The sequence below is a fragment of the Pyrgilauda ruficollis genome, unplaced genomic scaffold (assembly GCF_017590135.1).
Source record: "Pyrgilauda ruficollis isolate IOZ18807 unplaced genomic scaffold, ASM1759013v1 scaffold129, whole genome shotgun sequence".
In the NCBI taxonomy this organism is placed as follows: Eukaryota; Metazoa; Chordata; class Aves; order Passeriformes; family Passeridae; genus Pyrgilauda; species Pyrgilauda ruficollis.
This window is the reverse complement of record NW_024511321.1, coordinates 107,185-177,319: the sequence shown is the minus strand read 5'-3', so window position 1 is coordinate 177,319 and position 70,135 is coordinate 107,185. Positions and strand designations below refer to the sequence as shown.

At 50.1% G+C, this 70,135-nt stretch overlaps 2 protein-coding genes across 5 annotated transcripts; both read right to left on the bottom strand.

Moving 5' to 3' along the window:
• Positions 1 to 988: 988 nt before the first annotated feature.
• On the bottom strand, positions 989 to 8,234 carry GNPNAT1 (glucosamine-phosphate N-acetyltransferase 1). The gene is made up of 6 exons (XM_041458548.1): positions 8,173 to 8,234; positions 5,715 to 5,902; positions 4,932 to 4,994; positions 3,701 to 3,828; positions 3,029 to 3,090; positions 989 to 2,803 (listed from the first exon to the last, which is right to left on the bottom strand). The coding sequence occupies exons 2-6, from the start codon at positions 5,884 to 5,886 to the stop codon at positions 2,656 to 2,658; spliced, it is 573 nt and encodes a 190-aa protein (XP_041314482.1). The 5' UTR covers positions 5,887 to 5,902; positions 8,173 to 8,234; the 3' UTR covers positions 989 to 2,655.
• Positions 8,235 to 19,219: 10,985 nt separating this feature from the next.
• FERMT2 (FERM domain containing kindlin 2) lies at positions 19,220 to 69,794 on the bottom strand. 4 transcript variants are annotated; one of them, XM_041458559.1, is made up of 18 exons: positions 69,679 to 69,794; positions 68,364 to 68,532; positions 50,900 to 51,133; positions 39,193 to 39,327; positions 35,609 to 35,641; positions 34,934 to 35,159; positions 34,702 to 34,804; positions 34,172 to 34,279; positions 32,413 to 32,547; positions 30,790 to 30,839; positions 28,486 to 28,610; positions 27,022 to 27,128; positions 26,466 to 26,687; positions 24,154 to 24,174; positions 23,561 to 23,685; positions 22,563 to 22,704; positions 20,423 to 20,686; positions 19,220 to 19,944 (listed from the first exon to the last, which is right to left on the bottom strand). In XM_041458559.1, the coding sequence occupies exons 1-17, from the start codon at positions 69,739 to 69,741 to the stop codon at positions 20,513 to 20,515; spliced, it is 2,172 nt and encodes a 723-aa protein (XP_041314493.1). In that variant the 5' UTR covers positions 69,742 to 69,794; the 3' UTR covers positions 19,220 to 19,944; positions 20,423 to 20,512. The 4 variants fall into 4 exon arrangements, with proteins under 4 accessions (XP_041314493.1, XP_041314494.1, XP_041314495.1 ...); XM_041458560.1 differs by lacking the exon at positions 24,154 to 24,174; XM_041458561.1 differs by lacking the exon at positions 35,609 to 35,641.
• Positions 69,795 to 70,135: the final 341 nt, after the last annotated feature.

Sequence of the window (70,135 nt, the reverse complement as noted above, 5' to 3'; positions counted from 1 at the left end):
CCCTTGCTCTTCTCTCTTCAGCCCTTTGCACTGTGGATAAATTTCAGGGCTGCTGCAGTTGCTGTTGCCTTCCCCTAGGGCCAGGCAGAGCTGGCACTTGTGGCATTGTCCCTGTCCCTGTGACAGTTTCAAGCAGCCCCTGTGTGACTGTGGTGTCCCGGGGCACACCTGACCCCACGTGGCACCTCCAAGTCCCCAGGCTGGGCACTTGCAGCTCTCCAGCTGCTGTTTGTGCACAGGGTGGGAATGTCACCTCTGGGAGGAACAAAGAGCTCTTCAGCTGCCCCGAGGGGCTGTGCCCGTGGTGCTGCAGCCACAAACCCCAGCTCTCAACCCCATTCATCTGTTCGACAATGATCTGAGCAGGGCACAGCACCTGCTCCTCACTCTGATCTTCTCATTAACTCTTAATGAGGGCCTGGGGCTCTTTACATGGTGGAGATACCATGGAATTCAAATAATCCACTTTAAATCGTGGAAATTCTGAATTAATTACAAGTGTGAAAGGCAGGAAGATCCACCTCAGTCACTTGGGCCAGCAGAAAGCACAGAATGAGAGTCAGGGCTTGAGCCATGCAGATGCTGTCAGAGGAGCACATCTGCTTTCTCCTGGGACAGAAATCCATGGAACTGCTTAAAAAGTGTTCTTTTCAGCCTAGGCAAGGGGAACAGTGACTGCAGCAGGTGCTGCTCAACAAGCACATCCTCACTCCATGAAAAACAGTCCAGGTACAGGTGGCAATCATTTATTCAGCTTAAACAAAGATATTCTTTAAAAAAATAATCAATAAATAAAGCAGACATCACCAAGGAGACACTGGATGGAGTGGAGAACCCTCAGGAAGATCAAGCAGAGCCCCCAGCACTGTAGAGTCGCTCTACATGGAACTGCTTAAAAAGTGTTCTTTTCAGCCTAGGCAAGGGGAACAGTGACTGCAGCAGGTGCTGCTCAACAAGCACATCCTCACTCCATGAAAAACAGTCCAGGTACAGGTGGCAATCATTTATTCAGCTTAAACAAAGATATTCTTTAAAAAAATAATCAATAAATAAAGCAGACATCACCAAGGAGACACTGGATGGAGTGGAGAACCCTCAGGAAGATCAAGCAGAGCCCCCAGCACTGTAGAGTCGCTCTCCAGAGCACAAAGCAGGACAGTGTGGAAGGCCTGGCTGCCCACAAACAACCCAGGCTGGGTACAATGCCCTATTCATGGCTGTGGCATTTGTCACTCCCCGCACAAAACACAAAGCACCACTGCTGGCAACAGGCCTTTGGATGTTCTTTGCTTTTCACCCCTGGCAAAAGTGCTAAAATCATTGATCCAACCTTGCAGCACCAGAGAAATTCCACAGCAGCAGGAGCAGCAATCCCTTGGGAGAAGGGGGGTTGATTTCTGTGCCGGTTTGTTGTGCCACAGGTGGAAATCCCTCCTGGCCCTCTGGAGATCCAGTGGCTGGGCCAGGGGTGCTCAGTAAATCCCAGAGTGGTTTGGGTTGGAAAGGACCTTAAACTCATCTCATTCCAACAGGAACACCTTCCACCATCCCAGGCTGCTCCAAGCCCTGTCCAGCCTGGCCTTGGGCACTTCCAGGGATCCAGGGGCAGCCACAGCTGCTCTGGGAATTCTATACCAGGGCCTGCCCTCCCTCCCAGCCAGGAATTCCTTCCCAGTATCCAATCTAACCCTGCCCTCTGGCAGTGGGAAGCCAATCCCTGTGTCCTGCCCGTACAAAAGTCCCTTTCTCTCCTTTTCAGGCCCTGGAAGTCTCTAAGGCTTTTTTGGGCTGAACACCCCCAGCTCCCTCAGGTGAAGCTGAACCTGCCATCCCAGTCCCCTTCCCAGTGATCACCAGCCAGAACCCCACTCCCTATGGGATATGTTCCTTCAGACATTCCAGCATCCCTGTTACCCTCTGCCCTGTTGCAAACCACATTTGGGGTTTTTATGTCAGAGAAAAAAAAAGTAATTATCCTGAAAACCAAGTTATCAGCTAAAGTGCAGGAGCCCTGCAGTGAGAAGCACACATCCATTTTCAGCACAGCCTGGAAGGATTTTCCCCAACCTGCACCAACAGTAACAAATCCAGTCTTGGAAAACAGTGCCTAGAAAACTTCAGAGGCACCTCCAGCACTTCCATGAGGTGCCATGGAAAAAAACAGAACTAAGGCCTGTTGTGTGTCACTGATTCTGCATAAGAGAAGCCTCATCCCTTCCCCAGCTACGTCATCCTTCCCTCAGCACAGCCAGGACAGTCCCAGGGCTGTCCTTTGGCTGCTGAGAAAAGAAGCACAAACCTTTAGAAAAATACAATGCGAGAAAAAATTTGAGATAAAAATATATACCTTTGGTTAAAAACCATCCCTTTAACGAGTCCTTTGTAACTCAGCTGGAACAGAAAACTTCACCTCGACTCAACAGTAGTAAAAATTAGTTCTAAACTTATTTTCTAACCCAGAGGACTCTTTCTAAAACCTCAGTAATTTTTTTTCCCCCAAGATTTACACATTTGATGTTCATTATTTATAGGGATTGTTATATCTGCAGCAATAAACTATAGAAATTTTCCACGGAGAGAATGTTTGTAGCACAAGCTCCTCCACCAACAGTCTTTCCAAGAAAAAAAAAAAGAACCCAGAACACCTAGAAGCTGTTAATTAAAGAACCGTTGAAACATGTAGTTTTCATCAGATACCAAATAGCCAAACTTCTTGTAGAAATCCACATTTTTGGGCAGACACTCCAGCGTGATTTTGTAACAGTTCAGTCTCTTACTTAGCAAGGTGAGGGTGGACGTTAATCTGGAAAAGACAAAAAATCAGCAATTAAATGCTGGGTCGGTGAATATTTAATGAGCTCTGTTATCACAGCCACAACACTGAGGGCTGACAGCACTCCCTGTGTTTTCCTGCAGATCGTTTTATGCCCAGCTGGTGATCCCTGCTGGCTGAATTCTTCCCAGGTGCTGGGCAGGAAGGTGTGAGGTGTAAAGGGCTTGCTGAATGCCAGAGGTGGGGAATACTCACAGTTTTCCAAGCTGCTTCCCTCTGCACTCCCCGCTGACCACCACGTCTTCTATCCTGCCTCTCTGAAAACACAGACAAGTGTTTGTTAGCCTTGGAATTGCCCTTCCAGCTCCCTGTGTTCACAGCCTGCCTGGGACTCCCAGCACGGGGATCCTCAGCCATCTGCTCTGTCAGAACCACGTCTGACTCCTTCCAAGGCTCATACCACAACGGGACAGATCTCCCAGTGCTCCTTTTTCCTTAGGAAAAGCCAAAACCTCCTGTTACTATCAGCTCAGCACTCAAGGATGTGATATATTTTACTTAATATACAAAATACTTGATATTTTAAAATATATTTTTAAAATATTTATATTTTTAAGGTTGGAAAAGCCCTTTGAGACCATTAAGCCCAACTGTTCCCCAGCAGTGCCAAAGCCACCACTAACCCATGTCCCCAAGTGCCACATCCACATGGATTTTAAATCCCTCCAGGGATGGGGACTCCACCACAGCCCTGATCAGCCTGTACAGGCCTGGACCACCTTTTTCCACAAGGAAATTTTTCCCAATATCCAACCTAAACCTCCCCTGATAGAACTTGAGGTTGTCACCACACAATAACACCATAAAACCAGCATGCCCAGAGTCAGGGCCAGGCTCTTTTCCTCCCTTCCCAGCTGCAGGATTTACCTTGGCACAGGAGTGAGTGAATTTATGTTCTATAACCAGCGTTGCCGTGGCAACGATCTGCCCCAGGTTGGTGTCCTCCACCACGGTGACGTAGTAATCTCCAGACCTCTTCATGTGCTCGAAGGTTTCTGTGGGAGCAGGCACAGTGTGGAACAGGCAATTCAGGCTCACAGTAAACTGCAGTTAAATCTGATTTTTGCAGCAGTCTCTGACTGCAAATCACTGTGGGATCACAGGGATGATGCACCCAAGACTCCAGAAAATGAATGCCCCAGAGTCAGATGAACCCATGAAAAAGCAGGAATTACACAATTTTCTTTTCCTTCTTTTCCCAGAAAACCCCCCTTGTTGAGCAGCTCTGCACATGGGCGAAACAATATCAAATCATGGAATGTTCTGGGCTGGAAGGACCTTAAAGCTCATCTCATTCCACCCCCTTCCATAGGCAGGGATACGTTCCACTGTCCCAGGTTGCTCCAAGGCCTTGGTCCTGGACACCTCCAGGGATCCAGGGGCAGCCACAGCTTCTCTGGGCACCCTGTGCCACCCTCACAGGGAAGAATTTCATGGCAAGGGTTGTCCAGCCCTGGCACAGCTGCCCAGGATGTGGAGTCCCCATCCCTGGAGGGATTCAAAAGCTGTGTGGATGTGACACCTGGGGACATGGAGCAGTGCTGGGTTTGGCTCAGATCCTGTGAATCCCTGAGCTGCCTCCCCACTCACTGCCTGTCTGGCCTGTGAGGAGGATTTAAAGGGGATCTAAAGTAGATTCAAAGAGAGCTGGAGAGGGATTTTGGTCAAGGGCCTGGAGGGACAGCACCAAGGGAATGGCTTTCCCACTGCCAGAGGCAGGGCTAGATGGGATATTGGGAAGGAATTCTTCCCTGAGAGGGTGGTGAGGGGCTGGCACAGGGTGCCCAGAGCAGCTGTGGCTGCCCCATCCTGGAGAGTGTTCCAGTCCAGGTTGGAGGGGCTTGGAGCAACCCAACTAACTCATCCTTACCAGCTACCTAAAGCTCAGTCTAAAAACCAGTTTCACAATTTCAGCAGCAATTCAAGCAGCCCTTGGGGATAGCTGCAGCTGGATGCAAGGCTGAGTGCCAAGGGGAGCTGAACTCATCCCTCCCTCTGGCATCAGGCACTCACACCTGAGCAGCTTTGCTGTCAGCATCAGGATCCTCTGATTCCCTGCAAGCCCTGTGGAAAAGCCAAGGAATGATGAGGTACTCACTGATGAACTGCTCCGGGCTCACAACTCCTGTTTCTGTCAGCTGACCCAGAACCTTGAAAAAGCCTGGCAGGAAAGGAGGGGGAAAACAACTCTCAGTGAGGGACAGACACACAAACAATCCAACACAGCTGTTTGGAGTGGGACCATGGCACCATCACATTGCAATGGGATGGAAAAATATTGAATTATTGGCTAAAGCTCAAGTGAGCCTGGAATAATGAGTCCAAAGCAACCTTTTAATCCAAATTCCAGAACTGAAGGAGAATTCATGCACCAAGATGCTTGTTCATGCTGTTTTGATATTAAAGGCTACAGTATGAACAACTGTGCTCCCTCTCCAAAACCATGGTGAATGGGAACTTGTGGATTATTTGGAAGGTTTTACTTGAATTTTAGAATTAAAACAGTAAGCCAAATTTTCAGGGTCACCCAATACAGCACCAATCCATGATGCCAAAAGCTCAAATTCAGGGATGTGGTCACACAGGACAAAGCAGGACATGGTCACAGCCCCAAGGCTACCAGAGCCCAAGGGATGTTAGGACAAGGCTCAGGGTGGCATTGTTGGGGTGTCCTGTGCAGGTTCAGGGGTTGGACTCAATGATCCCCATGGGTCATTTGCAACTCAGGATGCTCTAAAATTCCATCAAATTGTTTACTGATAAAAATAACCCAAATCAGGAAAAATGAGCAATCCCAATCTACTGAAAGCTCCTACAGAAACACAAGTTACCAGCTCAGTGCCCCACTGTCATTTCTGGCAGCAATAAACCAGGATTCTACCTCGATTTAAATCAGCTGTGCAAAGTGGTCTCAGGACCAGCCCATCCCCTGGATCCAGTGGAGAAATAGCAGGAGAAAAGGTCGTGGTGTTCTCACTCCAGTCGAGTTCCTGCAGGATCCTGGGGTCAAACATGGGCGTGTCATCGGGCATCACGGTGGCCACGGGCATCATGGCTGCAGACAGAGATCTGGAATGGAACAGGTGAGGTGTGGTTTAACCTCTAAATAAGCTGTTCCCCCTGTAGCATGCCATGGGATTTGCCTCAGGGATTTCCAGGATTTCCAGGAGGGTGAATACACTGCTGTTCACTTCATCTGCTCAGCCTTCAGCAGAGGTGAGCCAGCGCACGGAGCTCGTGTGTTTATCCTGGGAAAGTCCAGCCTCAAAGGCTCTGAGGAGGGCATTTAACTCCACAGCCCTTTGGGAAGGAAAGCATCACCCTCAAAAAACCTCCCAGCAACCTGTCTAGCCCTCACCTGCACTGCTGTTCAACTGCAAACCTGCTGTGGGAATAGTGCCCTTTTTCCCAAGCAGTCCCACCCCACAAATATTTAATGTGCCCATCCCACAGCAGGTGATGGCACAGCCCAGCCCAGCCTGCCCCTCCCGGGCTGTCCTGTGTGCTCTGTGTGTTTGCAGAGCCCAGCTGCCAAGCACAGCCCCACAGTGGCCATGAAACAGGGCCAAGGTGACAGGGAGACACCTGTTAATGATTGAAGAGCTTGGGTTATTCCGGGTGACAAAGGGAGGTTCTTCCTTGGTGTGTTCAAGGCCAGGTTGGACAGGGCTTGGAGCTGCCTGGGAGAGTGGAAGGTGTCCCTGCCCAGGCAGGAGGTGCACTGAGATGGGCTTTAAGGTCCCTTCCAATTCTGGAATTCTGTGATAAATTCAACGATAAAGGAAAATAATTCTTATTCTGTCCCCTGTGGAATACCTGGTCAGGGTTCTGGTATGAGCAGAGCTCATGAAAACTTCCAATTTCTTTATAAATCTTCAGATTGCCTTAGCTGCACCATCAATACAGCAGCCACACACTAGTGGTCAGGCCAAACAGCAGAAAGAAAAAACTGTTTAGGATGACACTTTTTAAAGTAAGACACCTCACAGCCCAAAGAAAGAACAGAATGTTTGCTGTGAAGCATCACAGTGTAATGAGCCTCAAAAGTGAAAGTGGCTCCAGAAACCCAACTGAAATTTCTTAACTAAAAAAAAAAACCAACACAAAATCTTTTTTTTATGCCACCTGCTGGTACACACTGGCCTTTGAATCTCAGCTATCACCCTGATTTTGCATATAAAAGTAAAAACATTTGCTGTTACAGCAATTCAACAGCAACACAAACTCTCACCCCATGTGAATTTTCAAAATGAAACAGCGGGAAAGATGAATTGCAAAGAGAAACATTCCTACAGATTTCTCTGTTCCTGCAGCTCAACCAGTCTAATGTCACTTTTCCTCTGTCCCCCAGAATTCCCAAATGTCCATATCAACATTCAAACAGCGTCTGTACAGAATAAAGCAAACCTCAAACTCCAGCTCAGGGTTACAGCACACCAAGAGAAAAGCACAAAGAGAAAATACAATTTTCAATGCTCTATGAGCAATTAGTGACCAACTAAGAGTCACTTTCCCAAATACTTCTGGCACAGCTGGAGCAGGACGGAGTTGCAAGTTATACTCATTTTCTGGAGGCAGGAATATGATTTAGGATAATGTCAATGAAAAACAAGAAAAAAGGATTGAGGCGCAGGGAAGGAGAGCTCAGGCCTGTGGGTCATCCTGGTCCCCACATGTGTTGGGAGCAGGGTATGGCCAGGGACCCCCTGAGCTGAGCTGCCATCCCGGGGGACACCCCCAAACCCCCCGGGAGGGTCAGTGGGTGCTCGGCCAGACCTCTGCCAGCCCCCCAGCTTTGGGGCACGGGGTGACAGAGCCCAGCTGTGCCCCTGCAGGGTCCCCAGGGCTCTGCTCAGCTGAAGCAGCCCCGCGGGACAGACCAACCTCCGGAGGGGCTGTCCCCACCTCACACAGGGCCTTGAGGGGATCCCCTCGACACGCAGCCCTTCGGGGGGTTCTCCTCACCTCACACAGAACCTCGGGGGGTCCCACACCCCCTCACCCCACACACGGCCTCTCGGGGGTGAGCTCCCCTCAGCTGAGGCTGCCCCTCGGGGGCAGGACCTTCCCCAAACCAGCCCCTCAACTCACACGCGCCCTACTCAGGGCACCCCTCACTCCACCCGCAGCCCCTCGCTGGAGGTGCATCCCGCTTCGGGGCGGTCATATCAACCCGCCACACACGCGCAGCCCCTCAGCGGTGTCCCCGCAGCGCCCCTGAGCTAAAGCAGCCCCTCGGGGGTGGGACCCGTCCCCAGACCGACCCCTCAGAGGGGACCGACCCCTCATGAGGGGACCCTTCCCTCCCGCAGCCCCTCAGGGCCGCTGCCCGCACTCACCCGCGCGCGCCGGCCCCGCCGCACGCGCCGCACGGACGTGGCAAGGGGGTGGGCGGGGCCGGGCCCGGCCCGGCGCGCGCGCGCCCGCCCGCCAGCGCGCAGCCAATCGCAGCCGACCGCAGCCGGCCGCAGCCAATCGCCGCCGAGCTCCGCCCTCTGGCCACGCCCCTCCACGGCCCCTCAGCCGGCCTCGCGACCTTTAGGGCCCGGCTCTCTCCCTCGCGCGGATTGGGCGGGAGAGCCGTGGACACGCCCCCTGACTGGTGAGGCCACGCCCCTCCCGCCCCCCTCAGGGCCCCGCCAAGATGGCGGGCGGTGCCGTGTGGTGATGTCGGGTCTTGTCGCGGTTCGGTGCTGCCGCCGCTCTTCCCGCCGCCTGAAGGGATTTTCACCTTCACAAAAGTCCCAGTGGGCTCTGCGAGGGGAAGGGAGAAGGCAACGAGGCACGACACACACACACACACACACCCCTTGCACCCCCTCAGGGATGCCAAGGCTGAGGCGTTTGATGGGTTTGGAATTTTAGAATCATGGAATTCCAGACTGGGTTGGGTGGGAAAGGACCTTTAAAGATGTTCTTGTTCCAGCTCCGGCCATGGGCAGGGACACCTTCCACCATCTCAGGTTGCTCCAAGCCCCATCCAGCCTGGCCTTGGGCATTCCAGGGATCCAGGGGCAGCCACAGCTGAGGCCTGCCCACCCTCACAGGGAACAATTCCTTCCCAATATCCCATCTAAACCCATCCTCTTCCAGTTTAAAGCCATTGCCTCCCACCCTGTCCCTCCAGGCCCTCACTTTGATCGTTTTTATCTCTGGGATTTTTTTGGAGGCTCCATTGCTCTGCTTGGACAGGACCTGTGCAGGGATGGGCCTTGTTCAGCCTCCAAGGCTGACAGACTTCATGAGTAAGGCTTTCAATTCCTTTTCAGTAAAAACCCTCAACTTTGGGGTCATCTCAAGAGACGGTTTTACGAATAGCTGAGGTCAGGGCACGCACGTAGCCTGCAGCAGGAGAACTGGTGAACGCAAAAAATTACACAAAACACTTCTGAGACATGATTCTCATTTTCCATGTATCTCCCCTGTTATTTTACCATCAGAATGAATCATTCTGTCACCATGGAAACAATCAACATTCCTTATTTTTTGCCTTCTTCAGGCCCAGAGTGACCAGATGACACACCCTGACCTTCCACACCCAAAATCTGGGGGCGAAGCTCCCAGACAGCAGCCAGATGAACACTGCAATATTTAACCTTTTATTGTGAGGGAAAGGCACAAACTGGGTGTGAGTTTCCCCTCCTGTCCCCTCTCATTTGTTTTGAGGGATTCAGAGGAGTGGAAATGTCCCATCCATGCTAAAAATGAATATTTTATTGTGCTGCTTTGCCTGGTTGAACAGGGACACGGAGTGTGGACACATTCCCATGGGGTGAAAAATGCCAGACAGAGGTTTAGCTTAACTCCCACCACAGTGCCTTCTCCTGGATGGAAAGATTTTATGGATTTGAGGTAGATTTTACACTTTGTGTGAGTAAGAGTGGAAAATCAATGCTTTCTGAAACCAAAGCCAGGCCATAACAAGGCCACGACCACATGGGGTCAGCCCAGCTTTCCCCACGGAGGCTCAGAGCAGAGCTCCTGCACCTGCAGCGGGAATGCAGCGGTTTTTGGGCAGTTCTTCTCCAGGAGCATCCTCCCAGTTTCCTGCAATGCCTGTGGAGGGACATCCTGAGCCAGCAGGTGCATCTGGCCTGTGGGGTTTAGCAGCTGGGCAGTGCACTTTGTGTGTGTAACTCAGCTTCCAGCCTCCAGCGCTCCTGTGCAGCAGTGGAATGCTGAAAAACGAGGGGAAAATCCTTTATTTTGGTTAAAACTCTTGCTCTGCCCCAGCAAGGCTGAGTTTGTCAGTCCTGGAGACCAGTGCTGTCCTGGCACAGAAGCTGACAAATCTTTTTCCATGTGGATTTTTTAGCAGCAAGAGTCTAAACCAGAGCAGGGGAATGATCTGGATGGGAAAACCTTCCTTGTCATTGCAGGCCCTTGTAAATAATCTTTCTCCATGTTTTTTGTAGGCTCCCTTCAGGCACTGGATGCTGCAATTAGGTCACCCTGAAGTCTCTTCCAGGCTGAACAATCCCAATTCTCCCAGCCTTTCCTTGTAGGAGAGCTGCTCCATCCCTCTGATCATCTTGGACTCACTCCAACAGCTCCATTACATTGATTGGTGTTCCCAGGATGGGAAAAACTGGATCAGGGATCAGCCACTTTTGCTGAGTCCACACATGAAATGGGCTTTGCTCCTTCTCTGCTGAGCAGGGACAGGACCCAGGGAAGGGCTGGAGCTGTGCCAGGGGAGTCGAACTGGATATTAGGGAAGGGTTGTTCATCCAGAGGGTGCTGGCAGTGCCCAGGGAATGGGCACAGCCCTGAGGCTGCCAGAGCTCCAGGGGGGTTTGGACACCACTGCCAGGGATGCCCAGGGTGGGATTGTTGGGGGGTCTGGGCAGGACCAGGAGCTGGACTCTGATCCACAGAATTCACAGAATCCCTGGGTCAGGAGAGACCTTCAGGATCATGGAGTCCAGCCCAGCCCCAAGAGCTCACCCCAACCCTGGCTCCCAGTGCCACATCCAGGCTTTGTTAAACACACCAGGGATGGTGACTGCACCACCTCCCCAGGCAGCCATTCCAGAACTTTACCACCCTTTCTGTAAAAAAACTGATATCCAGCCTGTATTTCCCTTGGCACAGCTTGAGGCTGTGTCCCCTGGTTCTGTCAGTGCTGCCTGGAGAAGGAGACCAACCCCAGATGAGCACAGGCACCTTCCAGGGAGCTGGTCCTTGGGGGTCCCTTCCAGCTCAGGATATTCTGGAATTCTTTCCAAGGCCGACAAGGATCCACAGCTCCCTGCTATCTCTGAGGCCAGGATTTGGCTGCTGAAGACCAAGGGGAAAGTTGAAATAACACCTTTCCACTGCTTCCTCATTTCCACATCTCCTCTCTGCCTGTTCCACTGTGACATTTTCTGTTGCAGTGGGGAAAAAAACTCCCAAAACTCCAGCAAAGTGATCTCCTTTGGCTGCTCTGGATTTGTCAGCAGGGAAATTGCAAATCCATGACTGTGGGACAGCCAGAAAGATGGGAAGGGAGCCATGCACTTGTTTGATGTCAGTGTCAGAGCCTGAACACACCCGGCTTTATGAGGAGAGAAAAAGTGCTCTCCTTTTCCTTCGGCTGCATGACACAAGGCAGGAAGAGCAGAGGAATCCTTGCCGCAATAAAAGTGTTTACATTCTGTTTTGGAAACATGCTCAGGGCTTGGAATACCCAGGGATCGGCCTCTTTGGCCCTTTTAACCTCTCACAGCCAGGGCTGTACCCAGCCACAAACAAATCCTGAGGGGTGGAAATGTCAGAAGAGCTGCACAAACCAGCTCCAGACACCTGGATTTTGCAGAGGATGCAGTGCCTGTTTATCTCCTGGAGAGAAAGATGCTGCTCTGTCTCCCCAAGTGTTTCCTGCAGACAGATAATGAGATACTAAATATCTGCTCCAGCTTAATAAAGTCAAGAGGAAACCTGGCAAAGCTCTGCTGCCATCCAGATGGCTTCCTGGGCCTGGAAAATGGCATTTCCTTGGGGTTTGGGATAGTGTTAGTGCAGTTATGGAAGGAGAAGTGCATCTGGACCATGTCTGCCTCGCTGGAAATAATTATCCCATCTTTAAACAAGCAGCCAAATGTAATTTAACTGCCCAGAAAGTCTTCAGAGCCACAGGGGTGTTGCAGCCCCAGCCTGCCATCCATGGAGGCTGAGAGTGTTTGGTGTCTTCAGGTTTTCCCATCTTTCCTGCCCATTTCCCAAACCCACTTTTTTTTTTTTGAGAAAATCCCTACCTAAAGCTGACAACATCTCCCCTTATTAATGCTCCAATATCCTGGCTCAGAGTCCGAGTCAAGGCTTTAAAAATACAGGAGTGTTTGGTGTCTCCAGGTTTTCCCATCTTTCCTGCCCATGTCCCAAACCCACTTTTTTTTCACGGAGAAAATCCCTACCTAAAGCTGACAACATCTCCCCTTATTAATGCTCCAATATCCTGGCTCAGAGTCCGAGTCAAGGCTTTAAAAATACAACAAAAAATGCTCCAACTTAATTATGGGTCTCACCCTCCTTTGGATGTGGCTGTTTTATGGGAAGTAAAATAGTATCGCCTCATCCCAAAAAAATTGGAGCTGGGATCAGATCCAGCACAAATCTGGCCTTGGGGTGGGAAATGGGGGATGCAGCCCAAATGGTGCTTCTGATCCCAGAGTGCTGCAGGTCCAGGGGTGTGCACACTGCAGGTGACTCTGGACATTTGGGGTAAAAGGACATTTTCCCATCAGCCACAGGCAGAGCACTGAGGATGACAGATCTTCCTGTACTAAATGAGCACACTGTGGGTTCCATAGGCTGTTCTCCTGGATTAGTGAGTAAATAGCAGCTTCTGCCTTTTCCCCTTCCACCAAGGTGGCACCAAGATGGCATTTGCCCCCTGACTGTCACCTGATGCCCCATCCCTTCTGTGATGCCACAATTCTGTGACCATGCCACTGTTGTCCCAGTGGCCATCCCTTCTCTGTGCCAGGATGGGAATGTGCTCAGCCCTGCTGTGCTCACCCGTGGCCCTTCTCTCCCAGTCCCTTTTCCCTCTAGGTGGAGTTATTACACATCAGATTTCAGCTTCTTCCGTGTCTGGAGCTGCTCCTGCAGCTGTGCAGACAATGAGAGATCCCTGCCAGTGCCTGGGTGCTCCCCTGGAGTTTAGTGACCTGAATTTAATGAAGCCCAGCGTTCCTTGGAGAGCTGACACGTGTTGCATGCTTGGGATGGGGAAGGTGAGCTGTGCTTTGGGGCTGTGTGGAACAGGGGAGGATGGGGGTCCCTCAAAATGAAAGGAAAATGATGAATCAGGGATGCTCTACAGAGCATCTTGCCTTAATTCTGCTTTATGAGCTTTCCTCCTTTCTCCTACCTTGTGGCACAGCTGTAGGGGAGCAGGAGGAGGCAGGAAATCCCACAGGGATGTTTTTGAACTCTGCCTAATTAACGGCATCGTTTGGATTGACTTGGTCACAGAGGGCTTGAAGGACAAATTTAGACTTGGAGGTTTCCAGGCCCTGTGGACATGTGGGACAATGTGGGTGCTGGGGGAGCAGCTGGGGCCAGGCTCGAGACTTGGAGGTTCCAGGTGCTGTCATTTCCAGGCCCTGTGGACATGTGGGACAATGTGGGTGCTGGGGGAGCAGCTGGGGCCAGGCTCTTCCCTTTGCTCCACGCTGTGCCAGGGGCACATCCACCCTGGCTCTTCATCTCCTCCACATTCCCCCACCAGCAACATTCCCTGCTCTCACTCCAGTTCTCTTCCAGGATCTGTCACTTCAGTGTTTTGCAAGATTTACATCCCTCTCCCTCCTTGCCATCATTTCCCAGTCTCAGACATATTCCCACCCTCTCCTCCAGTTTATGGGAAGGAGAAAAACATTCAGGAGATGAAGCAGCTGCCCACGGCCATCAGCCGGACCCCGCGGCTCCTCCTGAGTTCCAGGGAGCCCCTGGCTGTAAGGCTGCATCCCTGGAAGGGCCTGGCACAGGATTTTCAGCTGGGAGATGATGTGGATCAGATGTGGTCCCTCCAGAGGGCCACCCGGGGTGGGACACAGCATGGATGGGGGCTGGAGGTGGCCCAGGGGTAGCCCTGTCCCTCTGGAAGGACGGGCTGGCTTCTCCCCAGGTTTGCCATTCCCAAGAGCTCTCCTCACTCTCGCTGCCTCATCAGGGGAAAAGCAAAACTCACAAAACTCTTTCCTCAGGGTCACAGCAGCTCTTTGCCCTCCTGCCTAAATCTGCTGGGAGCCATTAGGGATACCAGGAACCTGGTTTTTCCCAGGTGAGCTCTGGCCATCCCTGCCCGTGGGTGAGCAGGAATTTGATGGGCTCATTCCCCTGGGACCAGCGTCCCATCTCCCACTGGTGGGGGAGAGCTCAAATGCTCTGAAACAAAAGATGTGGAAAAGAGGGCAAGTTTAGATGGGATATTGGGAAGAAATTCCTGGCTGTGAGGATGGTGAGGTCCTGGCACAGGGTGCCCAGAGGAACTGTGGCTGCCCCATCACTGGGAGTTTTCTGTGCCAGGTCAGATGGGGCTCTGGGCAACCTGGGACAGTGGAAGGTGTCCCTGCCCATGGAATGAGATGGGATTTAAAGCCACTCTGAACTCAGACCATTCTGGGGTTCTGTGATGATGATTAAGGAATTGCACAAGGGGAAGAACAGAGCCACTGCCATCCCATTCCCTGAGCCCAGTTTGGAGGGCAGTGTGCTGCCTGTCCTTGCACAGCCTGGGATCAGGAGCTTCACTTTCTCTGGGCACCCCTGCAGTTCCCCTGTGACCCCTAAGCTTGTTCCTGAGCTGTTCCAGGGCCTCTCTTTGGGACATGTCCCCAGGCAAAGGACTAATAGGAGTAAATCCCAGCTGGGATCACTGGTGTGAGTCAAATTTCTAACCCAGATCCTCTCCCATTTCTCACCCCCTTCTCCAGGCAGGAAATCAAAGCCCAGCTCACTCATTAGGGACGGACCAGCTGTTGACCAAAAGCCAAAAATAAAACCCAGAGCAAATGCTTTATTTGCTCAAACTGCTGCATTCTCAGGGGAGGGGGAGTGGGAGTTTTCCAAGCAGAGGCTTCCCACCAGCTGGGAATCTGCAGCTTCACCGGGAGCTGACAGCACAGGGGAGCTCTGTTACCAACTCTTTGTCCTAGCTGGGGATCAAAGGGAAAATTTTCTGAATGATTTCAGTATCTGACAGGTTCCTGCCTATTTGAGCCACTGTGAAATATGGGATTGGCCTTTCTGAGTCACTTGGGAATTCGGGAAATATTTTGCTGCTCCTGTGTCAAGCTAAAAAAAGAAAAACTCCTGAAATGCAGCTCCACAGCCTCTTCCTCGGATCAGATCAAGTGCTGATCACACTGATGTGAGCTCCCTGGCAGCTTTTCTGGGATGAATTTGGCATGTTAGGATTTCAAGTCCTTCTTAAACTGGAGTTTCCCATCCTCTCCCCCACAGCCCATCAGCAGGGGAAGATCCAGGTTTGCATCCCGAGGGATCGCAGACCTTCGGCCTGGGAAAAGTCCCCGCTTGCATCCTGGGATTATGAAAACCAGACGGGAGAGCTTAAGGGAAACCAAAGGAGCAGTTTCTGGGGGGAGACTGAAGCCTGAAATATGTGGAACAGCTGGAGGGATGCAGGGGATTTCAAAGGAAAGGCTGGGATGCCGATGGAAACGGGAGCAGGCCAGGATCGCACTGCTGCTTACGGGAAGAGCAGTGAGCAGGGGGGCACTTTATTTGTTTCAGATCTATAACATCCAGCAGATATTTATGGAACTTTTATCTGTTTAGTGCCTCAGGGCTGCAAATCAAAGCACCCGGGGCTCTTGTGAGACTGAAAGCAAACAAATAAAACCCCCACTGGTCTCCAGAAAGGTTTGGAGCCGCAGGAGCGGTCACTGATCCGCCCGGATTTAATTAGACCCATTAAAGCACTCCTGGTGCTGTCACTCTGGAAGGCTTTGGATCCTCAGCATCCCTTCCTGCATCGGAGATGAGGGATAATACACCTGGGAAATGAGGCCAGACAGAACCAGGCACATCCACATCCGTGTGTGGTTCCAGCTCTGCGCTGGATCCTGGCTCTGGCGACACCAGGTCTGCCTTTCCTGCATCCCTAATCAATTCCAGGAACATCCCTGCTGGTCCTGAGTGCCCTCAGAGGGTCCCTGTGTGGGGCAGGTCGGGGTGAAAGGTGCTGCTGGTCCCAGCCCTGGGATGCTCAACCCCCCCGAGGGGCTTGGAGAGGTCGGACGAGGCAGGGCAAGGTCGGGTGAAGCTCTGGCATTCCCCCTTGGTGTGAGCCCCGGGAATTTGGGAGATGGCTTTGCTCCCAGGCAGGGCAGTGCTGCTGGGCCACCCAGGAGCCCCTGCCCGGCCTGGAGGCTGGAAAGTCTCCAGTGTGCTTCCCGAGACACTGCCGTGACTCATCCGCTTTGGGTTTACTACGGATTCATTTAAGGAGCTTTCTCAGCCCCTGCCCGGCACAGCAAAGCCCCTGGGGCGGGAGGAACGGGAGGACTTTTGGAAACCCACGTGTCCTGGGTGGAGGGAATAACCCAGCTCCTTTTGGAGTGCTTGGGGATCAGTTTGTGTTAGAGAAGAATCACAGAATCATGGAATGTTTTGGGCTGGAAAGGACCTTAAACATCATCTCCTTCCAACCCCCTGCCATGACCAGTGACACCTTCCACTATCCCACGTTGCTCCAAGCCCCATCCACTTAATCTTGAAAATTTCCAAGGATGGGAAATCAGCAGCTTCCCCAAATGTCTCTTTTCCATCAATTCCTGTCAGCAGGATGTCTCCATCTGCCTGCTGCAGGGGACAGCCCTGCTGGGGAGATATTTCTTTTATTGCTGTTTTTAAAAAATACCTGTGCGTCTGCAAACTTCTCCCGCATCCAAAACTCCGCCGATCCCGCTCCAAACCCGCCCCGGGACTCGCTCATCTGCACGGCATTAAATTACTTGGGGCTTAAAACGCTGTAGGAATCCCAGCCGATCCCCCCAGGCCATGCCTGGCTCACACAGGCATCCCCTGCTGCATTCAGAGAGGTGCATTTGCAGCCTGGCAGCCGGTTTGCATCAGTACCTTGCCAAAAAAAATGATTTATTTTTTCCTTTTCCCCTCCTCAAGGTCCTGCAGCGGGGTCAGCAGGGGAGGAACATCGTCCCCCTGGCCCTGCTGCTGTTGGAGGGCTGGAGTTGTCCCATTTTCAGGCATCTCTGCCGCTTCTTTTGTTAAACCGAGGTTGGAGCAGCCCTGTTGGCTTTGAATCTCCCTCCCGATCGTGTGCTTATCACTGGAAGTTGGAAATAATTCCTCTTTCCCAAGCACAGCCCCCGGTTTGTGGATGCCAGGCAGTCACAGCTTTCCCTCCCAGAGGCTGACTCACCCCGGGGCTGGGGACACCCACGGGCTGGCTTCTCCTGGGTTTTGGTTTGGGTTTTAATTTGGATTGCTCCTTTCGTTACCCAAAAGAAACAACCACAGCCAGATTTCCCTGTGTCAGCAAAATAAATCTCCGTGTCTTCTTCCAGTTCCTGGAGCTGCAGGAACTGGGTCTGGCTGTGCCTTGTCTTGCCAAGACCCTCCTGATCCTCTGCTGCTGGGTTTGATGCCCAGACACCCCAAACCCAGCTGGCCTGTGATTTCCACATCGCTGGAATTCTTCTGGGTGGTGGGATGTGCCCACCACATCCTGGTTTTCCTTTGGCTCAGGATCATGGAGCAAACAACCACAAACCTCTTTGTCCTCTCTGCTGCCTGTCCCTGAGGTGGATCATCCTTCCTTTCCAATGGGCTCCAGCTCTCCCCATTTTCCTCCTTAATCCCTTTTCCAGTGTGCTCCTCATGCTTCCTCCTCACCCCTGTCCATCCTCAGCGTGTGGCCGCTCCCATCTGTGCCAAATTTTATCTGAGGCTTCTCCAGATTTTAGGAGAACCACATCATTTTTAACCCCTCTCTGCTCATTACCACTTACATCTTTTCATCCAAGGAGAAAGGAAGTTTTCATCTAGGAAAGATCCTGGAAACTCCTGGGAAACTCCTTTGGATCACCTCGGGACCCTTCCCTGTTTCCAGCACCGCTTCCCCACCCGACTTCTCCCAGCTCCCACCCTCGGGGGCCGTGTGGGGAAGGGCTGTGGTTGACAGCATCCTCTGCCTTCCCATGGCCCTTCCCGACCTCCTCTCCTTTTCTGCTCAGCGTTTCCTGCCCCATCACCTCCCCCAGCTCCGGCCAGGCCAGCCCTGCAGCTCGCCTGGGGACCAAGGGCACCGGATCCATCTTTTCACCTCCCCATCCTGCCCAGCCTCAGGCTGGGCAATAGGAGGTGAATGTTTTCCAGCGAGGCAATAGGAGGTGAATGTTTTTCCCCATCACACACCCAGTTTTGGAGCCGTTCCAGCCGAGATCCTGGTGCTGCCTGCCAGGAGCGTGCTCGCCGCCCTCCGCTCGCGTGTCTCGGAGCTGCCCGGACTTGCTGCATCCCAAAGAATGAGCCCTGGGGCGTGGGGCAGGATTGGGAGCATCCCTGGCACGTCCTGGGTGCTGCTGTTGGGAGTGGGAGGAATTGCCCAGCCCCACCAGGCCACCCCTTCCTTATCCTGGATTTTATGGAGCAAGGGTGCAGCCAGTCCCGGGGCACAGGGTGTGAAAGGATCGGTGCGGAAATGGGGAGATGAATTTGTGCCAGGGGAGGCTTAGGTTGGATATTAGGGGAATTATTAGGGGAAATTCCTTGATGGAATGGTCAGGCACTGGCACAGCTGCCCAGGGTAGCAGTGGAGTCACTGGAGGGATGTAAAAGCTTTGTGGATGTGGCAGCTGGGGACGTGGTTTAGTGGTGGGTTCAGCTCAGATCCTGTGATTCCCTGAATCCCTGGGCTGCTTCCCACTGCCGGGCCAGGGTGTGGGATCTACAGGGGACTCCAAGAGAGCTGGAGAGGGACTTGGACAAGGGCCTGGAGTGACAGGACACAGGGAATAGCTTCCCACTGCCAGAGGGCAGGGATGGATGGGAGATTGGGAAGGAATTCCTGGCTGAGGGAAGTGAGGCCCTGGCACAGGGTGCCCAGAGAAGCTGTGGCTGCCCCTGGATCCCTGGAAGTGCCCAAGGCCAGGCTGGACAGGGCTTGGAGCAGCCTGGGATAGTGGGATTTGTCCCTGTCTTTGGCAGGAGGTGGAACAAGCTGAGCTTTAAGGTCTTTTCCAACCCAAACCATTTCAGAATTTTGTAACTTTTTGGTGGAATTTGTTTCAGGAAACCTGGGATAAGGCAGCAGGAAGGAGCCCAAGGCTGGGATGGCTCCACCCTATGGAATTGTTTATGGCCTTTCCATAGCACAGGTAGACCCCAAAAACCAGGAGTGGCAGCTGAATGTTAAATAGAAGATTTGACTTTTATTTAAAATAAAATGTATTTGAACATAGTCTTGATACCACGGACTATGGGAACGCAACACTGGATATTCCTTGGCATTAGGTGGGCACGGGATCCCTCCTCGTTAGCGTTAATGTGGGAATGGCTTAATGAACCTGGTGGTCCTGGCCCCAGGGATCAGCTACTGAGGGTGTTGTGGCACAGCTCTGGAATCCCCTTTAACTTAATCAAAATTTACTGGACTGAAATTGTATTTTTTGTGGGTTTTTTATTCCTTGGTTTGTCCCCGTACCCCTTCCAGACATCCTACAGTTACTGCTGATCTATGCAATATCCTAGCTGGCTTGTGAGACTAGTTACAAAAACTGTACAACTTTATAAAATTTGTGGTTTTTTACATTAGTTACACAAAAACCTTTACTTCATAAACCTTTTACTTCATATCATAATGAAAAAATTTGCATATCAGAGGCAGAACAGTGACTATGCTGGTGAATACTAAAAGTGTCATAATACAATACGGTGTACAAATAAAATTAAAAAAAAAAAGACAATATAAATGATTATCAAAAGGCAAGTTAAACAAATAAAACCAAGCTATAACAGACTAACAGAAGATCATCTTCGAGGCCACACAAAACTATCCTCAAAGTCATGTCAGGCACCTTCAGAGTCCTGGTGTAGTGTGAGAGGAGAGATGGCAGCTCTGCTTGGGAGCAGGACGACTTCAAACATGTCAAATGTACAGAATAAAAACACAAAAAAAAAGGAAATAAAACACTCATGCATTAAACATGATAAATAGACTTCATATAGGTTAGCCTTGGATGGCTTTACAAGAAGATGGCTTAGAGTTCTCTTCAAAAATTGGCTTTTTTAAGTCAGTTAAATCTTTATCCTGGTCTGCCCATCGGAGTCTGGATCTGTGGGTCACTGTCACCCTGCCCAGACACGGTCTGGTTATAGCAAATTAACAGAAGTGCTCATTAGTGCACACAGATTAACTGATCTGGTAATGCAAAAAAAAAAAAAAAAAAAAAAAAAAAGAAAAAAAAAAGAAAGAAAAACAAAACAAAACAAAACAACAAAAAAAAAAACCAAAAATCCAATTGTTAAAAAAAAAAAAAAAAAAAAAAAAAAACCCAACCAAAAAACCAAATTTTAAAAAAAAAAAAAAAAAAAAAAGATACATTTCAAGCTTACTTTATTAAGCAGCATTATCTCAAAGGACAGCTTTGGAAAGTTAAACATGAATATGGCCGTGGGGGCTCGCGGGGGCGAGGCTGGCGGGGCTCACACCCAGCCACTGGTCAGTTTGTAGAACATCTCCTCGTCCAGGCTCTCGTTCTGGTCCTTGGCCCGCGTGGACAGGAAGATGTAGCCCCCGATGAACTCGTGCACCACCTTGCAATCCACCTCGGTGCAGATGAACGACACGCGCACCTCGTCCGCGAACTCCACCGTCACCTGCGGGGGCACGCTCAGCTCAGCCCGCCCTGCCCTCCCCAGGGAGCTGCTGCTTCCCTTGCTTCCCTTCTCCCTGGTTTTTCGGGGTGTTCAGATGGGTTTCTAATGCCTAAGCAAAATTTTGTGGTGCCAATGTAGGAGTGAGCCCAGAGGAAGCCAAGGGCTGGGGCTCCTCTGCTCTGGAGCCAGCGGGTGCTCCCCTGGAGAGGAGAAGGCTCCAGGGAGAGCTCAGAGCCCCTGGCAGGGCCTGGAGGGGCTTCAGGAGAGCTGGAGAGGGACTGGGGACAAGGGATGGAGGGACAGGACACAGGGAATGGCTCCCACTGCCAGAGATGGAGGGATGGATGGGAGATTGGGAAGGAATTCTTTTCTGTGTGGGGCTGGCCAAGGGTGCCCAGAGCAGCTGTGGCTGCCCCTGGATTCCCTGGAAGTGTCCAAGGCCAGGTTGGACAGGGCTTGGAGCACCTGGGATAGTGGAAGGTGTCCCTGCCCGTGGCAGGGGTGGGATGAGTTGATCTTTAAGGTCCCTGCCAACCCAAACCATTGTGGGATCCTGGGAATGGTAATTTGGCCTCGAGGATTCTTATGAGTTCCTTCCTCCTTTAAATATCCTATGACTCTTATTCAAATATTTAGATACTGAAATACTGTTTATTGCCTTTTGTATTGTTTTATATTTATTTATCCATTCATTTATTTATTTAATTACCATTACCCCTTGTATTCTCCCATGACTCAGAAACAATCCCCCAGTGTGTTTCCACCTCTCCATGGTGAGAACATGGTCACACTTTCCCTGCTTCCAGGGAAGCAGGGACTGGGCACAGACCTGTTGAAGTCTGGGCTTTCTCTGCACTTTTCCCTGGTTTTCTAAGTTGAATTTTGGCCACTGAAATACCTTATGGGGGCTGGGGGAGCTCATTTTGGAGTGACTGAACAAACCATTCATTTATTGATGCTCGTTCTCTTTTTGTCCCCCCATCACTGACAGCTCTGCAGGAGGGATGGGGATTCCCAGCAGAGTATCCAAGCTGGATAATTGGGATATCTGGGCTTGCAACTGAGTCAAAACAATGACTCTGAGGCAGAGGGGGACGCTGAATAATTTTTCCAGCAACTCTTAATGAGCTGCAAACTGCAGGAGAACAGCCCTCACGTGTCCCTGGCAGTTTTAATTGCGTGTTCTGCCAAAAAGGAGCCCAAAAATTTGTGCATCCAAATGTAACAGCAGGGGGAAAGCCCATCTCAGAGCTTGGGGAAGGAACTACTCAGTTTTGTTTGCTATTTACATGAAAGTCTGAGTTGTACAGCAAAGGAAAGGAATTTTAGTATGGATAAGGCCATGTATATTTGTGATATGGGTTAGGATGGGGCCTGAGCATCAGAGCTGAGGTTTCACTTCATTTAATTGCGTGGAGTTCAGAGAATGGAGAAAATAATTCCTGGCTACAGAAGAGAAAGATTCAGGGTTTTTTCTTAGGGGTCACACACAACTCCACCAGTGCCTAAAGGAACTCCAGGAGAGCTGGAGAGGGACTGGGGACAAGGGATGGAGGGACAGGACACAGGGAATGGCTTCCACTGCCAGAGGGCAGGGATGGATGGGAGATTGGGAATTGGGAATTCCTGGCTGTGAGCACGGTGAGCATGCCCAGATTTACTGTGGCTGCCCCTGGATCCCTGGAAGTGTCCCAGGCCAGGCTGGATGGGGTTTGGAGCAACCTGGGATCGTGGAAGGCCCATGGCAGGGGGTTGGAACAAGATGAGCTTTAAGGTCCCTTCCAACCCAACTCATTTGGGATTCCAGGATGCCAGGAATGGTTCCTGTCTCACTGGCAGGAGCAGGGGAGAGGACGGGGTGGCAGACACATCTCACCATTTTGATCTCCCAGTTGACATTCCACTGTTTCATGTTGCTGAAGCGCCAGGTCTTGACGGCGTCGCCCGTGCTGGCGTCCATGCGGATCAGCCGGTTGTAGGCGATGCCGATCAGCTCATCCTTCTTCCCACCCTGGAACCTGGCAGAGGGATTGAGAAAAACAAGTGAGACACACAAACCCAGCAGCTGAGTTTACTTGTCAAATCGTTTTTATAAATCAGAGCAGCTCATGTTTCTAATTTCAGCTGCAGCGTGACTTCCCCAGCCAAGGATGGGCACAGGGATGTCCTTGCCCATGGCAGGGGGTTGGAATGAGATGAACTTTGAGATCCCTTCCAACCCAACCCAACGCAGCCAAACCCAAGGCAGCCCAAGGCAACTCAATCCAATCCAAGGCAGCCCAACCCAATCCAACACAACCCAATGCAACCCAAACCAAACCAACCCAACCCAACCCAACACCATGGAACCCAAACCAAACCAACCCAACAGAAGGTAGCCCAACCCAATCCAACACAACCCAATGCAACCCAACCCAACCCAACCCCATGCAACCCAAACCAAACCAACCCAACCCAACCCAATCCAAGGCGGCCCAACCCAACCCAATCCAACAAAACCCAATGCAACCCAACCCAATCCAATGCATCCCAACCCAAACCAATCCAATCCACCTCAACCCAACCCAAGCCAATCCAAGGTGGCCCAACCCAATCCAATCCAACACAACTCAATGCAACCCAACCCAATCCAATGCATCCCAACCCAAACCAACCCAACCCAATCCAATCCAACTCAACCCAACCCAATGCAGCCCAACTCAACCCAATCCAACACAACCCAATGCAACCCAACCCAAACCAACCCAACTCAACCCACTCCAAACCAACCCAACCCAATCCAACTCAACCCAACCCATTCCATGATGATTCCAGGGTATCACTCCTGCATCCATGAAGGAAACTCCTCCAGCCCAGCCCCGCAGCACCACCCACCTTGCGTTGAAGTGCGTGATGCCGAACTCTGGCAGCGACTGCCAGGCTTGGATAAAGCGCATCTTGGCCTCGATGAGGCTCATCTGGGCCACGTTCTGGTGAGCCTCCAGGATGCGCGCCGTGATCTGCAGGCGGCGAGACACAGCGGGGTCAGGGGACAGGGGACCTCGGTGCCACCTCCGCTGCCACGCGCACGGGAGCGGCTGGAGAGCCGCCGCGGATCCGAGCGCAGATAATCAATAATTCCTCCCCTGAGGCTTTATTTCAGCTCTGACTGCTCAGAGCCCACGTGGAGCTTCCCATCTCCAGATACAGGAAAGCAAATATAGATCAGAGCTGTCTGGAGGCAAAGAGCCACTCATGCTCTCGGGAACTTTAAGGATGTGAGCGAACAACAACGCAAATTTGTGGTGTAGGGTTTCCGGTTTTACCCCATAAATCACTGGGGACTGTTATAAAAACCTACCAGGGCCCAAGTGTCACGGGGAGGGTGCAGGTTTTGTTAGTGCTTTCACTGCTGCTCTCTAAACCAAAGGGGCTCTAGATTAAGTTTATTTTAAGTTTATCTTAATTTTATTGTTGCTGTCACTTACCAAGTCTCTTACATAGCCTGGCTGAAGATGGCAAGGCGAAATGAAAAAATAAAAAAAAAGAAAAGGAGGCAGAAAGAAAAAAAAGCAATCAGAAATATGGCAACAAAGCAAAGAAAAAGTGTAAATTAACTGCAAACCAAAGTTCAAGCAAAAAAAAAAAAAAAAACAAACCAAAACAAACCACATGCACAATTCCTTAGGTGGAAAAGCAGCCGAAGGGAATATGAGCAGGGACAAGCGAGCAGAGATTCGCTCATGCCGGCCCTGCTGGAGCACTGGAGTGACCCCAGCTGGGCCCTGGCATTGTGGAGAGATGGTTTTGGTCCTGAGATGGTTTGGGACGGATTTCAGGAAAAGTTCCTCCCCCAGAGGGTGCTGGCACTGCCCAGGCTCCCCAGGAAATGGGCACAGCCCCGAGGCTGCCAGAGCTCCAGGAGCCTTTGGACAGCGCTGCCAGGGATGCCCAGAGTAGGATTGTTTGGGGGTCTGGACTCTGATCCTTGTGGGTCCCTTTCCACTCAGGATATTCTGTGATTCTGTGGTCCTGCTGGAGGGTGAAGGGGAGGGAGAAGCTGCCAGTTCAGAGGTGGGTTCATGGCCTCATTTTCCTCTCCACATCTCTGCACAAACTCCAGGCCACTCTCTGGCCGGAGAAGCTCGAGAGGAAGCTCAGGAGCTCACTCTGAGCACAGCAGATCCTTCTGTTTGGGATGTGTGGAGAAATGATTGGGATGCTGCTTGGGACAACAAACAGATGAAAGGAACATCAGCTGTGCTTCTCAGAGACATGTCTGCCCCAGCTGGCTCTGACACCAAACTCTGGCAAGGCACCTGGGAACTCTGAAAATCCCTATTTTGGGTCAGTTTTTTAAATTTTCATATAGGATTTGGTGCTTCCAATCCCAACCTGCCAACCCTACGCTGCTGCACGTGGAGACAAACATCACCCCAGTGCGTTTGGGGCTGGTGAGAACTCAAGAGCCTCCATAAATCCACAGCCAATTCCCATTCCAGCAACTCCTGTTGGCTGCACAGCCTCCTCCTCCTCCCCTGTGCCTCAGAAGGACCCTTGTGGTCAAATTCCTGACATTCCTGCAGCCTCCATCCCTCATTCCTCTCAGCAAACATCCTCTGCTGCTCCAAGCTTTGCCTCTGGCCACCGAGGAAAATCCTAAATCTGCAGCTTAGCTGATGCCTATGAGGGCCCTGGTGTCCACACCATGGCCACATCTTGACTGGGATCATCCCCATCATGCCCATCCCCACTATTCCATGGATTTTATTTTTATAACCAGGATACCTGCACAGTAAGCAAGTTCTCCAAGCTAATATTTTTCCAGGTGCCTCTGTTTTACCGGAAACCTAGAAATTATTTTATATATATAAATACATCTATCTATATATATACGTTAAAATAGTATATTTATGCAGCCTCTTCTCCATCCAAGGGGATATAAAGGCTTATTCAGGAGAATAATAAGGGCTATATAAAATATAACTCCACTGCCAGGAAATCATCGTGCTGTGCCAATAAAAAGTTATATTTTTCCGGCTTCTCTGACTTGCAGCCTTCTTCTGGGCTTGGAGAAATCATATCCAGCCCCAGCCAACAGCCTGAAGGATTTAAGTCACCAAAAGGCCACGGAGCAATGCTTTCCTTATTTTTGCTGCTGTTCTGACATGTAATTCTCTTTGAGAGAACCCTGCATTTATTCCCAGTGCGGAACAGTTCAGCCCTGTCAGGCAGGGATCGGATGGAGCGTGGATGGAGTTCAAGCACGAGTCACAGCAACTCAAAACCGAAGCAATGTTCCAAGGACTGGCATTTGGAAGCAGTGGAAAAGCAAAGAGAGAAATATGCAAACCGTGTTACAGCCAAGTGTGGATAAAGCACTGCAAGCAACTGCAACTCCGCTGATCCCGGGGATTTCTCCATGGATTCTGTGCAGGGGAAGGGGTTTTAACCCCAGCACCGGGCAGAGATGGGGCAGCTGGAGCCAAACCATTATCAGCAGGGGCCAAACCATTCCCAGAATGTGTTTAAAATAAACACCAAGCAATTTCAAATGCATTTCCAATCGAAGGTTCCCCGCCGTGTCCGTGCACTTCACACAGCACGTGGCAGAACCCCGGTGCTGGGTGCCATCCCCGGGTACTGGATCCAAACCACACCCTTCAGTCCCAGCTCATTTTAGTAACCACGTGCATCCCAGTGAGTGAGGACATCCAAAACATCCAAACCACGCCGTGTTAAACACCAGCCACCGCCGGCACGCGTGCCCAGCCCAACCCAGGCCGACAGCAGCACCTACCTGCTTGTTCTTGTACTTCTTCAGGTAGCGAGGAGAGACCAGGCACTCGGGGTTGATGTCGGTGTTGATCTGCTCCGGGATCAGCTGCGGGTCTGGGTTCAAATGCTGCATTTTCAGGAAGGACAGGATGTTCTGCACTTCCATGCCGTAGGAGCTGTCGGCCATGGTCTTGCCCTTGGAGGCCAGGCGGCAGGCGGCCATCCAGCTGGCGTACTGCGTCTCCTGCCCCCCAAAACAGGGACATGTGTCTGTCACAGTCATGGGGGGAACACCAGACCCCTCAAAAAACACCCCATGGAGACCTCATTCCCCTCCCAGCCTCAGGAGACTCCGGCATGCACAAAGACAGGCAGAAACCCAACCAACGTGTGGCCAAAAACCACCCAGCAAAGCCAAAGCTGATTTTCTGCTCTGAACTCACAGGTGACTTGGAGCACATTTGGAATGCTGAGATCAGACAGGTGAGAGCATTTTTTATTTGTTTTTTAAAGAACAGCCCCTGAGCAGGAGGGTGGGAAAAGCTTGAAGAGGTGGCCACTCCAAGAGGTGAACTTACGTTGTCGCAGCGCAGCCAAATCTCGTTCATCCCCTCCGCCACTGGAATCAGGAGTTTGATGTTGAACTTCTGACCAGAGATGTTCACATCAGGGGTAACTTCACATCCTGCAGTGAGGGAGATGGTGTTTAGCACGGATGTGAGGAACTATGATTTAAAAAGTGGCAAAGAAAGCGAAAATAGGAAAAGAAAGAGCAAAGCTCCCTGACCCAAAGGTCTCCAGTGGCATCTCAGTGCTGCCAAAGGTTTGTCCCACATCTCTGATGGGATGAACACTCCACACAGCACAGAAAAACCTGTCAGATGTCCCTTTCTGCAAGTGTCAGGAAAATGGCGGGGAAAGCAAGACCTGATCTGAAAGCAATGAAGCCGAAGTGAACGCACACCCAGAGAACTCTTGGATCCTGTCTGGAATCAGAAATGGATCCAGTGGCTGGCAAACACCCCAAAATCTTCATGAAAGGATAGGAAAAGGTGACTGGATGGGTGCTGACTGTCACCCTGAAACCCCTCCATGTTACTGATGAATGATGGGATGCCACGAAGTGTTTCAGGCCAGGCTGGGTGGGGCTTGGACCATCCTGGTTTAGTGGAAGGTGTCCCTGCCTGTGGGAATGAGGTGGAACTTTGGATGGGCTTTAAAGCCCCTTCCAACCCAAACCATTAGGGATTCCATGATTTGGCTGTGAGCATCCCACTCCTGGTGCCTGGAGAGAATTCCAAGTGGTTGTGTAAACACAGGGGTGATGAACCGACCCAGCCACGGCAGCGTGGGCACCGCGCCAACGCCGCCTCCAGATTTCTGAAAGTGCCGTCACAGCAGATTTGTCAAAAGCCCCCAGAAAGGTCCTGGGGGCTAGGACTTGCTCCCACAGCAGCCTGAGGTCACCTGGCAATCCCCCTTGCTCCTGCTTCCACTGGGAGAACACACGAGCTCAATGCAGCTCTGCAGCTGCTGGAGCAGGAATGTTTCACTTGACATAAGGACAGGCAGCCACCGCAGGAATTTCAGCTCTGGACTGAGGCTGCTCCCAACCAGCAGCAGGGAGAGGAGGAGAAATAAAGGCAGCAGAGGAAGAAAATGGTCTGTTCTTTCCAGTTTCTGCCATGGGAGTCAGTGCAATCCTTTGGAGAACTGACAGAAAGGAGAAGGGCAGGTGGAAGGTTGGAACAAGGTTTGGAAGGTCCCCTCCAACCCACACCATTCCATGGTTCTCCAAGCTCTCTTCCAAAGCTATTGGGGGGCTGGTGGGCTTCCCCATGGGATCACATGTAGCCACTGTTTGGAACTCCAAGTCTGTGCCATGATATCAAACCAGCCACCTCATTCCTTTACACACCTTTACCCAACCCCGGGATGGAATTCCGATGCGATAAAGCAGTGGGAAAACAAGATGCAGGAGGAGCAGCCTATTCCTGGAACAAAAAGCAGCTTCTCTTAGCCCAACCTTGCGCTTCTCTTACCTCTCAGGTTCATCTGGTGAGAAGGAGTCCCGTTGGATTCCTCTTTGCTTTTGTAGCAGGAGATGGAGGTATCTTTGAAGGTGCACCAGTAGGGTTTGTAGCCTTTCAACGTCAGCTTCTTGGGCCTGCAGGACACGTGGAGGGACATCTCACTTGGTCTGAGCTCCTAAAACAAGCTGCTCCCCAGGAAATCTCAGTGTTTCCTGAGAATTTCAGCCCTGGCAAGCTGCTGTCAGCAGCCTGGGTTATTCCCACTCCTGCCTGGGGGCTCAGCCATTCCTGCACTGCTGGATCAAGGAGCTGAGCTCCAATTCCAAGTTTGGACTTCTAAATCCCAGGGAGATAATTTGGGGCAAAGTGGGGGGAGCTGGAGGACTGTGCTACAAAAACAGAGGAGTCCATGAACCACTGCAAAATCTGCCTCTCCAGCCACCACATGAAACTGGAACCACTCTGCTCAGGCTCTGGGGGGAAGCAGCACTTCCAAGGACACATCAGTCACGCACACGCCTGAGTGCACTCCTTGTTTTCTTTTTAAACACTCCACAGCACAAAAAGTTCCCTTCTTTTCTACAGAAAACATGGGTTTTGCTCGATTCTGCAGGAGAACTGGTGGCCCTGCAAAGTGAAGCACGCTGAACTCATCCCAGTACAAGCCCAGAGCTTTTACAGAGCCCCAGGTATCAGAATATTTTAACCTTCCCTGATTTCTGAACCTTATTCTAAGGCTGGATCTGCAGCCTCTCATGCATTTCTTGTGTTTTCATCTCACAAACAGCTGCTGAGAGTATTTTAGATGGGATATGAAGAAGAAATCCTTCCTTGTGAGGGTGGGGAGGCCCTGGCCCAGGGTGCCCAGAGCAGCTGTGTCTGCCCCTGGATCCCTGGAAATGTCCAAAGCCAGGCTGGACAGGGCTTGGAGCAGCCTGGGATAGGGGAAAGTGTCCCTGCCCATGGCAGGGGATTGGAACAGGATGGTCTTTAAAGTCCATCCCAACCCCAAACACTCTGGAATTCTATGATTTTAGCTGGCAAGGGCAGTAACCTGGCTGGCAGGGGAGAGAGAACCATTCCAAATCTCTACAGCCACACCAGGCACACATTTACAGGAGTTAAATGTATGGAATACACGGGACATGCACTGCTCCCCCAGTTCCCCTCCCCAGCTGAAGTGTGACAAGAGGCACATCCAGAGCTGGGACAGCTCCAAACATTGCACCATTCACACTGCATTTCTGCCACTAAAATACCACCTGAGCCCTATTTTTAGGAGCAAACAGAATTCTGTGTTCAATCTGACAGCCTCAAACCCCAACCCCAGGGCTTAGGGCTTGCACTGACTGAGGAACCAGCAGCTCCTGGCTGCTCCATCCCCTGGTGCTCCAATTTGCAGGCAATTAGCTCCCGGAGTGGTGCCTAATTTGATTGGCAAATCAGCAGATCAAGGGGAAGAACACGTTTTTTGTTTGTTTGTTTGTTCAAGGGAGGGAAAAAACACCCACTGAGGGGCTGGGCACAGCCTTGAAACTTCATCCCAATTAAGCCAGACCACAAGCCCAGACAGAAGCAGAGACCTCATTAATTCACCTCTGGAGAGGGAGAAGGGGTTTTCAGAGCAGAGAGTGCCAGGTTCTGGCTCCAGAACCAAACAATTCATAAAATAAAGGTTTGTTCCAGAGCTACTTCACTGTCTGCAGCTTTTTCCCCCCCTCACCACTATCCTGCAGCTCTGCTGTGAAATCCCATCAGTGTTTCCAGCTTCCAGAACTTTCACTGCAGCAGGCAATAAATTGCAAAAGATGGTGGTGGCTGCCAAAAATGTTCCTCCAAGTCCAGACGCTGCCGCTCCCGGTTTCCATGAACCACCAACCAAGTCAAAGCAAGCTAAAAAAAACCCCCTAAATCCTGAGCAAGCTGAGAGGGGGCAGAGTCAACTTAACCTGCTCCTTTTGGCATGGAGAGACCGGGATCCTGGCTGGATAGAATTCCTCAGCCTCCTGCAGACCAGGAGAAGTCTTTGAGGGAGGTTTTTAGGTTTCACTCCTCATTTTAGGATGGTTTGTTCTCTCCTGGGCATTAAATGTGTTTAAGAAACATCCAAGCACATATTGCTGGCTATAGAATGCACCAGAGCAGGAAAACACCTTGAATTTTGTATTTAAGAACCAATCAACTTAAGTATTGAATATTTTGAATATCATAAGGCTGGGAGATAAAAAAAAAAAAAGGAAATTAAGAGGCAGGACCATTAATTATTCACAGGCATTACCAGTTCCACAAGCAGCTCTTCCCATCAGCACTTACTTGAAGACTTTAATGTAGTCAGCGAGCTCTGGGATGGAAGTGATGTCACCCTGGAAATCAAAGGTTATCCCAATCACTCGGAGCAGTGGGATCAGGAGGGAAGGGATGTGGAGCAGGGGAGGGAACCAGGAGCCCCATCAGGGCTCAGGGGCTGTGAAACTGCTCCTGAGAAAGCCCCAGCCACTTCCCAGGAGAAGCCAGCAGTGAAAAATGCAGGGCCCAGCTCTGCTGTTCTGAAAGCAGAGGACAAGGTTTGATTTTCCTTTGAGGAATTCCTGCTGCTGCCGGAGCCAATTCCCAACCGCGGGGTCACCGGCGGTCACGGCAGCAGAGTTTGCACAGGGAATTTTCTCCTCCCTTCAGTTATTCCTGATGCTCCAAACAAAAGGGGAAGAGGCAGCTCTGCAGAGAACTAACTGGGATTTCTAAGCCTAGAAAGACTTTTTTTTTTCTCCTCCAAAATTTTGAAAATATTGAGTTTAAATTCCCTTTGTTGCATCAGGGTGGCGCTTGCAATTCCCAGGAGCTGGAAGTAAAAATAATTTCGAGGGGCAGGGAAAGGGAGGATTGCTCCAGGAGCTTCCAGTAGCAGGACAGTTTACTTTCAGTGTGCAATGAGAAAATGTTTACAGATACCACAGGGAAAAAAATGCAGAATCTAAACAAACAATCCAGTAATTGCCCATTATCCGTATTCAATTACTCGAATGCATCTGGAAATGGCTCCTGCTCCAAAGCCCTACGGAAAGGGATGGGTTTTTTTGGATGAATCATTGTCCTCTTCACTCCTGTCTGGCAGGGACTGTTCCTCAGTGATGTGTTTCAAATCTGGTTTTGCAAAAGGAATTACAAAATATGTCTTGGTGATAAAAATTTGTTGTTATTTCTGGTTCGTACTGCAAAACTCTGCTGTTCTTAATGCCAATAAAGCATCTAAGGATGGATGTAGCTTCAAAAAGATCTGTCATAAACACTTAAAAATTATATGAAGTGTAAAAGTGGAAAATTTCAGATTTTAGGGTTGGAAAGAGACGGTTTAAATGTGCAAAATGCCTGGAAAAGCTGTGCTGGGCCAAGGCTGACAGGACTGAGTCCTTTTAATGCACTTTAATTTTCAGGCTTTATATTTTTAAAGGTGGAAAACCAGTGTTAAAATGGCACATCAAGAAAGAAAAAACCCAAATGCTCTGAAATACAGACCTAGGCTAAAATCCAGTCTAATAAAAATAGGGTTTCATAAGCCTAAATTAGTTCTGAAAATCCTGCAGCTGCTTTAGGTGCTGTAAAACATGAATTAGAAACAGTGGAAGAGGAAGCTCAACGTGGAAAACTCAGTTATTTGGGAAAGTCAGTAGTGAGGATAAAAAACAACTTCATTTCCATTTAGTTTTCCATTATTTCATCAGGAGGGTGGCCTGGTGCAGGATCAGTAAGATCCTGGCTCCTCCAGGACTTTTCCAGACCCTGCCCGGGGTTCCCTCATTCCAGAACTATCCCTTGGTATCTAAAGAATATTTTAAAGAAAATATTACTGAGGTGTGGGCAACTTTCTCATCAGAATTAGAAGAAAAAAAAGGAAAGAAATGAGTTTGGATGCCTGGAAAAATTCCCTGCAGCCCTTACCAGGATTGTTGACGTCTTGCCACCTTCCAGGGTGATTTCCAGGTCCGAGAGCGCGGCGTCCACCTCGTCCACGTCCTTGTCACTGTGGTTCAGGTGGTTTTCCGAGGACATGATGGACAGCTTGTTGATGTGGTACTGGAAAGGAAGGCCAGGGTCACACCTGGGTGCTCCTGTGACCCCAGGATCCCAGGGGATCATGGTGATACAGCTGCCGTGCTTGGGAAGCGGAGTGGAAACCAGAGTGGGACACCAGGAGCAGGGGCCAGCAAATACTGGGGGGGTTTGCTGGGTCAGGAAGGACCATCCTGGATGTTTCCAGTCCAAGGAGTCTCCAGGCACTGATCCTGAGGGAGATCTCTGGACCCCACAGGGCAGAGCTGCTCTTTCCACCAGGCTGAGGTTGGAGGGGACCTCTGGGGGTCACCTGGTCCCACTCCCTGCTCCAGCAGGGCCACCTGGAGCTGTTGTCCAGGACCACATCCACCTGGCTTTGGAGTAACTCCAGGGATGGACACTCCACAGCCTCTCTGGGCAAACTGCTCAGTCACCCTCCTGGTATGAAGATGCTGCCTGATGGGCAGAGAGACCCTGCCGTGTTCCAGCCTGTGTCCATGGCCTCTGCTCCTGCCACTGGGCACCTCTGTCCACACCCTTTCCTGCCTCCCACCAAGTGTTTATGGATATTTGTAAGATCCCCCATCCCTGGAAGTGTCCAAGGCCAAGTTGGATGGGGCTGGAACAACCTGGGATAGTGGAAGTGTCCCTGCCCATGGCAGGGCGTGGAACAAGATGACCTTTAAAGCCCATTCCAACCCAAACCATTGTAGGATTCTATGTCTTTGCATCTGTTTTCACCCCAGAAAACCAAAACATCCATAAAATCTCACAGGAAGAACCGTGCCCAACCCACTCTGGAGCGCTTGGATGTAAACTGAGTCATTATATTTCTGCTTTCCACTCTTTTTTTCCTGGGAGGGGCCCTTGGAGCAGGCAGCCCTGCTCCTGAGGGGGATATTTCTGCATCCTACAGCTCCAAGGTGTGCCAGACCACACGGAACAAATGCCTGCCATCCCTCTCATGGAAGTGGATAGCAGGTGGAGCATTTATGCCAAATCACACAGAGCATTTCAGAAACCAGAAAAATAAATAGTTCTGGGAAAGCCACAGATTATCCCCAGCTGGTTTGGGGGCAGAGAGCCAGAGAGGCACAGTTCAGTAACCCCGTGTTCGTATGGGATGGGTTAAGAAGGACAAAACTAGAAGTTAGGAGAGATATAAACATGTTTGGTAAAAGCAGGTCAAGTTCTTTTTCAGGAGGGATAATTGGTGGCAAATATTTAAATTATCTCATAAACTCAAGTGAGGATCTGAAGATGGGAAATGACCCAACTTCTACCAGCATGAGAAAGCCAAGCTCCCTCCAGGGATAAGGTGAGGCTTAAAACATGATTTTAAACTGAAGAATGGATGGTTTAGATGGGATATTGGGAAGGAATTCTTGGCTGTGAGGGTGGTGAGACCCTGGCACAGGTTGCTCAGAGAAGCTGTGGTTGCCCTTGAATCCCTGGAAGTGTCCAAGACCAGGCTAGAGCACCCTGGGATAGTGGAAGGGGGTTGGAACTGGATGAGCTTTGTGGTCCCTTGCAACCCAAACCACTTTGGGATTCCAAAATTTCGTTTATCAGATTAATGAGCACAGAAGTCCGAGAACAAAACCAAGTCTAACCCAACCCAGGGGCGTCTGGGGCTGTGTCTCACCTGCAGTGCTGCAAACATCATCATCTCCTCCTCCGTGCACTCGATCTCCTCCAGCAGGATTGCCCACTTGGACTGCTCGTACAGCTGGTTGATCCTGATCGCGTCGTACTGCGGCACAGAAACGCGGGATGCTCGGAAAACCAGGAGCCCAGCTCGACACAAACCACCCCATCCACTGAAACTGCCCCTGCCCACGGCAGGGGGTTGCAATGAGATGCTCTTTAAGGCCCATTGCAACCCAAACTATTCTGGGATTCTGTAATCTCTCATCTCAACACAAGACTTTGATCAGAGATTGAAAATCCTCAGCCACAAGAAGTGGCTTTAAGAACTCTTTAAGCACCTCTAGCAACACCTATAAACCCTGGTATAATGGATCACAAATCCTGGGTTTGACGCCTGCACAACCCATTTTTAAACTTCCACGGTCTTTGGGAGATTTACCAACACAACAGTGTGTTAGAGATCACGCACCCTTCACTCCAAAGGATGGAAATTTCAAAATGAGAGCAGAACAAGGAGCTCTGTACCTTTGGATTCAGGTCAAAAAAGCTGTAGTACTTGAACCGGAGTAGCAAAGCCTCGTTTTCCTTCACCTCCTGCTCCATGAGGGATCGGGACGAGTCCAGCCACCTGTGGATTGCCAACACGGGATAACACACACGGAGCGCTCCGGCGGAGTCGCCACGACGCTCTCGAGAACACAATTAAAAAACCAGCAAAAAAAAAAAAAAAACCCAAATCCTCAGCTCCTGAACTCACCCTTGGTTGATTTTGGCCTTATCGAGCAGCGTCTGGGGCTTGTACATTTTGGCTAAGGACTCCGGGGAGGTGACGGGCTGGCTCACGGCCAGGATTCCCGGGTTGCCCTCGGACAGGGCGCTGTCGCCGAACCAGGCGGACGTGGGGGACAGGGGGCTGCCGTCGTGGGCGTCGTAGGTCGGCGTCATCGTTTTGCTATAGAGTCCTGGGCTTGAATAGATATTTCCTACCAGCGAGGGGAATAAAAGCCGGGAATTAGTCTTAGGGACAAGCCCTGCCTGCTCCCGGCCACGCCGGCTCTGCGCAAACCTGGAGCCGGCGGGTGGAAAACTTTCCCTCCTCGTCTTTTCGCAACGGGAAAAATGCTGCGCTGCTTGTTCTCCCGTGAAAACCTGTCCCTCTCCTCTCTCTTGGCTCTTCTCTGAGAGCAAAACTGATGGAAAACTCCTTCCAGCCCAAAGGATGGGAAAAGACTCAGGTCTCCCACACCGGGAAGCTCCTGCCCCCTGAGTTTCTGTGGCATCTGGGACATGAGTGGCCCCCGACTTACCGGTATTACCTGTTGCTTAAAGATTTTGGAAGTCAAAAGTTTTAGAGGAGCAGGAAAATAAACTAAGGATTGCAGCCAAAGAGACCAGAGGCAGAGGGCAAAAGTCCTATTGAGGTGGAGCTCACCTTTGACGGGGCCGATGTAAAGAATATCGGTGCCTATAGAGAGGGAAAGAAAGGAGGGAAGTGAGAAGGCGAGAGAAAGTCACCCGGAGAGCAGGAGAAGGACAGAAGCCAAAAATGGGCGTTTTTGGAAGAGGGCAGAACAGCACAGGTGAGGTTGCACCACCCTAATGGAGCGTTTGCAGCAGCGCTGGTGGCAGCAAAGCAACTGAAGTGACTTCCCGTTATTTTATTCACGTTACGAGGACAGCTGGGCATGGAAATGTGGCATTCCCGGATGGAAAAGCTTGCTGAGGTGGCCACACAAATTCAGGATTAATGTGCTGAGTGGTGCGATGTGGTGCCAGACTGATCCCAAAGCAAATGTTACTCCCAGGCCTTTTGAAGCTTCACAGCTCGTACCGACTCAAAGCAGACATAAAAACACCCAAACATTTCAAAATTATTAATCTGAAGAGGAAAAAAAAACCAAATCCAGCTCGGTATTTCATAGCTTAAAATAGCTGAGAGCTTAACAGAGAGGTTGTGGCTGCCCCATCCCTGGAAGTGTTCCAGGGGAACTTGGATGGGGCTTGGACAACCTGGTCTCTGGATGGTGTCCCTGCCCTTGGCTGGGGGTGGAATGAGAAGAGTCCCTTCCATCCCAAACCATCCAATGCCTCTCTTCAGCTCACAGGGACACTGAATTTTTACAAAAAAATCCAGATTTTCAGAATAAGGGAGGCTCAACCACCATCTCCTAATGCCAGGAATTCCCTTGTGTGCACAGATTGGCCAAGGAGCTCACCCAGCATCACCTGGGCACAAATCTGCCCACCAGAACCAGAAGGTCCAACACCACTCTGGATTTTTGGGAAGGGGCTGTGTCCTTCCTAAATCATGAGCCTGCAATTCAAGGGACCCAAGCTCTCCCTCCCAGAGCTCTGCTCAGGGTGTTGAAGAGTTGAGATGCCACAAACAAAACCTTCTGTGCCACCTCCTGCTGCTGCCCCGAGCCGCCACCTTGGGCCACGCTCCAGCTCCTTGCTCCAAACCATCCTCACACTCTCGTGGCCAAGGAGTGACAGAAAACTGAGCTGGACTGGGAAAGACCAAGACCAAACCAATGGAAAAACCTTTCTGAACCCTCAATTTTCACGATGGACATCTCAAGGAGCAGGAAGAACGGTGTGAATCAGCAGCATCCATGTCAGTGACAGCCAACATCGTGGCTAGGAAACTCCAAATAATTACAAACCTGATTCTAAACTGCCTGGCAGGGTGGAAAAATGTAAGTGAAAACCACCAAACAAGGATGCTTTGAATGCTCCTGTTTGTTTTGCTGGCATCCCAGTCTGGATCAATCATCTGGGGACCTGTAAGCACCATGGGGACCTGTCACCAAGACAGATCCAGCAAACCAGTCATGAGCAAAACAGCAGCAGGGATGTCAAGGGATGGGAAAATCCACCTTCATTTGCAAGGACAAGGCCAGGCATGATTTCCAGGTTTTTAGACCAGGTACTTGTACTTTGGGGGCTGGGACTCCACAATCCTGAGGGTCCCTTTCAACTTGAGCTATTCTGTGATTATAAAAGCAGCAGGAAGGTGCTCTCCCCATGGATTGTTACAGCACTGGAGCACAGAACTCCAACAAAAACCAGCCATAAACCACTTCCCAAAAGAGATCTCCCCTCCTCCCCATCCACCCCCACTGAAGCTTCAGCCTTTACATGGCTTGGGCACACAAAGCTGAGCATCAACTAGAACAACAAAAGAAAATCCCACTTTTTGCCCCAAATTTTGGGGAAGTTTGTTCCATGAATACCCCCCACATTCCTTGACTGAGTGTCTGCTCCATCAGAGCAAAGCTTCCCCTGCACTTTTCTTCTCATCTCTTTCTCCAAACACCTGAAACATCTCAGAAGAAGCTTCCCTTAAAAAATTTGCCCCAGGCAGGCAGTGTCATGGAAAGTTCCTGCAGAAATAGCAAAAAATTTGGCTAATTTATATAAACAAGTGACTACAGGTCTTCTAATGGAAACTGTTGGGCAACACATCCTGTGGGTGTATTGACAACTCTGCCCACTGGGATTTAAATGGTTTCACTGCCAGGTTTGGGGGTACTCAGTGACAAAACACTCCCAAGACATTGAAATCAGCACCTCTTGAATTATTAATTAGTTTTCCAGAAGCTTTCAGCACACAAACTGATGTTGAAACAACGCTAGAAATGATTTATTCAGATGAAACCCACGACTTTTATCGAATGGCACCTGAACAGGCAGGAATTCAACCTGCTCTGAGTGATTTCATTCACAAGGAGAGCAAAAGCAGCCAAGTGACTCACTGGAAGAGCCATAAATAATTAAAATAAAGCCCAGCTTTTGCATACATTTCCCCCAAAGAAGGCCAAGTCTTTCCTATTAATCTAACAGAGATACTCTCTGTGAACACTGGCTGTTGGAAAGGCTTAGAATGGACTTTCAAGATGAAAGTGCCAAATGGAAATGAAAATTGACTGGAGCCTTGCCCAAATTCTCTGAGCCAGGAGTGGAAGAGGACAAGTCCAGAAGTATTTTTAATTTTAAGAGAGGAGAAAGAGTGGGATCAGAGCAGAAGGAGGATTATTTTTCCTTGTTCCAGACCCGTGGTGCACATCACCCTGCGCAGCCAAAACCTTCCTTTCTGCAAGCCCGGTGCCACCACTGGCACTAACCACACTCCATGACCTTCCCTGCAGCTGATTTAACAACAATTTACACAGCTTTACAATTCCAAGGTAGTTTTTTTTAATTAAAGCTGCCCTGCTGACCTTGGATTGCTGGATTTAAACCCGAGAGCTTTGGCAGCCAGACACGTCTCCCCTGCTCACCACCGCGGCTTTCTCCACAAATCCATTTGGGATAAAGTGCTCCCACTTGGCCAAAATTATGGTTTAAACTCCTGCCATTTGCCTTCAGACACCAGACTTCCAGCAGCCATGGAAAAAAGATGAAAAACCCCTCTGCTTGCAAACACCTGCATCAATTTGCTGCCTGTGGCAACTCCATCAGGGATGTTACTTCATCAGGGATGTTACTCCACCAGAAATTCCCTTCCCAGTCCTGCTCTGGATCTGGAATCCACACTGGCCAACCAGCCTCCAGCAATAAAAGGATTTTTTTAGCATCACAATCCACAGCTACATCATTCATGTAAGGCAACACTAAAGCAATTATAAAACTCTGCCCTTGCTGGGCTGCAAATACAGAGCAGAACGGTGGCACAGCCTGAACCACGCCAGGAATGTAGACATTAGCAACGATTTTCCATTTAACTCCTTTCTCAACAGGGTAAGAAAAGCTCTCAGCAACACCATCTGAGTGCTCAAGTGGCCACACTTGGGCTCTGGATTGTTCTGTGAAGCCTGGGGGTTGCTCTGCTCCCAAAAATGCGTGACAGCTCCAGCCCCAGACATGCATCCGTGCGACCGAGTGCTGCAGCCCGCCAGGACTTGTGCCATGGATCTGGGGTCTGTTCCTTGCACAGACCCTCAGGAATTCCATCAGCCCCACGTTGCTGTGCCAGTTTTTTCCCCTGCTCCCATTTTTTTTTTGCCAGCTCACCCGACCCCGGTGTGATCAGAGGCCCCTCCAGCTCGAAGGTGTCATCCTCACATTGATCGTCCAATTTCTTCTTTTTTTTCTTTGATGGATCTCTGGGTTTCCTCAAAAGGGAGAGTTCTTCTGGATGCCTGATGTCTGCAGGGGAAAATGGATCACTTTTATAATGGCAGGATGGGAAAAAAGGAGAAAAAAAAGGGGAAAAAGGGGGAAAAGAAGAATATCCTTCCATGAGGAACAACATCCAGCAATGCCCAGTATCTCCCTTGGATGAATTTCCTGTTCTGTAATGGTTAAAAATCAAGTTGAGGACATTTTCCCTGCAAGCCTGTTGGAAAGAAGTAGTGTCCTTGGCTGGAAAGGTAACATAACATTTGGATAAAATGTGGAATTTCCCAGGCACAGTCACTCCAATGTAAATGTGAGCACTGTGACAGAGCCTAGTAACACCTTCATACATTAAATATAAATAATAAAAATAATAACCCCCACATTAACTATATAAAATTAGAAATAATATATAATATCATAATAGTACACAATAATATTAAAGTCATATAAATAGAAATTATAGAAATAGAAAAAATAGAAATAGAAATAAGCACACAAATCCCTACTTAGCCATGTAAGCAACAGTCCAGACCCTCTCACTTCCACAGGAGCAATCCAAGAGTTAAAGCCATTTATTTACACATCAGACTGGAAAGTTTAAAGCCTATAATTTACCCACTTTTTAAAGAGATTTTGGCCAAAGTGTTTCCTTTTCACAGCAAACCTCTCCCATTTTCCTGCCTGGGACCAACCTGAACAATGTAAAACCCATTTAAAATGAGGAGCATCCCATTGTATTTGTGACTTGAGCCATGGGAATACGGGGAGCAAGGAAAAAGGGAATTTTTATTAAACACCAAAGCAGTACTTTGGGTCTGCTGCACTCAATTCCAGGTGAGAAGGAATTTCCTGGGAAAGCAGAGCCCACTGTCCTTTGTACCACTGAAACCACTGAGGGCCTGGAGCAGGACCAGGAGTCCCTGTGCTTGGTCAGTGTGTGGGAGCTGACCTGGAAAAGGATCCACCTGGGCATGGAGCCATCCAAGTGCAGTGGTGAAAGCCTTGGAGAGCTCTGAAATACAGCTTGGATTGGGAAAATACAGGCTGGGAGAGCTGGGAATGTTCACCTGGAGAGGAGAAGGCTCCAGGGAGAGACAGGACACAGGGAATGGCTCCCACTGCCAGAGGGCAGGGCTGGATGGGAGATTGGGAATTGGGAATTTCTGGCTGGGAGGGTGGGGAGGGGCTGGGATGGAATTCCCAGAGAAGCTGTGGCTGCCCCTGGATTCCCTGGAAGTGTTCAAGGCCAGGCTGGACAGGGCTTGGAGCAGCCTGGGGTGGTGGAAGGTGTCCCTGCCGTGGCAGGGGTGGAATGGGATGGGATTCAAGGTCCTTTCCAATCCAAACCAAACCATCCTGTGATTCTCGGATGATTCCGTGGGGATTCTGGACATGCCTGAGCGTGGAAGGAGCTCTGGAGTCTCCTCTGCAGCTGGCTGTCCACGCTGAAGCTCCTGTGCTGTTTCTTGCTCTGTTTTTTGCACCTATCACCCCAACACGCTCAGCTGCAGAGCTTTCCCTTTGGAATGCCCTGTGGAAAGCAGCCCTGGTCCCATCCCTGCTGCAGCAGAGATCAGGAGCAGGAGCTGGCTGGCTTTTCCCACCCAAGGAATGCTGAAGGACACAATCAGCCATTATCCCAGCCAGGAGAAGCTACAGGGCTGGGATCTCACCACGTGCTGGCAGCAGTGGGAGTTCCCTGAGCACTCCCAGGATTGTAATGAACACTGGAATTTGGTTCCCAGCAGGTGACCTGAGCAGGACACAGCCCCACAGTGCCCACCCTCACCAGCATCGTTCCTTCCTGAAACAGGCTGGGAAATGCCACACTGGGAACTGCCCCATCCAGGTGATTTTCAGGGGTGGATCCCACTAGCCCTGGCATTCCTGAATCCAGAGGCTGCACACCTCTGGATTTAACTGTCTTTCATATTGTAGGTGTCCCATCCCAAACCATCATCTAGCTTTAAGTTTTATTTATATTCTTGTAGTTACTTACACACTATATTTCTATATATAAATACTGTGCATATATATTGATATCTATTTATTTTTAGAAAGCATTATTTCTTTTAAGCTTTACTTTTATTTCTATATTTATATTAATCTATTTCAATCATATCATTGAATCCCACAACAGTTTGGGTTGGATGGAACCTTAAAGTCCACCTTGTTCCACCCCCTGCCATGGGCAGGGACACCTTCCACTATCCCAGGTTGCTCCAAGTCTTGTCCCATCTGCCCTTGAACACTTCCAGGCTAAAAATATATAGATTTAGATATCTATAGGGATGTTAAATCTCTAAAAAATATATAGATTTTTATATATTTATATTTTATATACAATCTTTTTTGAACCTATAATTTTATTTCTGTATTTAGAGATACTTATTCCTGTATTATATATTTTACTCCTTTTTATATATAAGTTTTCTCTAATTTCAGCTTTAATTTAACCCTGATTTATTACCACTCCACAAACATCATCCCACTAAACCCCATCCCTGCCTCCACCACCCACCCCTCCAATTTCCCTGCCCAGCTTTTTGACCATTTCTAGCAATAAACACCCAGAGGCAGCTCCATGCATTCCCTTTTATCCCAGCCAGCTTACCTCATGGAGCAGGAATCTGCTGGGACAACCGGGGTCACATGCAGGGGACAAGAGGCAGCACAGCCTAAATCGAGGAGTTCCCCTGGTATTTTGGAGCAAGGTTGAGGCTCTGAGGCTTATTTATGGTGCATTAGCAACTCTCAGCTGGAAGCACTCAGGGAGGCCAGGAGGAGGCTCTGGGCCAGGCTGGGATTCTGGAAGCAATCCTGGAATCATCCCAGGGCTTGACCATCTGATAGCAAAGAGACTTTTTATAGTCCCTCCGTTGTTCCTGATGCTCCCAGCGGGATAGAAAGGATCCAGGGCAAGTTTTGGGCAGCTGCTTGGAAGCAGCACATGGCTGCAGGGGGTGGAGCAGCAGCACATCCCTGGGATGCCAGCAGGGATCCTATGGATGAGCAGCAAATTCCTCCCAGCTGCATCCATCCACAGCCTCCAGGACTTTACAAACCCACCAAGGCAGCTGAGGGAATGGATTCAAACTGGAGGTTTAGATGGGATTTTGGGAAGGAATTCCTGGCTGGGAGGGTGGCAGGCCCTGGCACAGGGTGCCCAGAGCAGCTGTGGCTGCCCCTGGATCCCTGGAAGTGTCCAAGGTCAGGTTGGACAGGGCTTGGAGCAGCCTGGGATGGTGGAAGGTGTCCCTGCCATGGCAGGGGTGGCACTGGATGGGCTTTGAGATCCCTTCCAACCCAAACCATTCTGGGATTCTGTGGGAAGGAGAGAGAGAAAGGCCTGAGCCTGGAAGGAAGAGTTTTGGAGCTCAAAATATGATCAGAAAGGCGGCTTTGAATCTCCAAGAGAAATTTTTCCAACTCTGGCACGAAGCTGTTTTGCTGCCTGCAGCATCTTCTCTTCCATTTGCCTGCAAGATCCTGCCTGTGCCTGCTGTCTGGGACTGAAGGGAAATCCTTGGCCTTTTTTTCCAGTGTAATCCCTCATTTCTCATCCAGCCCCTGCACAGATCACCCAGCCCAGCTGTGCCCATTTATCTCCCATTCAAGACAAACTCCAGAACTGGGATTAAACCCTCTTCCTTCACAAAGCACCATCTGCACCCTGCAAGCTGATTAAAAAAAATAAATCTTCCTTACAGGGTGTAAAATTCCCAATTTATGCTCTTTTGCACTAAATCCACTAAGTAGATCTTGCAGCTGCTGCATCTTTATCCACCAAGGTGTGTTGTGATGGGGATGCCAGAAGGGTTTGGGGTGGAAGGGACCTTAAAGCTCATCCCATTCCACCCCCTGCCATGGCAGGAACACCTTCCACAATCCCAGATTGCTCCAAGCCCTGTCCAACCTGGCCTTGGATACTTCCAGGGTCTCCCATTCCCACAAAAAAACAGATTTATGGTTTTCTTACATATAGAACATGACATCATTGACTGGAAGGGCTGAGTATGGACTGACATCCCCAAAAACTGAAATGGTGGAAAATCACACTACTTTCAGTATTCAGTTCTCATAAATACAGATAATAATCTGAGCCACAAAGACATTTTTGATGTAGAAAGAAAATTAATGTTGCAAAGAAGCTTCTGGCATCCAATTTCCTTCCCCGTTTCTGGCTCCCCTAAAGGCCAGAGGGCTGGTTCACCTCCTTAATTCTTGAACATAAAAACCTCCATAAATTTACTTGCAGCACAGACAGCACTGAGGGGAAATCCTCTCTTTAATGCTGATCCAGCCACCCTCCTTCAGGAAATGTGTTTTGAAGTGGGATATCTCTGGGAAGTGGGATTTCTCTGCACTTCAGCACTGCTCCCTCCAACCAGTGACTCATAAAAATTACAGCCTTTGTGCATCACTCTGACGAGTCTTAGAGAAATGAGACCTCAAACTTCATTTTTCTTCCATTTCAGACTTAAAACGAAAAATAAAGGTGTTTTTATTTCCCCTTGGAATGAGTGAATTCTGTGGATGGTTTTTCACAGTGTAAGTTTACAGAATGAAGCATCCGACTTTATCTGCAACATAAATTCTCTCGAGATAAAGTTCTGCAAAACAGACCAGAGGGGGAAAAAAAACCAAAAAAGAAACTAAAAAAGGAACTTGCACAACCTGAGGAGTGTCTGGAGATAAGGCTGTGTCTGTGTTGGACGCTGGGCAGTATCTGATGGAGCAGGTCCTCACCTCCCCAGCACAGTTTACTGGGTTTGTACATTCAGTACATTTTATTATGGGTTCTTCAGATGCCCAGGAACTTAAATATTTATCTGGGCAAAAGCCAAGCTCTCCACTCACTGCCTGGGGCCCTGCAGCTCTCTCAGGACATCCCACAAAGCCTCTGGAAATGCCCAAGGAGCGCTATGGGTGTGGAATCAGCTGGGGCTGACCCTGGCAGAGGTTTTGCTGGAGCCTTCCCAAATTGTGGGTGGAAAATCCAAGTGCCTGTTGACTTACGGATTTGCCAAGGGAGCAATGATGTGCAAAACCACCCAAAAATGGGGTCACTGGGGTTTGGAGGGGTTTGAGTGTTTGTGCCAGTGGTTCCCAGAGCCGAAATTGGGCACCACCAGCCCAGAGAGACCCAGGAGGAGAAGGAGAAGGAGGAGGAGGATGCAGGCAGCGGTGATGGAGCCAAGCATTACTGCAAGGCCAGTAAAAAGAGCCATTGGAGAGGCAGAGTCAACAAACACTTGAATGTTTGGATGTTTTTTTTCCGTAAGTGGGACGAAATCCCCAGGCTCCCGTTATCTGGATGCCTCCTGGAGCACAGGCAGCACTACAAGCCTTGCTCCTGAAGTGGCTGAACTGCAGCTCCAGCCCAATTAAACTCCATTAATTTAATCCCACAAACAAGAGAAAAACAATCCACTCACACCCTTCCCTCTGCATCGGCCCATAAAGAGCAATCCCAGTAATTCCAAGGAAGGCTTGGCCAGCATGCCCTAATGTCTTCAGGATGGAATTCTATTTAAAGGGTCTCTGTCAACAGCAGAGTAAGGATGAAAAAATTCACTGACTCACACGGTGACATAAAACCTGATGCTCCTCCACACCACTGGGGTGGGGACAGGGGGGGAGAGAGGAAAGGAATTTTTTTTCTCCATCTCAGACACCCTGCAACTAAATCTGGTTATTTCCCTGACCCCAGTTCCTGGGGCTGGTCTGACAGCTGAGCACGGGCAGGCAATAAAAGGGGAAAACGCCGCAGCTGGCAGCGAACGCTGGGGCCCTGCAGCTGAAAAAGCTGAGGACGTTGCAATTTGGCCTGCTCTCGAAATGGGAAGATTTCCTTCCACACCCATTCCCTGGACATATTTAGAAATAGCTGTGCCACTGCCAAGGCTCTCTGCTCGTGGCAGGGAAAGGCAGCAGATCCATCCTCGGTGTTTCACCGCCGCCGCCTCCCCCTGAGCGCCATCCCCGAGCATCCTCCTGATGCTCCTGAGCATCCACAGCCTGCATCCCCTGAGTCACTGAGGTTGGAAAAGACATCCAGGATCATCAAGTCCAACCTGTGAATCATCCCCACCTTGTCACCCAGCCCAGAGCACTGAGTGCCATGTCCAGTCCTTTCCTGGACACCTTCAGGGATGGGGAATCCAAACCTCCCTGGGCAGCCCCTTCCAAGGGCTTCCAAGCCCCTTCCTGACCACCCTTTCCATAAAGAAATTCCTCCTGAATGTTGCTGTTGCTCCCCAAATTCCCCCTGAGATGCTCATGTGCATCTACCAGGACTCCATGATTTTAGGAAAAATGCTCCTTTATTTACCAGCAGCGTGTGAAGGAAGAAAAGAAAGTTTAAGAGGTTTGCAGTGGCCAGGGATGGTGGGATTCCTGTCCTGTGCAGGGCCAGGAGTTGCACTTGATGATCCTTGTGGGTCCCTTCCAATCAGGATATTCTGTGATTCCACAAACTCCAGGCAGCTTTGCCTCCTGGAAAGCAACTGGGTCAGGGATGGAGCTCCACGTGTCTGTCACAGAGCCCTGGGAACGCTGCACATCGTCCACCAAAGGGTTTCAGTTTTGCAAAAACCCAAAAACAACAAAAAACCCCAAAAAACAACAAACAGTGGCTTTTTATAGAAGTCTTTTTGGCAACAGAGGGCGTGGAAATATTGCAAATACTTCAGGAGTCAGAGGACGTTCTGTCCTGGAGCGAGGAGCGTTTGGAGAAGGAATAAAAAAAAAAAGGTAAGGTCACATTTGGCACTGGGACGGTGTCACCTTCCCTGGGCTGGGCTGGGCTGGCATCCTGCCACTCCCAAATGCACTGCCACCTCGGCTCAGGTTGCATTTGGTGGCTGGAGGCTGAGGCAGGGAAGGCTGGCTGTCACCTTCCTTATTTTTGGGATGATGGGAAGCAGCTCATCACCCTCATGGGACTCTCTGCACCCCCAGCTCCACAAGCTCCTCAGGATCACACCATCCTCACTCACCCTGTGCAAGAAGGGGAGCTGGGGACCAGAGCAAGATGGAATGTGGGCATGGAAATGCCACAGCTGGGCACAGGATGCTCCCCAGACTCGGTTTTCCAAAACAGGTGACTAATTCACATGGATTACGAGGCAGGAGCTGGGTGTGAGGCTCCACCAGACTCTGGGGAAATAAAAGAGCCTGAAGGGAATTTCTCTGTCTTACACAGCCTCAGGGTGGGTAGGGAGAGGTTGGTCATGAATTTTGGAGTGTTTCCTCCCAGAGCTTCCTCCTCCCAGCTCTGGCACTGAGTTGTTCTCTCTGTGCTCCCATTAATACCAACCAGAATTTTCCCTGTCCTCTTCTCAGGCTGGAGGGCAGCAGAGGTCCCAAATCTTCACAGCCAGGAGAAGAGGAGAAGGATGGGAGCTTTTCTGCTGTCACAGCATCTCCCCTCACCCTGCAGCTCCAACATAAGTCGTGTCCCCAGGAGAAGGAGCATTGCTGGGGCAGGAAACGCCGAGGCCTGGGAAAAAACTCTCACTGTTTCATCTTGCTGTTTGCTTTTCCTGTCCCACGTGCCCAGAGAGCAGCAGCAGAGCCTGCCTGGAGTCCCTTGGAGCTCCTGGGATACATGGAAAAAAATACAGGCAGAATGCTGGAAGGAAGCAGCTGTAAGGCATCCACTGGGCTGGAATCAAGTGAAGCCATCCCAGAATCCCAGAACAGTTTGGGTTGGAAGGGATCTTAAAGATCATCCAGTTCCCTGCCATGGGCAAAGACATCTTCCACTACCCCAGGATGCTCCAAGCCCTGCCCAACCTGGCCTTGGACACTTCCAGGGATCCAGGGGCAGTCACAGCTTCTCTGGGCACCCTGTGCCTCACTGCCCTCACAGCTGAGAATTCCTTCCTGTTCATGTAGGAAAAGAGGATTTTTCTATTTGTTGTTATGTTGGATGATGGGTGAGCATCTCCTACCCCCCCAAATCCCGCTTTCAATGAGGATATTCCCACTCACACCAATAAAATGCTGAGTGCAGCTGATACCTCAATTTTCAGCTTTTGTGTTTTTCAGATTCTGTGCTGCTTTAGTGTGTGGGTCTGGGTTCACATCAGGGCATGGTGAGCTCTGTGCACAGAGCAGGGAGACAAAACAATTCCTGCTCCAGCTGGGCACCAAGGACAAATGATCCAAATCTCAGCCCAGGAGCACAAACCCCGTGGGCTGCAGAGAGAAAAACAAGCAGGATGGGAGTGCAGGGGCTGAGCTGGAATTGGACACTGAACTGCAATGTGCACATGGAGCAGAGCTGATCCCAGGGAGAGACCCCGGGAGCGCTCGTGCATTTTGGGACCATTTGGGTTCATCTTGGCTGCAGCCCTGGCTGGGCTCTTGTGCTGCCCAAGGTGGATCCATGGAGGAGATCCTTGGAATCAATCCCTGCTTTATTCTGGAACTCCATCCAGCCTCTGCTCTAGGTCAGCCTTCTCAAGGCATCACAGCCCATCAAATCTGCAGTTGGATATTTGATGGGCAGTTTTCTGGGTGGAATTATCTCCCAGTGGGATGATGAGAGCAGGGACCACGGGAGCATCCCATCCCAACCCCCGTGTCCCACTGCCAGCCAGGCGGGAAGCACAAATCCCTGCTGCTGAGGGAAAAAGAAAAAAAAAAAAAAAGTGAAGTTTTACTTTCTCTTTCTCTGCTCTTTAATTGCAGATCAAAGCTGGCCCTTCAGGCTGGAGCTGCCTGCCAGCAGCTGCTCCTGGGCAGGATTCCAGACCACCCTTTGGATGAGGGCTGCCCATCCCTTGCACTGCCCATTCCTCTCCTCGTGCCTGCTGGGGTCAATCCCTGCCTCTAACCCTCCTGAGTGGCTGCTGTGGGAATCAAGGGGCTGCAATCCAGCCACTAGGAGTGAGATTGGGGTTTTTTCCGGCTTCACACGACCTCCAGGAAAGTGAGGGATGTGTGAGTGGCTCCAGCATCTTCCCACAGGCACCTCCTGGGAGCCCTGGGGAGCTGCCCTTTGGAATAACTTCCCTCTGCACAAGAACAGAGACTTCTCTTTAAAAATCAAGCAAGTTCTGCAAGGGTCACACCTCTGGGTAACAATTTAAAGGGAACAGAAGCAAAGGACAGCCTTCAATAATTCATCCATGGGTACTCCTGTGTGTGTAGTGAGGATTTTGTAAATGCAACCAGTCAGGGTCCTGAGAACATCAGGAATTACTTCAATTACTCACTGGTGATGCTTTGTGCTGGAGTTACTGAGGTGTGTAATTAAATGATGCAGGGGCAACGACAGCAAACAGGTACAGCCAAAATATCAGCAACTCCCAGGCACAGCTCTGTCCTAAGTTCCCTGGAGCTCAGAAATCAAGGGATTTCAGAGACAAGGACTATGCTGGGATCACTTTCCCTTCCACCTTGAAATATCTGCTCAGTTTTCCTTGGAGAGACAATCAGCTTGATTAAGATGGAATATGAGAGCTCTGTGCAGGGATGCTGAGGAGGGCAGGGAAAGGTAATGAAGAAAAATAGGGCAGGAAAACACAAATGGGGAGGGAAAAAGGAGAATCACAGAATCACAAAATCACAGAATAGTTTGGGTTGGAGGGGACCTTAAAGATCATCCCATTCCAACGCCCTGCCAGGGACACCTTCCACTATCCCAGGGTGCTCCAAGGTCTGTCCAGCCTGGCCTTGGGACACTTCCAGGGATGGGACAGTCACAGCTTCTCTGAGCCTCCCTCTCAGCCAAGATTTTAATCCTAATATGTAATATATATGTATAAAACATATGGGTTTTTACATTAATATATAATATACTTAATATATATTATATATATATATAAAGTATATAAATGTTAAAACACATTAGATAGGACATCTATAAGTATTTCGACATCTATAGGGGCATTTTAGCACTTACATAAAATGCATTTGTACATCATTTGCATTTATACCTCTGTGGTTCTGGGAAGAGCATCCCAGCCCCTCCAGCTCCAGCACTTCTGCATCCCCACATCCCAATCCCTCTTCCCACAAGCTGACGCCAAGCTCATGTATCATCTTCCCAGTAGCTCTGCTGAACATCTGGCTCCCAGTAAACACAACTGGAAGGGCTAAACAACTTAATCACTGCAGCTTGTGTCTGTCCTCCAACAGCTCAGGCTGCTGAGAGGCACTTAAAGGAAAGTGAAATTTCCAGTAAAAGCCCTGCTTTCCCCAAAATCAGGAACTTCATTCCAGTACTTCAGAGGCTGCAGAAGGGAAGCCAGCACCACCCTTGATGGATGTGTCCCTGCTGCCTGCTCACAGCTCCAACCTCTGCTATCCCAGAGGCTTTTCCTCCCTCCCAAGCCTTTAAATATCAGGATTATTCTGCTGGTTTGGTCATAAATACACCAAAAGCTCTGAAGTTGGAAGAAAAGGCTGCTTCAGGCCCACATAAGGTTCTGACAGCATCAGTGACAGATCTCCTGTCCCGTGATGAACCATATCAGAATTTCCTGACGTGAGTCACTGCTGGAGAGATTCATCAGCGTCCAAGCCTGGGACCTCCCTGTCTAGCACGACATCCCAAATGCCCAAATGGGGGTGGGGGAAGCAAAATCCACTCAGAAATAACGCTGGCTAAGCCTTTTCTATTTTAAGGAGAAATTGCCCAATATTTACGTTTTAAAAAAACCCAACAAAACAGGAAAGCAACAGCAAAGATCAGTAATCAGCTAAAAATACCAACCAAACCACAGATGTGCTGGACACTGCACGTAGGGATGAGCCCTTCCTGCCTCCCCAAACAACTGGGTCAGCCAAGAGTAACTTCAGCTGCCTTCTGAGAGCAGGAATAGATTTGCTACAGATGAGGATGGGTTGCAGCATCTTTTGGGAGGGGAGAATTCCAGCATGGAGTGGTTCCTGGAGCTCCTTGGGGTGGGGTTTCCATCTCCTCCCTGGGTTTTTTTTTGGTGGGCAGGAAGAAACACTGGGTTTTGGGATGAGGAATTTGTGAAGATGGGTAAAAAATTGTACCTGGTAGGGAATGATTCCTCCTTTCTCATGGGCTTCTCCTCCACCAGGAAATGAGGGTGAAGAGGAGACAGCAAGACTCGGTTCCTTCCCTCCACCAGACAGTTTTACGGTGGAGCATCACCACTTAATCTCTAATATGATTTTCCACTAGAAGACACCCCACAGGGCTGGCAGATTTCCCATTTCAGGGTTTGTTTTTCATCCAGCACATAAATTTGCAGGGGGAAAAAAATAAATCACAACCAGTTTGAATATCAAGCAGGGCTGGTACTGCCTCGCCTGTGACAAACCCGAGGACAGCTCTGCTATGGAAGAGAATTCAGCACAAAAAAATGCATTTTTTAATCACTTTCTGGCTCAACTGGTCCTGTTGTTGACGTATTTACCCACAAAAGAGCAGATCTGGAAGGGAAAAAGGAAGGACATCTGGGTTGTTTGATGTCCAAGCAACTCCTGAGCGCTCAAAGCCAGAAAACACCAAGGATTTATCAAATTTACAGGGCAAGCACGTGCACCAGAGGAGAGGCAGGAGCCAAACCGACCAGGAAGCTCCTCAGGGGGGAGGTTTTTCACCACTTACTGAAGGTTTTGCAGATGTCAGAAACAGCCTTGAAGACCCTGTCGGAGAAGTTGACTTTGACCTTGACGTACTTCATGTTGGGCAGCTGCAGGCGCAGCAGCTTGTGCTGGGGGGTGAACTGGAGCTTGGCATCCGCCTGGATCCCGTATTTATCCAACGTCCAGTGAGTTTTAAGGAGCCAAGTTTTCTTCTTTTCCCACCACAGCGCGTGATCCGACCAGTCCTTCTTGACGTCTGCAACAAAGAAGCCGTTTTTTCCCCCAGTTAAAAGCGGCACCAGAAGGAGCCTTTGGAGGACAAAGGAAGTTTTAAAGTGTGCCTAGCTGGGAAGGAACTATGGACCCAAAAACCTCCAACAGCCCCTTCTGGATACAAGGAACTGCTTGTATTCAATGCTGTTTGGATGGGATATAAAAGCAGGGAAGAATCCAAGGGAATAAAGATGAGACTCAACGTGTCCAGGGATCACCAGCCTGGCAGTGATCCCGTCTGAACACGAAGCCAAGTGGACCCAACACCTCCCCCAGCAGGGATTTTGCACAGTTTTTGGGGTTAACTATCAATTCTTGGGTTTTTCCCCACCATCCAGGATACCTGTGCTATCCAAAGGTGAGCCCAACCACCTCGGCACACATAGAAAACAGAACCAGGAGGAGGTTTGCAAGGAGAATTCAACAGGACTTTCAGCTTCTACAAAAAAGCCCTGAAAATTCCCAACTGAAACTAAAAGTTGCCTCCCAAATGACCAAGAAAACTCAACAGCCACATCTCCTTCCAGCAGGGATGTAACCATGGAGGTCACCTTCAGGTTGGAAAGCATTTGGGGAACCAAAGTATGGTGATAACTCCAAAAGATAAACCCTGTGCAATATTTTCCCTAACACCTGGAATATTTTTCACTAGCACCTGGCCCTGCCATTCCTGCAGAGCATTTTCCACTCTGACAACCAATAACAGTGCCACATCCTTCCACCACACACAGAAGAGAGAATGGAGTGATATATAATATAGTAATATATTTAGTAATAGAATAATTCAGTTTTCAGCTCCAGATCCCCCTGTGATCCTGGATTTCCATCACGAAATACCAGTTTAGCCCCAATTAAAACCACCAGCTGGCATTTATTCCAACAGCTCCTGTCTCCATCCTTCAGCACCACAGGGCACCAGCCAGAAAGGCAGGAGCAATTCCAGAGGATTGGAGAATTTCCAGGATTAGGTAAAGTCCCAGCAGGCACAATGCCAAAGGGACTGAAGGAACACAATCCAGCACCAACATCATGCTGGGATTCTTGATGTCCTGTACAGGAGCTGGACTGGATGATCCTCGTGGTTCCTCCCAGCTCAGATATTCCATGATCCTGTGATAGTGAAGATTATCCCCACGAGCCACATCTGAATTAAGCTGAGATGAGAACAACGTGACAAATGAACTTTTGTCTGTCCCTATCTCAGAGCAGGACCTGGAGCTCAGGGTTACTGAGAAAACCCAGCAGGAGCTGGATTTTCCCTCTGAACTCCTGGTTTAGTGGCACAATCAGCTCTGCAGAAAGTGGAAACATTCAGCTGGACTTTTCAACAGCTTTGTACAATCAAATTAAACAAAACCAAATATAGAAAAGCATGCAAACTTGCACAAGCCTTGTCTACCCAGAAAAAAATCCAAGAAATCATTACAATGGACTCTGGTAATGAAGTCCAACTTCTGCCCTACTGAAAGCTGAACGAGTTGGCACCAAAAATCAGGGGGAGGAAAAAAACCAAAGGCATTTGGAATCAGTACCATTTATGCCTAACAGAAGGGGATTTGGGTTTACACTGCTGATTAACCATTCAGGCCACGGCACAAAAACAACACTCTGGGCCTGAGAGCAATTAACACTTTCAATTAACAGTGAGCTGTTGGTTCTAGCAGGAAGAGGAAGGTCTGTGCCTGTCCCACGGGGTAGTTATATATAAAAGAGGCTGGCAAATGTTTAGCAGCTGCTTTGTGGAGCTGAGTTTTACACACTGACAAGAGCCTTGGGTGCTTTGCAAGGGACCCAGGACTGCTTGGAGCAATCCCTGCAGGCCAGGGAATGCCAGCAGCCTGGTTAAATGTGACCAAAGGTTTACAAACCTTCACCAGAGTCCCGGTTCACCAGTTACTGATTTGTTCAGGCTACAGCTTCACAGCGAGGCTGAATATTTCAGCTCAGGCTCTTCCCACCTACTACCATCAGTCATTGGTCACTTCATATTTATCCACCTATCATATTCATCAACTTATTCATATTTGACAACTATAATCAATTTACCAGCTGGCCAATCCTCTATCAGAGCTCAGTAAGTCTCCGAGTACTGCAAATTCAACTTAGAGATCCCGGACCTGGAATTTAGAAGTTTATTACAGGCTGCAGATCTCAGAGATGTTTGTAGATCCAGCAGCTCCTCTGAGCTGCTGAATGTGACGGACACGGAGCTGCTGGAGGGAGCCCAGAGCAGGGTGACAGGATGAGCAGAGGGATGGAGCACCTCTGTGTGAGGAAAAGCTGGAACAGCTGGGATTGCTCAGCCTGGAGAAAAGCAGCTTTGAGTTGACCTAACTGTGGCCTTCCAGTGCCTGAGGAAGCCACAAGAAATATGGGGAGAGACCATTTACAGGGAATGGAGGGACAGGACACAGGGAATGCCAGAGGGCAGGGATGGATGGGAGATTGGGAAGGAATTCTTCCCTGGGAGGGTGGGCAGGCCCTGGCACAGGGTGCCCAGAGCAGCTGTGGCTGCCCCTGGATCCCTGGAAGTGCCCAAGGCCAGGATGGACAGGGCTTGGAGCAGCCTGGGATAGGGGAAGGTGTCCCTGCACACGAGGGTGGAACTGGACGGGCTTTGAGCTCTCTTCCAAGCCAAACCCTTCCAGGATTCCATAAAGCAAGCTGCACACATGTAAGGGTGACAGGCAATCACTGCCAGACAAGGAACCCCCCGGGTGAAGGCAGCAGGGATGTGGCAGCTGGAGCTGTCAGCATCAGCTGGAGCCTGGGCTGGGCTCAGGGAGCTCCAGGAGCCAACCCCAGCAGCAACACCCTCGGGAAAGGGAAGCACAGCACTTCCTTCCCAAAATAATATTCCAAAATAAACCCCCACCTTTCCCTGCAGCCTGAACCAAACCCCTGGAGCCTGCGAGGGCTGGCAAACCCAGCTGTGATTTTTTAAAATTTTTTATTTTTTTTTTTTTCCCCAGGCAGAACCTGGTGTTGCATTTGCCTCCCAGAACTGTGCCAAGAGGCAGGAACGTGCACGAGGGACGTTCAGGATGTTTTGTACAGCAAAACCCACGGGGCTGTTCCCCTTGGAAAGCCATTCAGACAGCCCTGGGAATGTGAGAGGCATCTTAAATCACACAAATGGCTGCAGAGACCTCTGTGAGGACAGAACAGCCAGAGAAGGAGTGAAGGGCTGCTCTGTGAAGTGTTTTAAACCTGAAACATCCTCAGCTTTCAATCCACGCCGGCGCCTGGCCGCAGTCACATCCCGCCAGCTCGTCCAGCATGAATTACAATTGCAGATTTGAATTCCCACAGCCACCGCTAAATTCCCTGAAATGCAGAATCCAAGCAGCAGTAAGTGTGAATTGAGATGCACACGGGGTGTGCTTTAATTCTGGGCTGGCTGTCGCACACAGAGCCACAAACACAATCAGAATTCCAGCAGCAAGGCTGAATCTGGGTGAAGGGCAAAGAAAATCAAGGCAGCCCTGCCTGGCAGCCCATTTATCCCATGTGGGAAATGCATTTGCAGAAAATGTTTAAAGTTTGGTAGAAGACTCACATAATATATATTTGCACGTAAATTTTTGAGATAAGAAATGTTATGGAATGGGATAGAGATTGTTGAGAGGGAAATGGAACTAGAGGAACTAATGGAACGAGTAAGTTTTAATGGGTGGTTTTGTAAATAAGATTAGGTATTTTGGAGTAATAGAATTATGAAAGATGTATTGTAGTAGGACTTATGAGGGGTAATTTTAGATTATTTGCTTTAAGGCATTTACAGCATGGTGTAACAAAAGCTGATAGGCCAAGAAACACTTAAAATATATTATAATTAGGAAATAGTTGGCTTCTGATTGTGATGGTATGAATTATAACATCTGTATTGTCTCACCCTTCTCATGAGACTGAAAACAGAATAAAAGTTCTAAAACACCTCTCAGCTTCCCCATCTCTGGGTGAGAAAAGGGCATAATCCAGCAATCCCATTTATCCCAGGACTTGGCTGCCCCCAAACACTCTCCCTCTGCCAGTCCATGGTTTTTTGAAGTCCCTTTCCTGCTGCAGCAGCTACTGAAGCTCTTTCCTGCAGAAGCTCTGCTGTCACTTGGCAGCTTCTCCAGGCCAGCTTAGGACTCACAAGCAGTAGGATACAAGTCTCCAGCGCTGTGTAAACACTGTATTTTCCTTGTTATTTCGGGATATCCCCTGTTGCAGATGGGCTCTCCTTCCATGCACTGCTCAGGACAACACAGCTCCGATATGAATGAATAAATCTCTTTTTTCCCCCCCCTTCCCAGTGCATGGTTAAATCCCACTGGATGGGTGTTTGGAAGGCAAGGGTGGCTCCCACCTCTGGGAGGGGCTTTCCTGGGAATCACCAGATTCCCTTTCACACCCACATTTAGGATTAAATCCACAGGGCAGCCAAGACCCTGCAAATGCCTCCATCACCTTAATATTGGGGGTTAGTAATAAATAATTAAATAGCTCCTGCATAAGCTTGAGGAGGAGTTCTGCAAGCCTGCCTGGGTTGGATCATGGATTTTTGGTGGATTTTTGGAAACAGAGGATTTGCAGCTGATGCTGTTTTCCCTGGAATTCTCTCCACCTTCAGAGAGGCAGCAGAAGCAGCTGCAGCAGAGGTTGCAGCTCATGCCTTAATTAAAATGATGGCTTTTAGAGGAATGGATTCAAGTCTTCAGCATTCCCACAGGAACAGGTCAAGAGGACCATCCCCCTCTGAAGCAAAAGCCCAAAACACTGGGGGGGTTTTCCACAGGAGCAGAATGAGCTCCACAGCTTTCCCTGGCTCTTTCCCAGGGGTGGGTTTAATCAGGATTATCCCTGCTCTGGTCTAAGCACACTTGGGGGAAAAAAATGCCTTTCCATTATCTCAAATTTATCTATATAAAAAGAATTTTAAAAAATATATGTTTAAACATATTATATATATATATATATATATATAAATATAACATATACATATATTATATAAAATATATTATGCATGTAAACATAAACATTTACCCCATATATATATGCATATATAAAATAGAGACAAAACTGACTTATATGCATATATAATTATAGATAAACACAAAAAATAAATGCATATAAAAATATATCCACATATACACATATATAAATGCCACACACACACACACATATATATATATATTTATATCTCCAATGCAGGGACTGAAACCAACTCACAAGCCAAGCACTTCCTCTTGCAAAAAGTCATTTTTGTATTTGATAATCTACACAAAACCAACCCCAAGTTTTCCACCTTTTCACTGAGTTTGGTGCAGATGGGCTGAAACTCCTCAAGGGTTTTTACAAGAAAATTAAAATAAAAGCAGTCCCCTTTTTTTTTTTCCTGTGATTTCTGGATTTTAAAATTAATACCCATTCCATACTGAATTGAAAAAATACATATGTGGACAAAAAGCACTGAGTGTAGGCAGCTGATTAAAGCACTTTCAAACACAAATTCCTGCTGATAACACCTTAATCCAGCCCTCACAGCTCCAAGGGGCTCTCCAAGCCCTGGGCTGGGTGTTGGCTGCATCCACACCCCTCTTGGGAAGCTGGAGGACGAGAAAAAGTGTTTGAAAGGAAAAAAGACTTCCAGCAATAAACAGCTGGGAGTGCCCTGGGAGAGCTCAGGGATGGGGGATACCCTCTCCTGCTCCCCGGGGATGAAATCCATACCCACTGAAATCCATAGCCATGGAAAACAAGGTAAAAGTATTTAAAAACTTGGGAAGGAGAGAAATTTAAGGCTGAAAGTGAAAAAAAGAGGAAAAAATCACCACAACCAGCCATCAAAATTCCTTGCACAGAACCTTGTGTGGTTGCTCTGGTGGGTTTTTCTTTTCTATGTGTCCAGGAGAGGGGAAGGCACAGCCTCAGAGCACTAACAAAGTCAGGGAGGAGGGCAAATATTCCTAAAACATCCAGAAATACTAAAATAAAGAGGCTTATTTGGTGCACGGAGCAGGACAGCTGATGGGGAAGGGCAAGGATAAAGAAGAGGAAAGGAGGAAGAAGGGGAAAGGAAAAAGGAAAAGGAAAAGGAGAAAGAAAAGGAAAAGGAAAAGGAAAGGAAAATCCTGAGTTGGCAGGGATAAACAAGGATCATCAAGCCAGGAGTCCCTGGACACCCCAATAGCCAAGAAAGTTACTGAAGGTCCCAAAGATGCTGAAGATTTGTCTTAAAATATATATATTTATTTATATTGGTTATGTATTTATTATATATATATTTAACATTCATCTATCTGTGTAGCTGAACCCACTGCTCCCTCCCTCCAACCTCCTCACTGCTCCCAGTGACCTCTGGAAACTCAGATTCCTTCAAACATGCCAAGGCCACTCCTTCCAGGATAATTATGGAGCAAAAAAAAAATTTAAAAACAGAGCTATTTTCATTTATCAAGAGTCCAGCAGAAATGCTGATGTGTTTGCTGGGTGACACAGTCACTGTCCTGGGGCAAAAGCTGTAATTTTAGGAAAATAAAGAGTTTTTCTGGAGAGCATTGGAGTAGAGTCCCCTCCATCCCCCAATGGGGATTTAATTGCAGAGCAAAGTTCAAAAAGGAACAAAAATCCCTCCAGCCTCTGGTCACAACACTTGAAAAATTATACTTTGAAATGGGGAGATAAACAGCCCATAAAATTATCATCAGACTGATGTAATAAAGCTGCAGCCAGGACAAGCTGATGCTCCCAGAGCTAATGGGACTTGAGAAGCGTTTTAATCACATTTCCCACATGGATTTGACACATGCAATGGAAAACAGCAGCCACCACCTGTGGAAGGGATTTCATCCATGGATAACACAGGATGGCACCTGAAATTCTCCTGGATCTGCCACCATGGGCAGCTCTCACCATTGTTTTCAGGGAATCCCTGAATGGTCTGGGTGGGAAGGGGCAATGAAGCTCATCCATGAGCATCTCCAGCTCTCCCAGCCTGGCTCCAGCCCTTGGAGCAGCTCCTCTGGATTTGCTCCAGCAGCTCCATGTCCCTCCTACAAAGGTCTCAAATCTGGATGCAGCGAAGTCCAAAGCACAAGCAGCAAGACACCTGCAGCCTCCTCCTGCCTTGTGTTTGCAACAGGAATGAGCTGGGACTAAAATCTCCTCTCTCCAAAACCATTCCCCCTTGTCCTATCACTGCTGCCCCTGCAAAAATTGTATCCTACTTCATTTTCAGGAAAACAAATGTTCAGGAGAAGATCCACACCCACCCACGGAGGTGCCCAAAAAAGGGTGGACCTGTGTTGGAATTTCAGTCTGAGAAGAATATTTCTCGCATGAAAAATACTTTGACTTAATAAAGTAAAAAACATGGACAAAAGGAGCCTTGTTCCCAACTCTGTGATTCCAAGAGCACGACCCAGTTCAGGGGACCTCCCCCTTATCCCACCGTGCCAGGGCACACGCTCATGGCAAAGTCCTGACGTCAAAGCTCCGGTGTAGTGGCACAGAGTGATTCAAGAGCAAGGAAAAAAGGAGGAGGGAGGGGGGAGAAAAAAAGCCCAGTGGAGGAGACTGAGCCCATTGGGATGCAGTGCTGCGTGTGGATGTTCCATGTGTCTGTCCTTGCTCAGGGAAATTACGGAGTGTCTGCTGCTAACGAGGGAACACGCTGGAAAGAGAAGTGGGATTCTTTTCTTGGCTTTTATGGGGATTCTAAGTGAGCTCTGCAATGGAAAGTCCGTGTCTTGATGAGGCAGGGGTGGTAATTGGAGTCCTGAAGAGCTGATACATCAGCCCCAACTATCCCAAAAGGCTGCTGCTGGCAGTGCAGGGCTCAAGATGCTCAGCCCATGGGATGCAGGGAGAAGAGCAAATCCTAACAAGCCTGAAAGCCACTGACTGTTTTTCTAAAGTAAACTCGAGGAAGGAAGCTCTTTCCAGTGTTAATAGGATTGCTCAATTAGCTTATTTGAAAGTTTATTAACTTGGATTGTATCTCATTCCACTCCCCTGCCATGGGCAGGGACACCTCCCTTTATCCCTGGTTGCTCCAAGGTCCATCCAGCCTGGCCTTGAACACTTCCATGGATGTGGCATCACGTTTTCCTGCAAAATTTTCCCTGCAATTTTTAGCTTTTTGGATATTTGGTAGCTTTATTCCAATTAAATGCTCACACAGCCATACCCAATCCTGTCTAAACCCATGAGCAGGGGGAGAAATTTTCCAATGATGCTGAACCCAGCTGGAATATTGGGAAACTCTCCAGAGGTCACCTCAGCTCCCCAACACCCCCAGCACTGATGGGCTCAGGAAGGTCTTTGCCAGTGCTGTGCAGAATTCCTTTAAATCCTTGCACCAGCAACCCAGAGAAATGTGGATTATTCATTTTTCTATGGCACAGAGCAAAGGAAAGCAAGGGTGGATTAGTGTTTTTTTTTTTTTAATTGGATTTTTTTTTAAACAGGATCTTCACAACCTGATTTTGCCAACTGCTCCCCCCATTTCATCAAGCAGCCCTCCACAGGAGGCTTTCACTGGCTGCTCCTGCCTCCATGGAATGATGAGGAATGGCAGAAAACTTGATTAAGGAATGTGGTTTCCATTATTCTCCAGCACAAAATAGGAAGCATTGGGAGGCAAAAAAGGAAGGAAGGAAAGGAAGGAGAGGAAAGAGGAAAGACACTTCTCCAGGGATCACACTCCCTTCCCTCTCCAAAAAGGACAAGTGTCCCAGGGTGACAGCAGCCTGCAGTCCTGACTCATCCCCAAGGAATGTGCAAGCCAGAGGAGCTGGTGCTGCCAAAAAGACATCACACCCAGCAAGGGAGCCAGAGGATGTGTACTGGGAGGGATGAAGCATCAGGCAGAGAAAGGAGAATGATGGGCAACCTGAATTCCCAACCTCTTACCAGGCAATTCCCCAAGTGCTTTAGGGATGGTTAAAGCTCAGATCCCTGCAAAGTGACATTTGGAGTCCTGAGGATACCTCAGGCAGCCTCACCCCACTCCATAACTGTAAATGTTGCTCCTTCTCTTACAGATCCATGTGGGATCATGGCTGGAAGAACAGGGCCCTGGCACAGGGTGCCCAGAGCAGCTGTGGCTGCCCCTGGATCCCTGGAAGTGCCCAAGGCCAGGCAGGACAGGGTTTGGAGCAGCCTGGGACAGTGGAAGGTGTCCCTGCCCATGGCAGGGGTGGAATGAGATGCTCCCTTCCAACCCAAACCACTCCATGATTTCTTTTTGGTTCTGCCTGTTCACCAAAGCTCATAAATGAACACAAAACACTTTTAAAGGACTTTAACACCCCCAGCCTTGAGCCTGGATCTGCCTCACCCATCACAGGCCCAAGTCCTGGCACTAAAGCCCTGGGGCAGGACATGAGGGAGGGGGACAATTCCTGCTGCAGGAGCTCTGGAGCTGGACAAAGCTCTGAGGAGCATCAGCCAGGATGGGAAGCTGAGCAATTGCCTTCTTCCAGGCAATTTCAAATGAAATTTGACTTTCTAACTGAATTGGAGTTTCAGCAATTCACCCTTCCCAAAGAACATGTACTCCTGCAGGGAGCAGGGGAAAAGAAAGAAAACAACCACCAGCCAAGCAGGTGTAATGGGCTGGGAAGAGATTTACAATCCACTGGCAAGATGGATTTTTTGGGTGCTGTCAGGATGTTGTGCAAGCTAAAAATCAGCTGAGGTTGTGAAGGGGAAGGTTTCTGTAGCAGCTGGTGGGACTGGTTTTTTATGTTCATCCCCTCCCAGAACTGTTCTCAACCTGCTGGCCAAATTCAGCCACATTTTATCAAAAAGTGGAGGTGTCCCAGGATCCCAGCTGGCCTGGAAGAGGGGGATCAATGCTGGCACAGGGCCATGCCATGTACCCAGCTCCCAGCTGAGGTTCACATCTGAATGGCCACAGAGTGGGAGCTGCATCCTCGCTGGGAAATGGGTGAGTGAAAGAAAAACCAAGATCAGTTCTCCAGAAATAAAAAATAAATAAATAAAAAAGCTTTCCTCTGGTTTTCTGAGCACTTTCTCAGCACTTCTGAGCACTCCCAACAGTTCTACCTGGTAGAAGCTTCAGCCTGGATGAGAGCAATGTGTAAAAAGCAAACCTGGGCAAGAAAACTAAATTACAGCAACCCTGCTAAAATTCCATCCAACAGGAATTTGGGGGTCTCAGCACTTTTCCAAATTGCACACCATAAACCCCTGAAAGCCACTGGAACATTCAGAACTGAATCCTGCCAGCTGAGTTTTGCTCAGTTTTGTTTCTCTGCCCCTTTCTAAGCAATCAGTTAATTCACATTTCAGAATGAGAATGAAGAAATGCAGCTTCCCCAAGATGTTTTCACACCACGAGACTTTTCCCCCCAAGCACAGCCAGGGCTGGATGCTGGGCTGAAGTCAGTGAGCTCCACAAGGGCTGTAAATCTCCTTCCTTCCCCTCATGTGTCAGAAAAACAACCACTAAAAAAACTCCCCCAACACCCAAACCAGGAGCTGGCAGTGTTGGTGTCCCTGGTGATGTTGAAACAACTGAAGTTTGCAGTGCAAATAATCCCTCATCTTTCCCAACTCAGTAAACATTCCCCACATCCACAATTTCAGGCAGTTATCCACAATCCTTTTCTTTTTTTTTTTTTTTTAAATCACATCAAAGACCAAGGGTTAAAATCCAGGTGTCAGTTTTGCTGAATCAGAGTGGCTGGGGTTGAAAGGGACCTTAAAAACCATTTAATTCCACCCCAAGAGACACCTCCCAGTGGACCAGGGTGCTCCAAGCCCAACATGGCCTTGAACATTTCCAGGGATTCTATCCTGAGTACAATTTCTTTGAGTTTTTGTACGGTTTAGACAGACTCAGCAGATGCCTGGGTGAAACACAATCCCTGATGGAGAGGAAGATGTAAGAAAAAGGGAAAGAAAGAAAAAAAAAAAAAAAAAAAAGGGAAGTGTGTGAATGCAATAATTTCTATGATTTTTCAGCTCCCCACACCGACTTCCCCACGTGCTTTATGTCAAATCGAAACCTGAGGGAGCTGGAAGAGGAAACTCCTGATTTGGGCTGGGTGGGAGCAGCAACCCCAACAATTTCCTGTCTGTGGTGTGACAAACCCAGGCTCTGGGATCTGCAGGAGCACCAACACCACCTCCCACCCCGTGCTCCTTCCCCTGCCACCAGGACCTGTGAGCTCAGCCGGGCTCTTTCCAGCCAAATCAGATGGCTCACAGTGACAGAATTTAAAAATAAATTAATAAAAATAAAATCCTAATTGTTTTTGACCCTAAAGAATCATCAGCACTCTGAGTACAGATATTAATTGCTGTGACTGCAGCTCAGAGCTGCCTCTATGTGGCTTTTACCTCCCCCCACCCTGAATTCCTCTGGTCATTGGCAGCTCAGCTGAATATTCCACTCAGGCTCACAAAGAGGACTTTATCTGAGCCACCATCAAGCTGAGCCCACCTTGGAGCTTCCTGGAGTCCAAGCTGGATGTAAAGGAATGAGCCAGATCAATGTGCATGGCTGGGGGGGTGTGTTCACAGCACTGGCATGGTGTCACTTAATGTCACCAAAAATGTGCTGTTTGGAGGGTGAGGATCAGCACAGGCCACACGTGAAGGGATTCATCAAGTGGCAGTATGGAAACTGGAATGGGAGCAGCTCTGCTGGCCTCCTTGAGGATGCTGCTGAAGTGGAAGACCAATTCCAACCCAGAACAGCCCAAAATCCTGCCTGGATCTGGAGCAGGAGGATTTGGTGCTCAGCAGGTGCCAGATCCCCTCTGTGCTCACCATCCCACTGCCAGCTGGGCAGGTTTTGCTGTTTAAAAGCTTGGGAATAAATTTTCCAGGGAAACCTGGAGTGAAATCAATGCCTGCCCCAAACACCTACCTGATTTGTAACAAGGTCTCAGCACCCAGCCCCAGAGGGGACACAAACAGATCCCTGAGCACTGAATGGCACTTGGAGTCCTCTCATGGCCATCATGCACTTGGAAAGCAACACTGAAGAGTGACCAGCACTGACTTTGAAGCAAAAAAACCTTCTCATCTCAGGGGACAACTGAGGGACAGATGAGCAGCTGTGGATGTCCCAGGTGAAGATGCCCAGGTGACACTGTGGGCACAGACTGGGAAGCACCCCAAGCTCACACCTGGCACTGAGCAGTGACGCTCAGACACATCATTCTGGGAAGTGTGGCTGCAGTCAGAGAATCCCAGAATGGTTTGGGTTGGAATAGAACTTAAAACCCATCTCATTCTACCCCCTGCCATGAGCAGGGACACCTTCCACTGTCCCAGGGTGCTCCAAGCCCTGTCCAGCCTGGTCTGGGACACATCCAGGGGCAGCCACAGCTGCTCTGGGAAACCTCTGCCAGCCCCACACAGAAAAGAATTCCCAGTTCCCAATCTCCCACCCATCCCTGCCCTCTGGCAGTGGGAGCCATTCCCTGTGTCCTGTCCCTCCATGCCTTGTCCCCAGTCCCTCTCCAGCTCTCCTGGAGCCCCTCCAGGCCCTGCCAGGGGCTCTGAGCCCTCCCTGGAGCCTTCTCCTCTCCAGGGGAGCATCTCCAGCTCTCCCAGCCTGGCTCCAGCCCTCGGAGCATCTCCTCTGGATTTGCTCCAGCAGCTCCATGTCCTTCCTATGAGGATCCCAGACCTGGATGCAGCATTCCAGCAAGGTCCAAAGCACAAGGAACAAGCCACCTACCAGACAAGCCCTGCAGCCTCCTCCTGCCTTGTGTTCACAACAGGAATGGGCTGGGACAAGGACTCTGCATTTCTCTCCCATAGCCTTAAGCTGTTTCTAAGAGTTCATTCCAGTTGCAAGGCAAAAAATTCCCCCAGCCAGTCTCACGAGGGTCTGGAGTGTTTATAAGCACTGCAAAACCTCAAACACAAACCTGGGCAAATCAATGACGCTGCACTTTGCTGGTGTTTTATTCATAAACCTTTCAGGGGTCCATTAAGGAGAGGAGACTTCACAGGCAGAATAACACTAATATTTAGAATTGATCTTGCAAGGAGTGGAGCCGAAATCCTTGGAAGATAACACAGCAAAGTCTATTTAATGGTGAAGAGAGCCCCTGGGGTGAATCACAGACACATCTGCAGGCTGAAACCACTTCAAAAAAGAGCTTGAAGTGCTACAACCAAAACTGCATGGGGCAACTCCTGTGCCAGTCCTCAGGTGACATCCCACCCTCTCCCAGGTGACACACAGGAGATAGTGGAGGAGCTGCCAGAGGGAACAATGGAGGTTAAATCAACAAACCCTTATCCCAGCTTCAATTCACAAAAAAAGACCCCAAGGCTTCAGGAGATGTCATCACTGCCTGCCATTGCCAGCCTGTCTGAGGGCAGAGGGTTTGCTCTGACATTTATCCATATCAGCTCTCCTGCCCACCCCAGGTCACTAAAACAGGGATTCCACCACGTTACCCATCCTTAACCCCTTTTGGTCCAGAAGGACATCTATAATTCCAAATCTTGCTGGTTTTTTTTTTTTTTTTTTTTTCCCAGCCACTCACTTGTTTTCCCCAGGTAAAAGCCCAGAAAGGTGCTCAGTGCTCCCAGCAAACCCTGGGAGCTGGAGTCACCTGCCACCCACATCCCAGAGAGAAATCCCAGAGAAAGAATCCCAGAGAGAAATCCACATTTCCATCACAAAACTTCTATCCACGACTTTCTGAATCTGCTCAGTGCACATTTAGGTCATCTGTCTTAGGCTGTGCCTCTGCCAGACACCATTTGTCCCCCCTGCCCTGTTTCTGTCAGCTATTCCTTTATTCCCATGACCAGACAGAGCATCCCCCATATATCCCACAGAATTCCACAAACTCCACAGAGCTCCTCCCAAGCATGTTTTTAAAAAAAGCAGGATTTTAAAATTCCATGTGTTTAAAACAGCCTCAAGTTGACAACAACAATAACCTGCGTTCACTTCCTTCCTTCCTCTGCTCCCAGTGATTTTAAACCTCGCTTTTTTTTTTTTGTTTGTAAGTCAATAGTGGCAAAATTCCTAAAAAACCCTGAGAGAGCACCAGGAGTTTCCAGTACAGACCCCAGCCCTTACAGAGCAACTAAATGCTGCTGCTCTTAAAACCTCAGCAGTTTTTTGCTTATTTTTCAGGGATGACTTTGCCAAGAACTTGGCACGGCTCAATTAATGGAGTGGCTTAATCCAGCGGGTGATGAATAACAGGGGAGCCAACAGGTCATTGCAATTCACTTGAGTTACCAGAATCCCTATCTGCTGCTTGGGCTTCCTCCAATCCCTGCCTGCATCAGCCACAGATTTTAATTGCCTGTTCCCAAAGAGTCCAACTGCAGCTCTGTGCAGGCAGGAACGGAGTCCATGGGATTTATGGATATCTGCAGCCCTGAATTTAAGGAGGAAAAACTTTGCTGGGCTCCTGCTTCATCCCAACAGGATATTTACTGCACTCTTCCTCCTATAAGCATCAACAAATGCTGATGTAAATCAAGATTTTTTTTTTCCCTTTTCCAAGCTTTCCTTGCTGCTGGGAGGAAGGAAAGGCATTTTTCCTCTCTGTTCACTGATGGTGAAGAGCTCCTACCAGCACCCCAAAACCACAGTGTGGCTCATCTGCTGCAGATTCTCACTGATGTCCTAAACTTCAGTGGAACTCCAGGATGGCCACAGAAATCTCCTTTCGAAAGCCTGCAGGATTTGTCCCAAAGGATGGAGCAGGCAAAGCCCAGCCTAAGGCACTGAGCCACCTTCCTTCCTCCCCCCACAGTGTGAACTGCCCATGGGGGATCCCACAGGGAAAGACAGAACTGCAAAGAACTTTATTTTTAGGAAATTTCCTTAAAACTCACAGCAGAAAATCCGCTTGGCCGGAGAAGAATGATTTTTTTTTTTAACGCTGCAAATTGTCGAAGTAAGGAATTAAACAGAGGAACGACAGGGAGGAAAAGGTTAAAAATGCAGGGAAAGTGTTTTGATGTGGAAAAATTGCAAAATGAATTGATGCAGAGGCTGGATGAAGGGAAGCATTGAGGAGCAGGGGAGGATGAGGAACGAGCCCCGTCCCACCCGACCCCGCTCAACTGGCAGCAGCTCAAAGAAGAGCCATAAAAATAATGAGAGGGCTGGAAGAGCTGACACGCAGGAAGATTACAAGGAACTAAATACGTATAGCTTGGCTAGGCAACGAAAGCCAAGGGGAAAGGGAAGGCAGCAGCGGAGATATCCATGGATGTGACCATGCCGGGAAGGGAGGCACTGGGGCTGAAGCCCCGGGGAGCTCCAGCCCCTCTCCCCACTCCGCCGCGGCCGCCGCATTCCTTCCCTCTCATACAATCCCTAATTTAACAAGTGGAGAGGATCCGGGCAAACATTTCGGGGGGGATGGATTACGTCAGGAGCTAATTTAGGTCCTGCCGGGCTCCGGCCCCGCGCACATGCCTGGCTTTCCACACACGCTTCTTCTCCCTGGAGCTGCTCCTGGAGCTGCTCCGGCATCTCCCGACACGCAGCATCGCTCCTTCACTCACGGGGGGATTCATCACTTCTAGAAAGCTGGTTTGCTTTTTTCTCCCTCACTGAACTTCAGCAAAACTTTCTGCACCTCCAGCGTTAAAGTAAGAAGAAAAAAAAAAAACTAAACAGAATAAAATTAAGTTTTCGGGGAGTTCAAGCTACCTCCAGCACGAGACCCTTTGATGCGAGCGCTCGCTTCCTCTGGAAACCCAGCGTATTTATATCCATCTCTTCCTTCCTGCGACTCCGAGATAATTAATAAATCAAAACCTAAGCACGGGGGAAGAGATGGGCTTTTTAAAGGCACACGCGGGCTCCGCAGCGGAGCGGGACCTGCAGCTGACAGCTCCGCTACTCCCACAGCCGCAGGCACGCGCGGGGCCTCGCAATTAATATTTTATTTGAGCAATTACAGCCATCAGCCCGGGCTGCACCGCTGAGTAAACACAGCCCAGCAATAAAGAGCCGATAAAAAGACAAGGAGGGGAGGAGGTTCGGTGAGGCCGGGCTCCCCAATTTCGGCGGGGCCCGAGGCCCGGCCGCGTTCCCACGCGTCCCGGACAAACGGGCTCTTTGTCCAGGTGCGCTCCCACAGCCTCCGCACACCGCCGGCTCCCCGAGGTGCCCTCGCCCACAGCACCCCACTGATCGCCCCACGGGCAGCGCTTTGTTAGATCGGAGCTTCAGGGTGGAGTTTTGGTGTGAATTGTGGAGCGCCCCCCCAAAAAAAAACCCCACCCCCAAGAAACGGAGCTGTTTCCTAACTCTGTGTAAAATCCCGGGAGTGCAGCAGCCGGTGGATGGGGCTGAGGATCCGGGGTGGTAAAGGCTGGCTGGTGGAGGAGATGAGAGGGGGAACCTGGAAAGGTACAAGGGGCTAGGGCAGGGTGTGGGGACCTGGGGGGCTCCCTGCTGCTGGGAGCTGAGACAGAGTACTGGGAGAGAGTAAAACACAGTACTGGGGCAGGATGCTGGGACCCGGGGCAGGGTGCTGGGAGCCTCTCTGGAGCACAGTACTGGAATAGGGTGCTGGGAGCTAAACCGCAATGCCGGAGCAGGGTGCTGGAGCACAGCACTGGGCGCTCAGGCACTGCACTGGGGCAGGATGCTGGGAGCTACAGCCCAGGACTGGGAGACAAAAGTACAGTCCTGGAGCAGGGTGCTGGGAGCTAAAGCAGGGTACTGGGTCAGGCTACTGGGTCAGGGTGCTGTGAGATGAAGCAAGTACTGGAGCAGAGTGCTGGGGCTGAACTGGGGTACTCAGGCACTGCACTGGGCAGGGGGCAGGGGGCTGGGGGCTGGAGCAAACACTGGAGCAGAGTGCTGGGAGCTGGAGCACAACACTGGAGCAGAGTGCTGGGGGCTGGAGCACAGCACTGGAGCAGAGTGCTGGGGGCTAAACTGGGGTATTCCAGCACTGCACTGGGCAGGGGGCTGGGAGCTGGAGCACAACCCTGGAGCAGAGCGCTGGGGGCTAAACTGGGGTATTCCAGCACTGCACTGGGCAGGGGGCTGGGAGCTGGAGCACAACACTGGAGCAGAGTGCTGGGAGCTGGAGCACAACCCTGAAGCAGAGTGCTGGGGGCTAAACTGGGGTATTCCAGCACTGCACTCGCAGGGCGCTGGGAGTTAAAGCACAGCACTGGAGCAGGCTGCTGAGCACTGGGAGGATGCCGGGCTGCTCCAGGGGTCCCGGGGCACTCACCGAGCTTCTCGACGAGGCGCAGCATGACGCCGCCGATGTGGATCTCGCCGGTGACCCGCAGGGTGACGTCGCGGCCCAGGTCGGTGACATGGACGCTCAGCTCCCACGTCCCGTCGGCGTAGCAGCCGTCCGGCATGCGGATCCCGTCCAGCGCCATGGCCCCGGCCTCCTGCGCCGCCGGCCGCGCCCGGCACGGAGCGGGAGCGGGATCAGCGGCGGCAGCGGGATGGGCCCGGCTGTGCCCGCTCCGCGCCCCGGGGCAGGGCTGGGGGCGCGGTGGGGCGGGATCGGGGCCGCTGCGCTGCCCGCCGCCACCGCCGCCGCTCCTGAGGGGCCGCCGCGGGAGGAGCAGCGCGGGCGGGCAGAGCGGGAGGCGGAGGGAGGGAGGGAAGAGAGGGAGGAGGAGGAGGAGGAGGAGGGGGATAATAATTAAAGGAAAAACGCGCCTGTGGCTGCCGGGCCCCTTGGCCTTTTATGGAAGCGAAGGACGGAGCAAGTGGGGGCCGCTCCAACATCCGGGAATCGCCGGGGGGCGGCCCGGCCGGGATCGGTCCGGCCCGGCTTGGGATCGTCCCGGTTCGGCCCGGCCCAGCGCGGCTCGGCTGTGCCCGGCCCGGCTCGGCCCAGTTTATCCCAGCTCGGTTTATCCCGGCTTGGCTCGGTCCACCCCGGCTCGGCCCGGCTCAACACAGCTCGGCTCAGCTCAGCCCGGCTCAGCTGTGCCTGGCTCATCCCGGTTCGGCTCATCCCCGCTGGGCTCTGCCCATCCCGGCTCAGCCCAGTTTGTCCCAGCTCGGTTTATCCCGGCTTGGCTCGGTCCACCCCGGCTCGGCCCGGCTCAACACAGCTCGGCTCAGCTCAGCCCGGCTCAGCTGTGCCTGGCTCATCCCGGTTCGGCTCATCCCCACTGGGCTCTGCCCATCCCGGCTCGGCCCAGTGTATCCCAGCTCGGTTTATCCCCACTGGGCTCTGCCCATCCCGGCTCGGCCCAGTGTATCCCAGCTCGGTTTATCACGGCTTGGCTCTGCCCATCCCGGCCCGCCTCATCCCGGCTCATCTCATCCCAGTTTATCTCATCCTGGCCCAGCTTTGCTCAGCCCTGCCTGCCTCGGCTCGTGGCCGCTGGTCCCAGGGCATCCAGAGGGGTAAATTGGGGAGCCAGCCCGGAGAGCATCCATTAGGGCTGGCAGAACCTCGGCATCCCAAACACGCCTGGGTCCCACGGCAGCCGTGCCCACTCTGCACCCTTTGGGGTGTTTTTTAGCACTGCTCCCAAATTCATAGGAAAAATCATTCCCGTCCGGCAAAACCCTACCTTGGCATAGTAGCCCGTGCCCCCGTTGAGGCTGGGAGATGGGCTGGTTCCCTCCATCCTCATAATCTGTGTGAATGTGGGAAATGGGAACTGTCTTTAAATAAAAGGGTCTGAACCGGCACAAATGGAGGAAAAAAAAATATTATCCGCTTCCTGTAGCTCCTCCACCCAGTGATACACACATCCCGCCGAGCAACCGTGCTTCCTGAAAATCCAACACGCGGAAGGGGCTGTGGTTTGAGGTCCAGCGCTCTGGATGTATCCTGCTCCATGCCAGGTGATGGGAAGGCACATCCCAGCAAAGCCGTGCCCGCCCTGGCAGCCTCGGGGATGGCTCTGCCAGCCAGGAACACCATTCCCACGTTCCTGGTGAATGGCAGTGGGAGCTTCAGGAATCATGGCATGGTTTGGGTTGGAAGGGACCATGAGACCATCCGGTTCCAGCCCCCTGCCATGG

Coding starts and splice junctions, on each gene's coding strand:
- FERMT2 (XM_041458559.1), bottom strand. CDS start 69,741: ATGAGGATGGAGGGAACCAGCCCATCTCCCAGCCTCAACGGGGGCACG. Junction 26,688..27,021: donor TTTGGCTGCGCTGCGACAAC/GTAAGTTCACCT, acceptor TTTGGGGGGCAG/GAGACGCAGTACGCCAGCTG. Junction 24,175..26,465: donor AGAAGTACAAGAACAAGCAG/GTAGGTGCTGCT, acceptor TGCCATCTTCAG/CCAGGCTATGTAAGAGACTT.
- GNPNAT1 (XM_041458548.1), bottom strand. CDS start 5,886: ATGATGCCCGTGGCCACCGTGATGCCCGATGACACGCCCATGTTTGAC. Junction 3,091..3,700: donor TCACTCACTCCTGTGCCAAG/GTAAATCCTGCA, acceptor CTGTGTTTTCAG/AGAGGCAGGATAGAAGACGT. Junction 2,804..3,028: donor GGGAAGCAGCTTGGAAAACT/GTGAGTATTCCC, acceptor TGTCTTTTCCAG/ATTAACGTCCACCCTCACCT.